The sequence below is a fragment of the Saccopteryx bilineata genome, chromosome 5, assembly GCF_036850765.1.
Source record: "Saccopteryx bilineata isolate mSacBil1 chromosome 5, mSacBil1_pri_phased_curated, whole genome shotgun sequence".
Classification (NCBI taxonomy): domain Eukaryota; kingdom Metazoa; phylum Chordata; class Mammalia; order Chiroptera; family Emballonuridae; genus Saccopteryx; species Saccopteryx bilineata.
In genome coordinates, this window is record NC_089494.1 from 118,728,797 (window position 1) to 118,800,885 (window position 72,089).

A 72,089-nucleotide genomic window follows, 5' to 3' on the forward strand; every position below is an offset into this window, starting at 1 on the left:
AATGCTGCAGAAAATGTTAAGGGGCATGGTGTAAACAGATCAAAGTGGGAAAAGAATATAGCAAAAGAGGAATACAGCTTTAAAAAATAAAATGGCAATAAACAACTACATATCAATAATAACCTTAAATGTAAATGATTTAAATGATCCAATCAAAAGACATAGGGTAGCTGCATGGATAAGAAAACAAGACCCATACATATGTTGTCTACAAGAGACACACTTTAAAACAAAAGATGCACATAGGCTGAGGTAAAAGGATAGAAAAAAATATTTCATGCAAAGGGAAATGAAAAAAAAAAGCTGGGGTAGCAATACTTATATCAGACAAAATGGACTTTAAAACAAAGAATATAGTAAGAGATAAAGAAAGGCAGAAAATAATAATAAAGGGAACAATCCAACAGAAATATATAACTATTATAAATATCTACGCACCTAATATAGGAGCACCTAAATATATAAAGCAGACTTTGATGGATATAAAGAGTAAGATCAACAGCAATACTATAATAGTAGGAAATTTTAATACCCCACTAACATCACTAAATACATTCATAAGAAAGAATATTAACAAAGAAACAGCAGACTTAAAGGACACACTAGATCAACTTGATTTAATAGATATCTTCAGAATCTTTCATCCTAAAGCAGCAGAATATACATTTTTTTTCAAGTGCTTATGGTACATTCTCTAGGATAAACCACATGTTAGGGTGCAAAAATGGTCTCAACAAATTTAAGAAGGTTAAAATAATATCAAGCACTTTCTCTTATCAAAATGGCATGAAACTAGAAATGAACCACAGCAGAAAAGCTCAAAAATTCTCAAACACATGGAAACTAAATAGCCAGTTGTTAAATAATGAATGAATTAAAAATGAGATCAAAGAAGAAATAAAACAATTCCTAGAAATGAATGATAATGAGCATACAACAACTCAAAATTTATGAAACACAGCAAAAGCAGTACTAAAAGGGAAGTTCATAGCACTACAGGCACACTTTAAGAAGCTAGAAAAAGCTCAAATAAACAACTTAATCCTCCATCTAAAAGAACTAGAAAAAGAACAGCAAGTAAAGCCCAAATGTAGTAGAAGTTATAAAATAATAAAGATCAGAGCAAAAATAAATAATACAGTGATTAAAGAAACAATACAGAAGATCAATGGAATTAGGAGCTGGTTCTTTGAAAAGGTAAACAAGTTTGATGAACCTTTAACTAGACTCACCAAAAAAAAAAAAAAGAGAGAGGACTCAAATAAATAAAATTAGAAATGAGAGGGGAGAAATAACAACTGACACAACAGAAATAAAAATATTGTAAAAAAAATATTATGAAGAACTCTACACCAAAAAACTAGACAACCTAGATGAAATGGACAAATTCCTTAAAACACACAATCTTCCAAAAATCAATCTGGAAGAATCAGAAACCCTAAACAGACCGATTACACCAAATGAGATCAAAAGAGTTATCAAAAAACTCCAAAAAAAGAAAAGTCCTGGGCCAGATGGCTTCACAAGTGAATTCTACCAAATATTCAAAGAAGAACTAACTCCTACCCTTCTCAAGCTATTTCAAAAAACTCAAGAGGAAGGAAGACTTCCAAGCTCCTTTTATGAGGCGAGCATAATTCTGATTTTAAAACCAGGCAAAGACAACACAAAGAAATAAAATTATAGGCTAATACCCTGATAAATATAGATGCTAAAATCCTCAACAAAATATTAGCAAATCAGATCCAACAATATATGGAAAAAATTATACACCATGATAAAGAGGAATTTATTCTTGGGAGGCAATGCTGGTAAAATATTCACAAAACAATTAATGTGATTCATCACATAAACCAAAGGAAGGAAAAAAACCACATGATAATTTCAATAGATGCAGAAAAAACATTTGATAAAATCCAGCACCCACTCATGATCAAAACTCTCAGCAAAGTGGGAATACAAGAAACATACCTTAACATGATAAAGGCCATCTATGACAAACCCACAGCCAACATCATACTCAATGGGCAAAATTTAAAAGCAATCCCCTTAAGATCAAGAACAAGGCAGGGGTGCCCCCCTTTCACCACTCTTATTTAACATAGGTCTGGAAGTCCTAGACACAGCAATCAAACAAGAAAAAAAAAAAAAAAGGCATTCAAATTGGAAAAGAAGAAGTGAAACTATCATTATTAGCAGATGATATGATATTATATATATAAAAACCCTAAAGTTCAAGTCAAAAAACTATTAGACCTGGTAAATGTATTTCTCAAGGTGGTAGGATATAAAATTAATACTCAGAAATTAGAGGCACTTTTATACACTAACAATGAACTGTCAGAAAGGGAAATTAAGGAAGCAATCTCTTTCACCATTGCAACCAAAAAAAATAAAATGCCTAGGAATAAATTTAACCAGGGAGATTCAAGCCTTGTACTCAAAAAAATTATAAAACATTGATAAAAGTAATCAGGAAAGATACAAACAAGTGGAAGCATATACCATGCTCATGGTTAGGAAGAATAAACATCATTAAAATGTCTATATTACCCAAAGAAATGTATAAATTTAATGCAATACCAATTAAAATACCAATGACTTATTTCAAAGATATAGAACACATATTCCAGAAATTTATATGGAAACAAAGAAAAAAACACACAAAAAAAACCATGAATAGCCTCAGCAATTTTGAAAAGGAAGAATAAAGTGGGAAGTATCACACTTTCGGTTATCAAGTTATACTACAGGCCATTGTACTTAAAACAGCGTGGTACTGGCATAAGAACAGGCACATAGATCAATGGAACAGAACAAAGAACCCAGAAATAAACCCACAGTTCTATGGACAACTGATATTTGACAAAGGAGGTAAGGAAATACAATGGAGTAAAGACAGCCTCTTTAACAAATGGTGTTGGAAAAATTGGACAGGAACCTGCAAAAAAAATGAAACTAGACCACCAACTTACACCATTCACAAAAATAAACTCAACATGGATAAAAGACATATATGTAAGGCATGAAACCATAAGCATCTTAGAAGAAAACATAGGCAATAAGCTATCCGACATCTCTCACAGCAATATATTTGCTGATTTATCTCCACGGGCAAATGAAATAAAAGACAAGATAAACAAATGGGACTATATCAAACTAAAAAGCTTTTTCACAGCTAAAGACAATAAGAACAGAATAAAAAGACAAACTACACAATGGGAGACATGTTCAACAATATGTGTGTTAAGGGTTAATAATCAAAATTTATAAAGAATTTGTAAATCTCAACACCAGAAAGACGAACAGTCCAATCAAAAATGGGCAAAACAAAGACACTTCTCCAAAGAGGACATACAGATGGCCAATAGGCATATGAAAAAATGCTCAACATCACTAATTATTACAGAAATGCAAATTAAAACCACAATGAGATATCATCTCACACTGGTCAGAATGGTGCTAATGAACAAAACAACACAGTATAAGTGCTGGCCAGGATGTGGAGAAAAGGGAACCCTCTTACACTGCTGGTGAGAATGCAGACTAGTGCAGCCTCTGTGGAAAACAGTATGGAGATTCCTCAAAAAATTAAAAATCGAACTGCCTTTTGACCCAGCCATCCCACTTTTAGGAATATACCCCAAGGATACCATAGAACAGTTCCAGAAGGAGAAATGCACCCCCATGTTTATAGCAGCATTGTTCACAATAGCAAAGATCTGGAAATAGCCCAAGTGTCCATCAGAGGACGAGTGGATTAAAAGTTTTGGTACATATATGCTATGGAATAGTACTCAGCCATAAGAAATGATGACATCGGATCATTTACAATAACATGGATGGACCTTGATAACAGTATATGGAGTGAAATAAGTAAATCAAAAAAAACCTAAGAACTATATGAACCCACACATAGATGAGACATAAAAATGAGACTCAGAGACATGGACAAGAATGTGATGGTAACAGAAGGTGGGGTGGAGAGGTGGGGAGGGGGCAAGGAAGGAGAGGAAGGGGGAGGGGGAGGGGAGGCACACAAAGAAAACCAGATAGAAGGTAACAGAAGACAATTTGACTTTGGGTGAGGGGTATGCAGCATAATCAAATGTCAAAATAATCTGGAGATGTTTTCTCGGAACATATGTACCCTGATTTACCAATGTCACTGCATGAAAATTAATAAAAATAAGATAAAAATAAGATAAAAAATGGAATGTTGAGTCAATTTATGCTATTGCTTTGCCAATATTATTACTATGTGCTAAGTTATCTCTTAATAAAGTTATACTGAAACAACAAACACAATTCAGGGCATTAACATTTTGTCTTCATTGTCATATTTCTTTATTCTTTCCTGAATATTTAAAATTAGCTTTCACCCCTATATTTTACATATCTATCTGCCTTATCTCTATTTCCATTGTTGAAATAGATGCCTCTTCTCTTGTCTGAGATACTGCAAGCTTTCTCCCTGGACTTCCTTTTTTCATCTGGTCCCTGTAGTTCTCTCTCTATTCTCCAACAAAAACCGTATTTGTAATTTGCAAAGGTGATAGTGCCACCTGCCTAGAAGGCTTTCAATAATCTGAGGTTAATAAGATTTGAAATGAAGAGTAGTAAGAAGAGAATTTAAAAATATGACAAATAGTGGGTGGCTTCAGTGAATACTAGTTGGGTGGGTGTCTTCTGTAGATGTACCTTCGTGTGCCCCAAAACATATTTGAGTGGCCATCTTTAAGAGCCTTCTACTTAAAGATTTCACATGGATGCTTGGGAGAAGAGGCTCTGGATTTTATTAATAACTTGTCCATTCTTTTGTTTTCACTTAGTTGTAACCATATTGAAAAATTAGAAGAAAAAAATTGATTTATAAAAAAACATATATATGCACATATATTTTTTAGGTTTCATTTCTTTAACCCTGCCAGCATGAGTTTTGTTTCAGGGCTAGCGGCAGGTTACCAACCACAAAGAGATGTCTGATGAAATCATGGATGGTTGAAACTGCTGATGATTGAAAATGCAACAAAATCCATAATTGGTGAAAAGCACCCCTGAACCCAGTGATAGCAACAGCCAATAAGAAAATGCACCACTACTCTTCTTACTTCCTATCCTTATCGTTAAAAAGTAGCCTAAAGACTGTAGCCGCTGCTGCTCTCCCTTACAAGATAGCCCGGCATGTTTCCTTTCATTAAAGCCTGTTACACTGGTCTTTTGAATTCCGATGGATTTTATCATTTGGTGCTGAAATCCAGAACAGAGTACTAACAGTCTGGATGATTTCTCTTTGCTGTGCAAACTTATAACCAGGGAAGCAGTGGGCAGAGGCAGCTCATCCTGGGCTTACTCCCTGATTCTGTTTGGATGTGTAATTGTAGGTTGATTGGCCAGTGATCTGACCCTGTCCCAAACCCTTGCCAGACTAGAAGTAGGAGATTTTTGAAGCTTTCCCAATCTCCAGAAGGCTCCTCTCCTTTCTTCACCCTCACTCTACTCTCTGAGGTTCACAGATTGAGGGGCTTCTACTCCAAACAGCCTGCTTCTATAAACTTCCTTGAAAATCTAGGTGCTTAGCCAGGTTGCTTTCTTATTCTCTGAAACTGAGGTCTCCGGTGATGATCAGTTTCCTCACACCCCACACACTCTACCCTACTCAGAATAATTGAAAGAGTTTGAAGATGCTCTTCTCTTTCTTTATTCACCGCTTAACATGGGATCCTCCCAATCTCAGGCTTCAGAGACTACTCCTTTGGGACACTCTTCATTCCTCCCCAACTCCTGTCTACTTCCTTTACCTATAACCAAGACTACTTTATTCAGCAAGGCTATCATTTAAAATTGAAGGAGAAATAAAAAACTTCCCAGACAAAAAAAAACAAAAAACTCAAGGAATTCATTACAACCAAACCAATGCTGCAGGAAATGTTAAGGTGTCTGTTTTAAACAGATCAAAGTAGGAAAAGAATATAGTAAAGAGAAATTTAGCTTAAAAAAATAAAATGACAATAAACAACTACATATCAATAATAACCTTAACTGTAAATGGATTAAATAATTCAATGAAAAGACATAGAGTAGCACCATGGTTAAGAAAAAAGGACCCATACATATGCTGTCTATAAGAGACACACCTTCAAACAGAATATGTACATAGAATAAAGGTAAAAGGATGAAAAAAAATTATTTCATGCAAATGGAAATGAAAACAAAGCTGGGGGAGCAATACTTATAACAGAGAAAAACAGATTTTAAAATAAAGATCTATAGTAAGAGATAAAAAAGGCCACTACATAATGATAAAGGGAACAATCCAACAGGAAGATATAACCATTATAAATATCTATACACCTAATATAGGAGCATCCAAATATATAAAGCAGACTTTGATGGATATAAAGGGCGAGATCAACAGTAATACTATAATAGTAGGGGATTTCAATACTCCACTAACAACACTAGATAGATCCTCAAGAAAAAAAATTAACAAAGAAACAGCAGACTTAAAGGACACATTAGATCAACTTGATTTAATAGATATCTTCAGAACATTTCACCCTAAAGCAGCAGAATATACATTCTTTTCAAGTGCTCATGGTACATTTTCTAGGATAGACCACAAAAATGGTCTCAACAAATTTAAGAAGATTGAAATCATATCAAACACTTTCTCTGATCATAATGACATGAAACTAAAAATAAACCACAACAGAAAAGCTCAAAAATTCTCAAACACATGGAAATGAAATAGCAGGTTGTTAAATAACAAATGGATTATCAATGAGATCAAAGAAGAAATAAAACAATTCCTAGAAATGAATGATAATGAGCATACAACAACTCAAAATTTAAGAAACACAGCAAAAGCAGTACTGAGAGGGACATTTATAGTACTACAGGCATACTTTAAGAATCTAGAAAAAAGCACAAATAAATAACTTAACCCTGCATCTAAAAGAACTAGAAAAAGAACAGCACGTAAAGACCAGATGTAGTGGAAGGAAGGAAATAATTAAGATCAGATAGGAAATAAATGACATAGAGGCTAAAGAAACAATATAGAGACTCAATGACACCAGGAGTTGGTTCTTTCAAAAGGTAAAGTTCAAAAAACCTTTAACTAGACTCACCAAGGAAAAACAATTTAAAAAAAATTTTTAAATATAAAAATTTATTTATATTTCAAATAAATATAATTAGAAATGAAAGTGAAGAAATAACTACTGACACAACAAAAATACAAAATATTGTAAGAAAATACTATGAAGAACTGTATGCTAAAATAGATAACCAAGATAAAATGGATAAATTTCTTGAAACATACAATCTTCCAAAAATCCATCTGGAAGAATCAGAAAACCTAAAAAGACCGATTACAACAGATGAGATCAAAACAATTATCAAAACACTGTCAACAAAGAAAAGTCCTGGGTCTGATGGCTTCACAAGTGAATTGTACCAAATATTCAAAGAAGACTTAACTCCTATTTTTGTCAAGCTATTTCAAAAATTCAATAGGAAAGAAGACTTCCAAGCTCCTTTTATGAGGTGAGCATAATTCTGATTACAAAACAAGGCAAAAACAACATAAAGAAAGAAAATTATAGGCCAATATCCCTGATAAACATAGATGCTAAAATCCTCAATGAAATATTAGCAAACCGGATCCAGCAATATATGAAAAAAAAATCATACACCATGATCAAGTGGGATTTATTCTTGAGAGACAAGGCTGGTACAATATTCTCAAATCAATCAATGCGACTCATCACATAAACAAAAGGAAGGACAAAAGCCACATGAAAATTTCAATAGATGCAGAAAAAGCATTTGATAAAATCCAGCACCCATTCATGATCAAAACTCTCAGCAAAGTGGGAATACAAGAAACATACCTCAACATGATAAAGGCCATCTATGAGAAACCCAGCCAACATCATACTCAATGGGCAAAAATTAAAAGCAATCCTCTTAAGATCAGGAACAAGGCAAGGGTGCCCCCTTTCACCACTCTTATTCAACATAGTCCTGGAAGTCCTAGACACAGAAGTCATACAAGAAGATGATAAAAAAGGCATCCAAATTGAAAAAGAAGAAGTACAACTATCATTATTTGCTGATAATATGATATTGTATATAGAAAACCCTAAAGTCTCAGTCATAAAACTACTGGATATGATAAATAAATTCAGCAAGGTGGCCAGATATATAATTAATACTAAGAAATCAGAGGCATTTTTATACACAAACAATGAACTGTCAGAAAGAGAAATTATGGAAGAAATCTCCTTCACTATTGCAACCAAAAAAATAAATTTGACCAAAGTGATTAAAGACTTGTATTCAGAAAATTATAGAACATTGATAAAAAAAAGTCAAGAAAGATAAAAAAAAGTGGAAGCATATACTGTGCTCATGATTAGGAAGACTAAACATCATGGTTAGCAATTTATAAATTCAATGCAATACCAATTAAAATACCAATGACATACTTCATAGATATAGAACACATATTCCAAAAATTTATATGGAACCAAAAAAGAACATGAATAGCCTCAGCAATCTTGAAAAGAAAGAATAAAATGGGAGGTATCACACTTCCCGATATCAAGTTATACTACAAGGCCATTGTACAATACTCAAAACAGCCTGGTACTGCCATAAGAGCAGGCATATAGATCAATGGAACAGAACAAAGAACCCAGAAATAAACCCACAGCTTTATGAACAACTGATATTTGTCAAAGGAGATAAGAGCATACAATGGAGTAAAGACAGCCTCTTTAATAAATGGTGTTGGGAAAATTGGACATCTATTTTCAAAATAATAAAACTAGACCGCCAACTTATACCATGCAGAAAAATAAACTCAAAATGGATTAAAGATGTAAATGTAAGCTGTGAAACCATAAGCATCTTAGAAGAAAACATAGACAGTAAGCTCTCCTACATCTCTCGCACCAACCAACATCATATATTTGCTGATTTATCTCCATGGGAAAGTGAAATAAAAGACAGGATAAACAAATGGGACTATATCAAACTAAAAAGCTTTTGCACAGCTGAAGACAATAAGAACAGACTAAAAAAACAAACTACATGATGGAAGAACATATTTGACAATATGTCTGATAATGGATTTATAACCAAAATGTATAAAGAACTTGTAAAACTCAACACCAGGAAGACAAACAATCCTATCAAAAAGTGGGTGAAAGAAATGAATAGACACTTCTCCAAAGAGGACATACAGATGCCCAATAGGCATATGAAAAAATGCTCAACATCACTAATCATTAGAGAAATGCAAATTAAAACCACAATAAGAAATCACTTCACACCAGTCATAATGGAGCTCATCAACAAATAACACAGAATAAGTCCTGGCGAGGATGTGGAGAAAAGGGAACTCTCCTGCACTGCTGGTGGGAATGCAGACTGGTGTAGAACTATAGAAAACAGTATGGAGATTCCTCAAAAAATTAAAAATCAAACTGCCTTTTGACCCAGCTATCCCACTGTTAGGAATATAGCCTAAGAAAACTATAGCACTGTTCCAAAAGGAGAAATGCACCCCCATGTTTATGGCAGCATTGTACATAATACTGAAGATCTGGAAACAACCTAAGTGTCTGTCAGTGAATGAGTGGATTAGAAAACTTTGGTGTATACACACACACACACACACACACACACACACACACACACACACACTATGGAATACTACTCAGCCATAAGAAATGATGACATCGAATCATTTACAATAACATGGATGGATCTTGATAACATTTTACTGAATTTAATAAGTAAATCAGAAAAAACTAAGAACTATATGATTCCATACATAGTTGAAAATTAAAAATGAGGCTCAGAGACATCGACAAGAATGTGATGGTAAAGGGGTTTGGGCGTGGGGGGGCTGGGGCGAGGAAGGAGAGAGAGGGGGTGGGGGTGGGGAGGGGCACAAAGAAAACCAGATAGAAGGTGATGGAAAACAATTTGACTTTGGGTGAGTGGTATGCAACATAATCAAATGTCAAAATAATCTGGAGGTGTTTTCTCTGAACATATGTACCCTGATTTATCAATGTCACTGCATTAAAATTAATAAAAAAAGAACTAAAAAACAATAAAGAAAAAGCAACCAAATAGTTAGAAAAATGTGCAATAAATAGAAATGGGCATATTAATTAAAAATAAAAAATTATAATATTACATTGAAGAAGAATTTCTAAGTCTCTAGTAATCAAAGAAATCAGATTAAACAATACCAATTTTTATGTATTGGAATGCAAACATTAAAATACCTAATAATATCAAGTCTTGGTGAGTTTGTTGGGAAATTGAATTCCCTTATACACTGTGGGAAATAAACTGGCACAGAGAAACTGAATGTAAATTTAGAATTGCTATCAAAATACAAAGTGCAAATACCACATGACCTTTGAGGTATCTTTCTTAGAAAAGTATTCTCACATATATAAACAAAGTCTGGCAAAGGATTTTTTTTGAAGTCAAAGAAAATAAAAACAAATGATGAAGAAGGTAATTGCTAAATTGACATATCTGTACTTTAGGATGTTGTGTATAGTATTTTATATAGTTGAAATAGAAGTCTATTGTTGAGTAATAAAAGCATAAATAATATGTACTGAATAATATAGTTTCTTTAATTAAATACTGTATAATTTATATGTGTATATACAGTAGAAATGCTTGCATTGTAATGTGTTAAGAGGATCAGCTAAGCTAATAACACTTATGTCTTGGGAAGTTAGAGGGGAGAAAGAGAGAGAGGGTTGTAGGAAAAAGAAAATTTTGCTTATTCAGAATATTTTAATTTTTAGTAAAAGACATGTCTCCTATGTAATTAAAAATTAACACTAACTTTTATTATAAATAAAAGAAATAGAAATGTTCTGTGAAGAACAGCAGGCATTGCAATTTGCAGTATGCATGTGGCTGTGTGAACTTTGCTCCTGCTATTATTTTACAATGCTAGAGCATAACTGATTCTCAAGCACTCTTGAAGTGTACTATTAGTGTGGGAGGCCATAAGGCTTGTGGCTAAGATGTGGGTTTTGCAGTCACACTGTCTGATTACTGTCCACTTGCAGGTGTTCAACTTTGCCACATTATTTAACCTTATTTTTTTTTTACAGGGACAGAAAAAGAATCAGAGGGAGGAATAGACAGGGACAGACAGGAACAGAGAGAGATGAAAAGCATTAATTATCAGTTTTTCTTTGCGAGACCTTAGTTGTTCATTGATTGCATTGTCATATGTGCTTTGACCACGGGCCTTCAGCAGACCGAGTAACCCCTTGCTCAAGCCAGTGACCTTGGATCCAAGCTGGTGAGCTTTTGCCCAAACCACATGAGCCCACGCTCAAGCTGGTAATCTTGGGGTCTCAAACCTGGGTCCTCTGCATCCCAGTCCGACACTCTATCCACTGCGCCACTGCCTAGCCAGGCTTATTTAACCTTTTTATACTCTAGTCTCTCCATGTGTTCAATATGAGTGTTCAATGGCATCAATAAAACAAAACAAAAAGATAAAATAAAGCAAATCTAACAAAAACTATCACGTAAGATAGAAGTGAGAAGAAATGAGATTCTTGAGAGCATTTAGACCAAGGTGAGGCAGATAGTGAGTGAGTCCTGTGTAAGAGCCATATTAATTCTCTGCTGTGCGAACAGCCTCCTGTTCTCATGTGTTTCTTTATAAACATACTCACAGACACACACACATTTTAATAACTGATATCACCAAAAGAATATTTAAATAATGGAACTAAAACTATGAATTTGATACTGGATTTTATCAAATGCTTTTTCTGCATCTATTGATATTATCATGTGATTTTGATCCTTCCTTTTGTTTATGTGTTGAATGACATTGATTGATTTGTAGATATTGTATCAGCCTTGTCTCCCTAGAATAAATCCTACCTGATCATGATGTATGATTTTTGTCATGTATTGCTGGATATGGTTTGCTAATATTTTATTGAGAATTTTAGCATCTAAGTTCATTAGGGATATTGGTCTATAGTTTTCTTTCTTTGTAGTGTCTTTGGTTGGTTTTTGAATCAGTATTATGCTTGCCTCATAAAAGAAGTTTGGAAGTCTTTCCTCCTCTTGAATTTTTTGAAATAGCTTGAGAAGGATAGGAGTTAGTTCTTCTTTGAATATTTGGTAAAATTTGCCAGTGAAGCCATCTGGCCCATGACTTTTGTTTATTGGGAGTTTTTTGATAACTGTTTCAATCTCATTTTAAGAAATCAGTCTGTTTACATTTTTTAAATCTTCTATATTGATTTTTGAAAGATTATATGTTTTGAGGAATTTGTTCATTTTGCCGAGGTTGTCTAATTTTATAGCATACAGTTCTTCATAATATTTTCTTACAATCCTTTGTATTTCTGCTGTATCAGTTGTTATTTCTACTCTCTCATTTCTAATTTTATTTATTTGAGTCTTCTCTCTTTTTTCTTTGTGAGTCTGGTTAAGGGTCATAAATTTTGATACCTTTTCATAAAACCAGATCTTAATTTCATTAATCCTCAGTGTTTTGTTTTGTTTTTTTTTTTTAGTCTCTAAGTCATTTATTTCCACTCTGATCTTTATTATTTTCTTCCTTCTATTTCCTCTGGGTTTTACTTGCTGTTCTCTTTCTAGTTTTTTTTAGATGCAAGATTAAATTTTTTATTTAAACTTTTTTTAGCTTTTTTTTAATATATATAGAGAGATTCAGAGAGAGGGATAGACAGGGACAAACAGACAGAAATGGAGAGAGATGAGAAGCATCAATCATTAGTTTTTTGTTTTGACACCTTAATTGTTCATTGATTACTTTCTCATATGTGCCTTGACCATGAGGCTACAGCAGAATGCGTAAACCCTTGTTCAAGCCAATGACCTTGGGTCAAAGTTGGTGAGCTTTGCTCAAACCAGATGAGCCTGTGCTCAAGATGGCGACCTCAGGATCTCAAACCTGGGGCCTCTGCTTCCCAGTCTGACACTCTATCCACTGCACCACTGCCTGGTCAGGCATTTTTATAGCTTCTTAAGGCAGTGGTAGTCAACCTTTTTATTTCTACTGCACACTTTTGTATCTCTGTTAGTAGTAAAATTTTCTAACTGCCCACCAGTTCCACAGTAATGGTGATTTATAAAGTAAGGAAGTAACTTTACCTTATAAAATTTATAAAGCAGAGTTACAGCAATTTAAAGCATATAATAATAATTAGTTACCAAGTACTTTATGTCGGATTTTTGTTGTTTGGCAGAATAAATCTTTATAAAACAACTTAGTATAGTTAAATCTACCTTTTTATTTATACTTTAATTGCTCTGCTACTACCCACCATGAAAACTGGAATGCCCACTAATGGGCAGTAGGGAACAGGTTGACTATCACTGTTCTTAAGGTATGCCTGTAGTGCTATGAACTTCCCTCTCAAGACTGCTTTTGCTGTGTCCCATAAGTTTTGAGTTGTATGTACATTTTCATTTGTTTCAAGAAAATTTTTTATTTCTTCCTTGATCTCATAGTTAATCCTTTTCTTATTTAATCACATGCTATTTAGTTTCCAAGTGTTTGAGGGTTCTTCAGTTTTTCTATTGTAGTTGTTTTCTAGTTTTATGCTATTGTGATCTGAGACGATGCTTGATATGATTTCAATCTTCTTAAATTTATTGAGACTCATTTTGTGTCCTAGCATGTGGTCTATTCTAGAGAATGTACCATAAATGTGTATTCTGCTGCATTAGGGTAAAAGTTCTGAAGATATCTATTAAATCCAGTTGATCTAGTGTGTCCTTTAAGTCTGCTGTTTCTCTGTTAATTTTTTTTTGAAAATCTATCCAGTGATATTAGTGTGGTATTGAAATCCTCTACTATTATAGTATTGCTTTTGATCTCGCCCTTTATGTCCATCAAAATCTGCTTTATATATTTAGGTGCTCCTATATTAGGTGCATAGATATTTATAATGGTTATATCTTCCTGTTGGACTGCACCCTTTATTATTATGTAGTGACCTTCTTTATCTGTTACTATATCCTTTGTTTTATAGTCTATTTTGTCTAAGTATTGCAACTGCAGCTTTTTTTAAATTTCCATTTGCATAAAATATTTTTTGCATCCCTTTACCTTCAGTCTATGTGCATCTTTTGTTTTAAGGTGTGTCTCTTGTAGATAGCATATGTATTAGTCCCATTTTCTTATCCATGCAGCTACCCTATGTCTTTTAATTGGAGCATTTAATTCATTCATATTTAAGGTTATTATTGATCTGTATTTGTTTATTTCCATTTTATTCTTTAAATCTACATTCCTCCTTTACTAGATTCCTTTCCCCCTTTGTTCTGTTTACAGCAGGCCTCTTAACATTTCTTGTAGCATTGGTTTGGTTGCAGTAAATTCCTTGAGTTTATTTTTTTGTTTTTTGAGTTTTTGTGGGGTTTTTTTTGGTCTGGGAAGCTTTTTATTTCTCCCTCAATTTTAAGTGATAGCCTTGGTGGATAGAGAAGTCTTGGTTGTAGGCTCTTGTTTTGCATTACTTTGAATATTTCTTGCCATTACCTTCTGGCCTTAGGCTTTTCTGTTGAGAAGTGAGATGTCATCCTTATGAGGGCTCCTCATTAGTTAATAGACAGCTTTTCTCTTAAAGCTTTTAATATTCTTTTTTAACTCCTAATTTTTGTATTTTAATTATGATGTGTCTTGGTGTTGGCCTTTTTGGGTTCATTTTTAATGAAACTCTCTGTGCTTCTTGAACTTGCGTGACTTTTTTTTTCATCAATTTAAGGAAGTTTTCAGCTATGATTTTTTCAATCAAATTTTTATCCCTTGTTTTTTCTCTTCTCCTTCAGAGACTCCTATGATGAGGATATTATTTCTCTTCATGTTGTCACAGAGCTCTCTTTAATTCTTTCCATGTGGTCTTCATTTCTGATATTGTATTTGTCATTTCTGATAATTCATTTTTATTATTTCAATGTCCTTTTTGATGCTTGTTAACTTTTTATTTATGTGCTCTTTATGTACATCCATTGTTGCTCTAACATCTTTTAGCATCCTAACATCATTATTTTAAACTCTTCATCCAGTAATTTTGTTATTTGCAATTCATTCAAATCTTTTTTCTTGGGATTTTTCTTGATTCATTTGGGTTGCAATTCTCTGCCTTCCAATTTTATCTGTGTATATAGAGGGTGTGGCCACAGGAGTCAGATGGATGTGGCCTCTGTGTTTTCTAAATGTGTTCTGTCTGCAGGCCTGCCACTTCCTCTGCTGCCACCTTGGGCATTTAGGCCCTGGTGTTGCTGGCACTGGCCTGCTGTGGTGGTCACTGTGGTTTCTGCCTCACTTCTGCAGACAGGACTGTCTTCGTGTACCCTGGTGGCAAGCCATGCTGGCCTGGCTTCCACACTTTCCCTGCGGGCAGGACTGCACTCCTGCATCTTGGCTAAAATCCTTTGTTGGCCTCATCATTTGCCCCACCCCTGCAGGCAGGACTGTGCACCCATGCTCTGATGCAGGTCTCAGCTGTTTCCCTGGCTTTCACCTTACCCCTGCAGGCAAGACTGCAGGTGGGACTGCTTTTGCTTGCCTGACCCACAGCCACGGGTTGGATCACTTTCGTGCACCCATTCCACTGTTGTGGCCACCCTCAGCCTCTGACCCCACCAGGCAGAACTGTGCTTGCAAAGGCCTCAGTCTTGGGGTGCCCTATCTTCTGCCCCCACAGGCAAGACTGTGCTTGTGCCCAGGCCACAGCCAAGGTTAGCTTCCACCCCCACCAACAGGACTGTGGTTTCGTGTTTTGCTGCAGCCCACCCTCCAGCGAACACTCAGCAGTGTGTGAGGGGTGATGCAGCACAGACCTCAGCATTCAATAATGTATCTCTAATGGCTCCCTGCTTCTAAGAGACTCTGCACTGACTGCAGCAAAATAGCTTGTTTGGCTGGTAATCTGCTTCCCTTTGCTAATATTACTGGTTCCAGAAAAAATATTCACTTTAGATTTGGGGAGTGACTCAGTCCAGGGGTTAGGGTGGCTGTCCCTCAAATTGTTTCTTTCTTTGCCTGCTAGATTACACTCTCTTCCTGCTACTCCAGTCCTCTCCTCTCTCCTCATCCCCTGGAACCCTGGGTGAGTGGTTGGGAAAGAGGTTTTCTGCACAGTCCCTTTAAGATGAATCCTGGATCTGAGAAATATGTCTCTTTCTTGCATACAGTATCCTAACTTGTTTTGAAGGTAAATACTGTCCTATGCTTCTTCTAGGCTCTAAGGCTGCAGGCTGGGGTTTTGTTCCTGGGGCCCAAGACCCTATCCTCTCTGCTAAACTTAATTCCTGCCACGCAAGTCCCTCCAGGCTGCCATTTGCTCCTAGAAACCAGGCAGCCCCCGTTGCATTTCTGCTTTTCCTACCAGTCTCAGTGTCAGTGTGGCTTCTTCAGTGTTCCTTGGTTGAAGAGTCCTCTTAGTTTAGTTCAAAGTTGGTTTTTCCAGATGATGGTTCTTAAAATTAAGTTGTAATCCACTTTGGTTCTGGGAGGTGGAAGTTGGCACGTTCGCCTACTCCGTCACCATCTTGTCACTTTTCTCCAGTCTTGTTCACAGGAGAATGGGATTCCCCAAAATGAGGTTGTGAGATGGGGGTAGGTAAAATAAAAAGAAAAAAGAAACAAGTAAAGTCTTTTTTAGGCTTTTAATTCCTAGGCTTTAGGAAGCTCTGACAAACTTCAAACAGCTGGATGTGGAACACCAGTCTACAGCATGTAGTGGGGTTGGGCTTCTGAGAATCAAGGTTCTGATTTGGGATGATTTATCCTGTGGTCTCAGCACTGTCTTTCTTCCTGATGGGAATCAGACAGCCTACTGACTAACTTTAAGGGAGGTGATTAATGGGAATATAACTAAACATGGTTTCACAAGAAATCAGGTAAGTGAATTAAATAGTTCAGGGATGACTAGGAAACTAGACAAAAAAAGCCATGCATTGAAAGGGCTCTTCAATCTCATTAGCATGTTAAATTTACTATTGGTTGTTGGTAAGTGCACTTTATAATTCCAGACAATGAGAGCTCCTTTCTCATAAAGGATTTCTTCAGTTAGATACAGTATACTTTGAATAAGATTCAGGAACATGAAACATGGATTGGTTAATTCAATAATATCATTATTTTAACAAACCCTGAAAACGAGGCAAGACACATTTTTTACTTTTTTATTAAACTTAGATTTAAAGCTCTTTGTCAAAAAATAGTTTCCAGTTTCTCCAGAACATATGCATGATAATTCAAATGTTAATTTAAATGTTTTTAGAAGCTATCATTGATGTAGACCACTCAGGTTGGCCCTGGGTATCACTCTAAGAATTTTTCTCAGTACAAAATGTTGATACAATTACTCCTGTAAGGTGAGTCCACAGCAAAGTGTGTTGTAACCTAGCAGAGAACCTGAACTTGGCACAATTCATCTTTGTCTTCCCAACAGGCTGGTAGGAGTGTCCCAGTGTTAAGCATCAACTGTTGATTATTTTGCCAAGATTTGCCATCTGCTGAATTTTCCTTTTCTTTTCAGCCTCCTGGCGTTATGCTTATTTGAATTCCCTTGGTCCCTTCACAAACATTCTCATCTTTCCTGGGGGAAACCTTCCCTGGTGAAGCAAATGATGCAAGAAAATCTGCAGACAGTAAAGTCAGATACTCGTGGTATGTATCTGGGCCTTAGTCAATCTACTTTTTTAGTTTTTTCATGCATGGACCAAAATAATAACTTTATGGAAGATATGCAGGTAAATATGAAACTTATTTTATAGAATTTTCAAAAAGTTATAAACGAGTGAATATACTTAAAATCTTAGCATAGTGCTTGGCACCCAGTAGGTGTTATGATATGTTTTTATTATCCTCATTATCTCTTAATAATGTATGTAAATGTTTGGCATGTAGCAACTGTCAATGAGTGACAGCTCCTAATAGTGCTCTCTTGTGACTTTCTTCTTAGCCCTTAATCTTTTGTATCTGATCTTAGTCAACATGAAAAGGACAGGTAAGAAGTAGGGTAGTCAGTCAGATTTAAATAACATTTTTTTCTTCTACTTAGATTTAAGAAACCTTAATGTAACTTTAATCATTCACTCCTCCAGCAATCATTTTTTCCTTCCTTCTTTCTTTTTTTCTTCCTTCCTTCCTTTTCTTTCTTTCTTTTTTTCTTTCTTTCTTTCTTTCTTTCTTTCTTTCTTTCTTTCTTCTTTCTTTCTTCTTTCTTCCTATCTCTCCTTCCCTCCTTCCTTTCTTCCCTTGCTGTGGACCAGCATGGCTCATAATTTTGAGTCTTGACTGAGAATGGTGTGGAATTAAAAAAATAGACTCATTGAGAAAAAAGGATGGGATTGGGAGGCCTCTTCAATGCTGATGGCAATATCCGAGTCCCCCATAGCCTCAGTTTGCTTTATTATATAGCCATATGCAAATCAAAGAAGTCCTTGATACAAAGTTACACATCTGAGGCAAAAACAGAAACTCTCTCAAGGCATAAACAGGAATCTCCCCACCATGCATAAGTGAAATCAACCAACATTTGAATCAAACAAAGAGTAAGAGGAAGGGCATGTAAATTGCTTCCAGCAACTTAAGCAAGCAAGTGAAGTGGGTGCAAATACTCAGCATCATAGCCAATATAAAGGTGGAGGGGGGAGAACTTAGCCTTTTACTAAGCCTCAAATTTGCAAAGGCTTTTTGCCACCTGCAGTCTACAACACTCCCTCCCTCCCTCCCTCCCTCCTTCCCTCCTTTCTTTCTTTCTTTCTTTCTTTCTTTCTTTCTTTCTTTCTTTCTTTCTTTTTCTTTCCTTTTTAAGTGAGAGGTGGGGAGGCAAAGAGAAAGATTTCTGCATGCACCTTAACTGAGATTCACCCAGCAATTCCTGTCTGGGGCTGATGCTCTCCCCATCTGCTTGGCAACAGAGCTATTTTAGCACCTGAGGCAAAGCTATGGCTGCAAGAAGGGGAGAGAGAGAGAAAGAGAGAAAGAGAAAGGGGAGAAGTGTAGAAGCAGATGGTCACTTTTTCTGACTGCCCTGACTGAGAATTGAACCCAGGACTTCCACAAGCCAGGCCAATGCTCTACTGCTGAGCCAACTGGCCAGGACCAATCATTTCTTTCTAGAATCATTCATTCAATCAACATTGAATGAATAGTTGCTCTATTCCAGTTCTGTGCTACATTATATACTTTTTTTATTTAGAAATTAAATTTAATGAGGTGACATTGATCAATAAGAGTACATAGGTTTTAGGCAAACATTTCTATAGCATTAGGACTGTTGATTGCATTGTGTGCCCATCACCCAAAGTCACCTTTGATAATTCTAAAAATGATTGACCACGTAAGAATTATAGCATTTACCTTAGTGATGAGGAAGACTAAAGAAGTAAAAAAACCTGTAGAGGTGAGGTCAGAGATTAGTACATCCAGTCCCAAATCTGAATTTCTCTTAACCACCCTAGCAGTCTTCTGCACAGTGTTTGCCTGCTGGGCTATCCCAATGAAGTGCAGATTCTAGTTGAGTGCATTTTATAGATAAGATAGTAAAACCCAAGAAGAATGGTTAGTTGCTGTAACTTCTAGGTACATGAAATCTTTATGATTACCCAAGTTATAATTCCATGCTTCTAAAAATCCAGTCTTTAAAGTCATACTGTCAGAGATTGATTGACAGTCTTAGGCAGCCTATGAAAACTATATTTTTTTAAATGGTGTTTCCACCTGCATTAATGGTCACTTTCTGCACAATTAGTAAGTTAAACTGGGTACAGTCTTACAAACCAAATGGATCCTTTTTTCTTTTTTTCTCCCAAATTGAATGCTGTTACTGATCAACAGACAGAGCCATAAATTAAACCAGGTGTTCCTACAATGGAGCACACGCCCTGACTTATATTGCATGTGAGCCTTGAGACAGACTTCTGAGAAACCTAACTCTTCACTTAGCTGCTTGCCAGAGTCTGTGCAGCTTGGAGGGAGACAGGGCATGTATGTTGTGTTTGTGTTCTGATAGTTTGTTGTTAGTTCTCCTCAAGAAAAAAAAATTAAATTAAAAAGGAAAGTTGACAATTGTTTTTTATCTGAACTTTTAATCAAACTTGAATAATGCTCAGAATTCCACATCTTTTCCTCCAAAGACCAAGTGTCTTTTCCTAATGTGTGCCTGGATTGGAACAATATAAACATAAAGGTTTTCAGAACACTTTATTACCTCTTATTCTGCTCCACAAAAGCAGCTGGTATTTAGGCGGGGGCTCCAATGTTGGCCTGTTAGTTTTATAATTTTTAAATTGGCTTGTCATGATCTTAGTTAAGAAAAGTTTTGTCAGTTTAATTTTAAACAATTTACCATGTTTTAAAATTAATACTATGTATGCATTACTATCAAACTTTCCAATGAATCTTGATATATTCAGATGAATGAGGGATATGACTTTGATTTTTGAACATGAGCTATTCTGATATTTCTTCTGAATCTTCATGTTCATTAAAGCTGTATTCTTCAAAACAATGGGAGAATGGGAGGAAAAACAGATAAAAACATTAATTGCACCATTATCCAATAAGGAATTCCCTTTTCTCTCTTCAGGGCTTTATTATTTTCTCATCATCATTATTATTTAGAATCCATGATAACAGTAATACTCAAGACATGATATACTTCTTTTTTTTTATCACGGTGCCTAGCAGGTAGGGACCATTTCCACATGACTGCTTCATCATGCTCCAGAATTACTTATGTCCCTCACACCTGATGTTCAGTGACAATGATGAGTCTGTCCTGTCTCAATACTCAAGCTCAGACTTTTTTGATTTTCATGCATGCCTAATTTACATTTTATCTCGAGGTTCCTCTCTTGGACTAGTAAATAGCTTTATAAATAAAAGTGCTACATACCCACAAGGCATATCTCAGATGGCCTTCTTTCCCCAGTTTACCCCATAAAGATTCTCCTTGTATTTATATTAATTGTTATTCATTGTTTTCTTTAAACAAATATTCCCATAAGGGTCAGACTGTGTGCCCTAAAGTTTTAATAATGGCTACTCCTCCACTTGAGAAGACAGCCCCTTGACAGTAGGTTTGACTTTATCATACTTTTATTCAAAGTCATGTTCTAATAAGAAGTAGTCTAATGAGAAGTATTGTGAGAGATCAGTCCACTGCTAGGCTTTCTTTTTCTGCCAAGTGTTACTGCTTATAACTTAGATAAGTATGGGTTAGATGTCTGAAGATACTAGGGAAGTTATAACCCACACTCATTTCTTCATTTCATCCTTTCTCTTCCATTAATTTACACTTTCTCTAGCCTCTTGGGGTGATAAAGCTTTTAGTTTTCTCAAATTTTCACATAAATAGAGCTTCAGATCTGGTTGCTTAGCTTTGATCCTGTGTGTATAAAACACACACTACCCACTGACCTTCTCTCACTTTTGCTTTATTTTGTTATAAATCTTTGCTTTCTCCTGGTGAACTTCAGCCATCTAAAACCACTTTCAAAGTCAAAATGCCATTGCTTTCCTGGGAAGCAATGTAACTAAATGAGTCAGAAGTCTTAATAATGTTTTTAATTTTATTTGGTAATTTTTAACTTAATGACCATTCATCCTGAAGCAATATTATTGTTATTTATGTTTTTCCTGAATAATTTTAAATATCTTGAAAAATGCTTAGAACACAGTTATTCAAAACATATTTATTGAGTTCCATTTATGCCAGACACCATTTCAGTGGTAAGCAAAAATGTGATGAGAAATTGAGTGACAGTATTCTCATAATTACTTGTGACTAAATGTAAAAAAACTATCAAAATACAGTGGTACCTTGAGATATGAGCAGATCAACATACAATTTCTTTTAATATATGAGCTGTGATTCAGTTCATAGTTTTGTTTGAGATCTGAGCAAAATTCCTAGATACAAGTCTTGATTTGGGAAGCTGCTGCTATTTGGTGTATTGGCACATGGGTCCAGTATCAGCAACACAACACCAGCATCTCATTCTTTCTCATGTGTTACCTGTAGAATCAAGTCAAATCTCGTGTGCTGTACTTGTTCTTGCATCATTTTTGCATTTTTTACTAACGTTTTTGTGAGCTATCATGGGACTGAAGAAAGTGAGCATAAAGAACAGTGGTGAGAAGAAGAAGAGAATAATGTCAATAGAAGTAAAGCAAGAAATAATAGAAAAACATGAGTGTGGTGTACGAGTGTTTGAACTGGCAAGGCTGTACAACTGCAATACATCTACAATTTGTACTATCCTTAAACAAAAGGATGCCATCAAAAGTGAAAATCCAGTGAAAGGAACTACAATTCTGTCTCAATTAAGGACAAATATCCATGAAGAAATGGAAATGTTTCTGCTGGTGTGGGTGAAAGAGAAAAAGCTGGCAGGAGATACAGTGATAGACACTGTAATATGCGAAAAGGCACATATTATTTATGGCAACCTGAAGAAGAAAGAATCATCAACCTCAAAAGAGGAAGCAAAAGATATATATAAGGCAAGTCATAGCTGGTTTGAAAATTTCAAAAAGAAATCTGGCATCCACTGGGTGGTGAGGCATGGTAAAGCTGCTAGTGCTGGCATTAAGGCAGCTGAGGAGTACATCACATATTTTGCTGTGCTTATCACAAAGGAAGGCTACATCCCCCAACAAGTGTTCAACTGTGACAAAACAGGATTATTCTGGAAAAAAATTCCCTGAAGGACTTTCATCACCCCAGAGAAGAAGAAGCTGCCAGGTCATAAACCTATGAAGGACCATCTAACCCTTGCATTGTGTGCAAATGCTAGGGGTGACTGTAAAGTAAAGCCACTGCTAGTGTATCATTCTGAAAATCCTCGAGCCTTTAAGACTCACAAGATTCTTTAAAAAAAAACCCTACAGGTTATGTGGCATGCCAATGCTAGGGCATGGGATACAGCAGTTTTTTACTGAATGGGTAAATCTTGTCTTTTGTCCTGCAGTGAAAAAATATCTTCAAGAAAATATACTCCCAATGAAAGCATTTCTTCTTTTGAATCAGTGTTTTGGTATTCTTAGGTTATAATCCTAAAAGTGGAATAGCTGGGTCAAAAGGCAGTTCCATTTTTAATTTTTTGAGGAAACGCCATACTGTTTTCCATGGTGGCTGTACCAGTTTGCATTCCCACCAGCAGTGCAGGAGGGTTCCCTTTTCTTTACACCCTTGTCAGCACTTATTGTGTGTTGTTTTGTTAATGATTGCCATTCTGACAGGTATGAGATGATATCTCATATTGGTTTTAATTTGCATTTCTCTGATGATTAGTGATGTTGAACATTTATTTGTATGCCTATTGGCCATTTGTACATCCTCTTTGGAGAAGAGTCTATTCAGTTCTTTTGCCCATTTTTTGAGTGGATTGCTTACCTTTTTGGTGTTGAGTTTTAGAAGTTTTTTTATAAATTTTGCTTACTAACCCCTTAGTAGATGTATTGGTGAATATGTTTGTTCTCCCATTATCTGGGTTGTCTTTTTATTTTGTTCATGGTGTCTTTTGTTGTGCAAAAGCTTTTTAGTTTGATATAGTCCCATTTGTTCATTCTGGTTTTTGCTTCACTTGCCCATGGAGATAAATCATCAAAAATATTGCTACTAAAGATATTAAAGAGTTTCCTGACTATGTTTTCTTCCAAGATGTTTATGGTTTCATGACTTACATTTAAGTCTTTTATTCAATTTGAGTTTATTTTTGTGAAAGATGTAAGTTGGTGGTCTAGTTATATTTTTTGGCATGTATCTGTCCAATTTTCCCAATACCATTTATTAAAGAGACTTTTCACTTCACTGTATGTTCTTACCTCCTTTGTCAAACATCAATTGACCATAAAGTCTTGGGTTTATTTCTGGGTTCTCTGTTCTGTTCCATTGATCTGTATGCCTATTCTTACTATTCTTATGCCAGTGACAGGCTGTTGTGATTACTATGGCCTTATAGTTTAACTTGATATCAGGAAGTGTGATACCTACCAATTTATTCTTCATTTTCAAGATTGCTGAGGCTATGTGTGTGTGTTGTTTTGTTTTTTTGGCTTTATGTACTTTTTAAAAAATATTTGTTCTATATCTTTGAAGTATGCCATTGGTATTTTAATAGGAATTGCATTGAATTTATAGATTGCTTTGGGTAGTATAGACATTTTAATAATGTTAATTCTTCCTATCCATGAACACAGTAAATGCTCCCACTTGTTTCTATCTTCCTTGATATCTTTTTTCAATGTAATATAATTTTCTGAGTACAAGCTTTTTACCTCCTTGATTAAATTTAATTCTAGTTATTTTATTCTTTTTGTTGCAATAGTGAAAGAAATTTTTTCCTTAATTTCTCTTTCAGACAATTTATTTTTGGTGTATAAAATGCCACTGATTTCTGTATATTAATTTTATATTGTGCCACCTTGCCACATTCATTTATAAGATCTAGTAGTTTTTTTATTGCAACTTTAGGGTTTTCTATGTACAGTATATATATCATCTGCAAATAATGATAGTTTTACTTCTTCTTTTCCAATTTGGATGACTTTTATTATTTCTTCTTGTCTTATTGCTATAGTTAGGACTTCCAGAGCTATGTTGAGTAAGACTGATGAAATGGGGCACTCTGCCTTGTTCCTGATCTTAAGGGGATTGCTTTTAATTTTTGCACATTGAGTATGATATTGGCTGAGGGTTTGTTATAGATGGCCTTTATTATGTTGAGGTATTTTCCCTGTATTCCCACTTTGCTGAGAGTTTTGATTATAAATGGGTGCTGGATTTTATCAAATGCTTTTTCTGTATCTATTAATATATTCCTGTGATTTTTATCCTTTTTTTGTTTATGTGATGAATTATATTTATTGATTGAGAATATTGTACCAGCCTTGCCTCCCTGGAATAAATCCCACTTGATCACGATGTATGACTTTTTTAATGTATTGCTGGATATGGTTTGCTAATATTTTGTTGAAAATTTTAGCATCTATGTTCATCAGCAATATTTGTCTATGATTTCTTTCTTTGTGGTGTCTTTATCTGGTTTTGGAATGAGGATAATGCTTACTTCATAAAGGGAGCTTGGAATTCTTCCTTTCTCTTAATTTTTTTGAAATAACTTGAGAAGGATAGCTGTTAGGTCTTCTTTGAATATTTGATAAGATTCACTTGTGAAGCCATATGGACTGGGACTTTTGTTTGTTGGGAGTTTTTTGATAACTTTTTAAATTTCATTTGTTGTAATCTGTTTAGTTTTTCTGATTTTTTTAGAGTGAATCTTGGAAGATTGTATGTTTCTAGGAATTTATCTATTTCACATAAGTTGTTTGATTTTTTTGGCATTTAGATCTTCATAGTATTTTCTTACAATCCTTTGTATTCTGCAGTGTCAGTTGTTACTTCTCCATTTCATTTTTAAATTTATTTATTTGAGTCCTCTTTCTTTTTTTCTTGATGAGTCTGATTAAAGGTTCATCAATCTTGTTTACCTTTTTAAGGAACCAGAACTTTGTTTCATTTATCTTTTGTATTGTTTTTTTAGCCTCTATGTCCTTTCCTCTGATATTTACTATTTCATTTATTCTATTTCTTCTGGTCTATATTTGTTTTTCTTTTTCTAGTTCTTTTATATGCAGGGTTATGTTGCTTATTTGAGCTTTGTCATGCTTCTTAAGGTATGCCTATATTGCTATGAACTTCCCTCTCAGGACTGCCTTTGCTCTGTCCCATACATTTTGAGTTGTTTTATGTTCATTTTCATTTGTTTCAAGGAAATTTTTTCTTTCTTTCTTGATATCGTTGTTAACTCATTTATTATTTAATAACATGCTATTTAGCCTCCAAGTTTTTTAAATGTTTTTCAGTTTTTTTATTGTAATTGATTTATAGTTTTGTATTTGCATTAAATATTGCTAGTATCTATCAGTTTTCTGTGTAACATTGTACCAAATACTCAGCAGTTATAACAATTACTTTTATTATCTCACATAGTTTCTTAGCATCAGGAATCAGGAGCAGTTTTGTAAGTGTTCCTCAGCCAGGATCTCTCAGTAGACTCAGCCAAGTTGTTAGCTGGGGCTACAGTTATCTGCAGTGTGGTGCAGGCCAGATTATGCATTCTAAGTTAACTCACTCACATGACTATGACTGAATGTCTCACTTTCTTCCTGGCTTTTAAAAGAAAGCCACAACTCCTCACAGAGAGCCCTTCTGTAGGGGGCTTGAGTCTCTTCATGACTTGACAGTGTCTTCATGGCTACTCCTAGAGCAGGTAACCCTAGAGAGAGAACAGAGAGAAAACCACACACCTTGTGTCCCAGTTTCACACCATCGTTCCATTAGATTCAACTCTTTAGAAGTGGGTTACTGAGTCTAACCCATGATCAAGAAGAGGGGAGTTAAGGTTCAACTCTTAAAGTTGAGCATCTTAAAAGAATGTATGGGTTACTTTAAAACATCTCAGACCCTTAATATCTGTGACTACAATGCAAAACCCTCCCCTCCTAATTTTAAAGCACCAGTAAATTTACAGACTAATAATCGGGCATCGTTTTTTCTCCCAGTGCCGGAGTCACTGCTGAAAGAGGCTGCCCAAGTAGTGGTCACCATCTCTCAGTGACGACCTCACTTCATTAGAGAGAGGACTCATTTCACATAGTGGCCCATTCACTCTTAAAATAGGTCAAGTTTATAAGATTTCTTTTTTCTTCTCTTGAGTAAGTGTTTATACTGGATAGCCACTTTATATCAGTTTTAATTTCTTATCTATAGACTAGATTTAAAAAAAAACATGCTGTATTCTTATATTCAGGGAATTTAATTTTGTAAGATTATAGGTATAGTTCTAAAGTTGTCTTAGCTGAATAAAATCAAAATGTTGAATTCACTGGAAAACTGCTCAGAATGAAGTAGAATAGACTAAGATACAGAAAAAATCCTGGGATATAAGGTGAATTGAATAATGAGAGAAAGAAGTTCTACTCTAAGTGTTGGAAACAGTATATATTCAAACCACATCTCCATGACTTTGCAAAAGACTTAAATTTTATATGTATAAAACATGGTGATAGAAAGTATCAACAGTTAAGAGCTCAGAAAAACCTGCACTTATTTATCTGCAAGTTTTGCAAAGTAGAATCATTCAGAAAAAACAAAGCCAAAACAAAAAGAACAACACACACATACAACATATAAACACTAGTACAGTGGTTCTCAAACTTTGAAGTCGGGGTACACTTAAAATCCTACAAATAGCCCTGGCCGGTTGGCTCAGCAGTAGAGCGTCGGCCTGGCATGCGGGGGACCCAGGTTCGATTCCCAGCCAGGGCACATAGGAGAAGCGCCCATTTGCTTCTCCAACCCCACCCCTCCTTCCTCTCTGTCTCTCTCTTCCCCTCCCGCAGCCAAGGCTCCATTGGAGCACAGATGGCCTGGGCGCTGGAGATGGCTCCTTGGCCTCTGCCCCAGGTGCTAGAGTGGCTCTGGTCATGGCAGAGCAATGCCCCAGAGGGGCAGAGCATCGCCTCCTGGTGGGCAGAGCGTCACCCCTGGTGGGCGTGCTGGGTGGATCCGGTCGGGCGCATGCAGGAGTCTGTCTGACTGTCTCTCCCCGTTTCCAGCTTCAGAAAAATACAAAAAAAAAATCCTACAAATAACTGTAGGCACACTATATACAAATTTCTGAGAAATATGTTATAATAATTAAGTCAAATATTAAAGAAAAAAATAAAGGCCAAGCGTGCTTTTATGGTAATTAAACAAAATAAATACAACAGAATTAAATTTATTCTGACATTAAAAAAACATTTTTATGTTAGATTTTTTGAGTTATGCTTTTTAGAATTCATAAGAGGGGTTAAAAAATTAAAAAATGATAAAAAGTTATCTTTTTATATATATAGGTACATTCTTAGTAAGATTTAGTAAATTTGGCAGGTCCCAGTGCGAATGTGTTATTTTTTTTTTATTCTTGTGTTTATAAGAAACATGAGCCTGATGTGTCCTAGCAATTTCTTCAATGTTTGGGCATATATTTGAAAGGCAAACTCTCATTTCCTCATCAATACATTGAACAATTCCTCTTTTTACTCTTAATTGTGTTGAGTGCAGAAAAGCCCCACCATGCATATCATCTTAACTTTACACCAAACAAAGGATAGAAGAAACTTTCCTCCAGTCTTTCTGGTGAACATAGGGGGTAGTGTAAACAATCCAGCACTACCACTTAACAGTCTTTTGCAACCTAATCAGGCAAGTGAGGTGGGGGTTGGGAAGACTGTCAGTTTACAGCTAATTCCCCACATCTCTGTCTCCCAAAAATCTAAACTTCAAAAACCCAGTTGGTTTTTTGGTCCCCAACAGGCACAAATTTCTCTGGAATACCATAAGGCACACCTGAAAATCTTCTAGGGTGCACCAGTGCACCCTGGCGCACACTTTGAGAACCAATGCACTAGTATCTTGTGGTAAATATCTGATTAGACTGTAAAGTTATCAGAAGAAGAGTTGAGGGCAGATAGCAATTTGGAGGCATAGCAGAGCCTTTGAATGACACCTAATTTTCCCTCTTTCCTGAAGGGGTTGTGCTAGTAGGATTGCAGCTCATTTATTCTCCTCCAGTCTGGGCAGAGGAGAAAATTGCTTAGGAGAATCAGGATTTCCTCACGAAGAAGATGAGTATGTCTCGATGTGTGCATGATGGTGGGCTGAGCTGCAGTTTCTGGGCCTCTCTCTCCCTCACAGCTACCTCAGCATGGTACTGAGAGAGGAACTGAGAGAGGGGAAGGCAGGTGAAGCAGCTTAGAGAAAGGTCACCATTTTCCACAGATAAGTATAACAGATGTGAAGGAAGTCCCCAGGGTTCCATGAGCCCAGACCAAATGCTGAAAACACCTTCAGGCAGTTGCTGACTGGCTCCCTGAGACATTTCCTGGCTAGTGTCCCATCATGTAGGGGCACATAGACACCTGCCCTTACAGAGAGCTTGTTGTAGGGGGCTGCCAGCTGTGCTCTCAGAGCCATGTCATGTCTCACAACCATGCAGGGGACCCTCCAGGAAAATTAGCATGTGGGGTTCAACAGAAAATGTACTATCTCATTGCTTAATTTCCTTTGCTACTAGCAAGCCTTCATTCACCTTGGCAATTGTACCTTCCTGCTCCTCATTTTAGCTCACCACTCTGTAGTGGCGGGAGGGACTCAGAGCTCCCGTGGTGCCCAGCTCACCCTGTCTGGAATCCCCACAGCTAGGTTGTACACTATATGGTCTTTTAGTGCAGTGGTCCCCAACCCTTTTTGGGCCACGGACCAGTTTAATGTCAGAAAATATTTTCACGGACCAGCCTTCAGGGTGGAATGGATAAATGTACCATGTGACCAAGATAAGCATCAAGAGTGAGTCTTAGATGAATGTAACAGAGGGAATCTGGTCATTTTTTAAAAATAAAACATCATTCAGACTTAAATATAAATAAACAAAAATAATGTAAGTTGTTTATTCTTTCTCTGAGGACTGGTACCAAATGGCCCACAGACCAGTACTGGTCCATGGCCCGGGTGTTGGGGACCACTGTTTTAAAGGAAAATGTGCCAAGTGGAGAGCAACTGGCATTCTGCAGCTCTCAGGCAACTGTCAGGAGTATTGGCAGTGGGTACAAAGGATGATCAAGGCACCAAGAGGACATATACTGGCAACTTTGTTTTTTCTCCAAGTATGTTTTGTATCTTTCAGGGTTTTATACTGAGAATTCTGGATAAGGTGATTTTTGTAAAACTTTTATACAAAAGACACACTCATACACTGCTGATTGGAGACGATAATTTACATCTGCCAGAAGTCTGAGGGTAAATCTATGTGGTGGAAAACTCAAGATTTGTGACACCACACTGAGACAAAATGAGTTAGTTAACATGTCTACTTGTTTACAGTGTGCCAACCCTGGGCCACTAGTATTTTATTTGAGGTTAAACTATTTCTGTGAGATATCATTTTAAATAATTAGAAAGGAGAGTACAAGGTGGAGTGTAGCAGGTAATAGACCCACATAGGTAGACAATGTCCACAGTCACAAAGGAGTTAGGTGTGCACAGTGGGAACTTGAACCGAGGATGTTGGATGCCCCATCACAGCATTAGTCTTAGCTATCCTCTGTTCTTTGACTGAAACTATGGAAATGAAACAAACACATTTTCCTGTCTTTCAGATGAGCTTCTTTCAATTAAATCCCATGCTCTGTTTATTTTGTGAAAAATTAGTCATTGTTGCTCTCTGACTAGAAGGTGGTGCCAAAATAGTTATCAAAGTCAAACCACTGATAACAAGAAGTTGCTGCCCTGCTAAATATTTTTTTTCCTAAAACAGAAATGACAGATGCTACATGACTGAAATTCAATACAGCTCTTAAAGCATCAAAAGCTTGCATTTTTTTCTATGCTCAATTTACATAACATATTTCATGATTAAACTCAAATCTCAATTTATTCATTCATTCATTTAATTATTAGTTCACTTACTCATCAAATATTTATGGAGTTATGAATTACCTGTTATAAACAAAACACTATGCTGGGTGCAGAGAAGACCAAAAGAATAAATATCTGATTAGACTGTAAAGTTATTAGTAAATTGACCTTTAAATTATTGGAAGAATGAATAGGTGTCAGCAGGAAAAAGAGAAAAGAACTTTCCAAATAAAAAGGAAGCTAAAGAGAAGAGAAGTTTCTCTGAGCATGATACACTGATAGTGCAGTGATTTCAGTGAGACTGATACAGGGATCAGTGTGAAGATCCTGGGAAAGGGGGTGCAATCTGACACTCATGTATATTACATAACCGTGTTTGAATTCTATTTTAAAAGAGAAGTGAGCCTGTCGAGTTTGCAGAGGCTATTCAGGGTCATTATAGTTTCATATAAATTAGTACAATATTTTTTGTTATGTTGAACTTTTAGATTGCTTTGGGTAGTGCAACCATTTTAATGATGTTAATTCTTCTTATCCTTAAATATGATCTATACTTCACTTATTTGATTTTCTTTATTTTTTTATTCAGTATTCTTTACATGTCTAAGCATGTGTGTTTTTCTCTTTAGTTAAATTTATTCCTGCATACCTTACTTGTTTTGTTGTCATTGTAAATGGGATTGTTTTATTAATTTTCCTTTCTTATAGTTCATACTGGTGTATATAAATGCAACTATTTTATGGATATATAGTTTGTATCCTGTTACTTTACTGAATTCATTTGTTACTTCTAGTAGATTTTAGTGGAGCCTTTAGGGTTTTCTATATCCAGTATCATGTTATTCATGTGCAAACAATGACAGTTTTTCTCCTCCCCCCCCCCTTTTTTTTTTTTTTTACAGGGACAGAGAGAGAGTCAGAGAGAGGGATAGACAGACAGGAATGGAGAGAGAGATGAGAAGCATCAACCATCAGTTTTTCGTTGCGACACCTTAGTTGTTCATTGATTGCTTTCTCATATATGCCTTGACCACAGGCCTTCAGCAGACTGAGCAACCCCTTTCTCGAGCCAGCAACCTTGGATCCAGGCTGGTGAGCTTTTTGCTTAAGCAGATGAGCCCGCGCTCAAGCTGGTGACCTTGGGGGTCTCAAACCTGGGTCCTCCGCATCCCAGTCCGATGCTCTATCCACTGCGCCACTGCCTGGTCAGGCTCTCCTTCCTTTTTTTTTCTCTTTTTTTTTCTGTATTTTTCTGAAGCTGGAAACGGGGAGAGACAGTCAGACAGACTCCCGCATGCGCCCGACCGGGATCCACCCAGCACGCCCACCAGGGGCGACACTCTGCCCACCAGAGGGCGATGATCTGCCCCTCCGGGGTGTCGCCCTGCTGCGACCAGAGCCACTCTAGCTCCTGGGGCAGAGGCCAAGGAGCCATCCCCAGTGCCCAGGCCATCTTCGCTCCAATGGAGCCTTGGCTGCGGGAGGGGAAGAGAGAGACAGAGAGGAAGGAGGGGGGGGTGGAGAAGCAAATGGGCGCTTCTCCCATGTGCCCTGGCCGGGAATCGAACCCCGGTCCCCCCATGCCAGGCCGATGCTCTACCGCTGAGCCAACTGGCCAGGGCTTCTCCTTCCTTTTTAATTTAAATGTCTTTATTTATTTTTCTTGCCTGATTGCTGTGGTTAGGACTTCCAGTACTATTAATATATTGAAGAAAAAGCACTGTGGCAAACAGTATTAAGATTATGCAAAAACTAAAAGTAAATACAATTTATTGCATAGCAATTCCATTTCTGGATATTAATCCAAAAAGTATAAAACCACTAGTTCTAAAAAATATATATACTCCTATGTTCATTGCAACATTATTTACAATAAACAAGATATTAAAGTAAATTCAATGTTTATTTATAAACAAATGGCATAAAATGTAGTATATATATACACTGGGATAATATGCATCAATAAAAAATAAAATATTGCCATTATCAAACATATAGCTAAATCTAGAGGGTATTATGCTAATTGAGATAAATCAAGCAGAGAAAGACAAAGACTGCATGGTTTTATTTATATGTGGAATCTAAAAAAACCCAAAAACAAATAATTAAAACAAACACAGACTCATAGAAACAGAGACCAAAGGCCTGGTTAACAGAAGAGAGGGGTTGAGAATGGTTGAAAAGGACAATATTATTGTGATAGATTTGCATGGTGGCAGATGATTACTAGAATCACTGTTATGATCTCATTGTAAAGTATAAAAATGTTGCATCAGTAACTTGTATACCTGAAACTAATATAACAAGTAAAAGATTGATATCACTTATAATTAAATAAGAATAATTTAAAAAAATAAGTAAATAATAAATAAATAAAAGGGTACATTTGATGTTTTAGACATTCAACCAAGATGACTCAAATCAAGATATATTTGGGTATGATGATATCAGTAAGACTAGTTACTAAATTACTGCTGCCACTTATCCCAGGCCTTGGATGTACCAGGTACTGTATGGTCCATATTATCTGCTGGGGATGAAAAAGGGCCATATACATAACCTGGCAGGATCAGAGGAACCTGCACAGTGGGCCTTACAGACTCAGAGAGGGAAAGAAGCTAGTCTCTAAATCTTAATTCTCTCACCTATTGTGGTAGAATAGTTTTAAGATAGCATCTTTATTTCTCTTCTTGTATCCATGTCTTTGTGAAGCTCTCTTTGACACTGACTCTAAGCTGCTTGATGTTTTTTCTTTGCTCAGTAGGACATTAGCAAATGTAATGTCAACACGAACTTGAAAAGTGATTGGGCCAACTGGCACCTGTGCTCTCTTTCTGCTGGAAAGCCTTTTAGCAGCACCTGAAAACACCTGGGCTCCTCTCCCAGAGGATCTGAGCTCCAGTAAACTTTCAAGAGTTCCCATGTCAGTGGTCTAGTTTCACTTTTTTTGCAGGTAGCTGTCCAGTTTTTCCAACACCATTTGTTAGAGATACTGTTTTTACTCCACTGTATGCTCTTATCTCTTTTGTCAAATATCAATTGTCCATAAAGATGTGGGTTTATTTCTGGGTTCTCTGTTCTGTTCCATTGATCTATATGCCTGTTCTTGTGCCAGTACCAGGTTGTTCTGAGTACAACGGCCTTGTAGTATAACTTGATATCGAAAGTATTATGCCTCCCACTTTATTCTTCTTTTTCAAGATTGCTGAGGCGCCTGACCTCCTGTGGTGGCGCAGTGGGTAAAGTGTCGACCTGGAAATGTTGAGGTCGCCGGTTCGAAACCCTGGGCTTGCCTGGTCAAGGCACATATGGGAGTTGATGCTTCCAGCTCCTCCCCCCTTCTCTCTCTCTGTCTCTCCTGTCTCTCTCTCTCTCTCTCTCCCCCCCCTCTCCTCTCTAAAATGAATAAATAAAAAATTTAAAAAAATTATTCAAAAAAAAAGATTGCTGAGGCTATTCGTGTTCTTTTTTGATTCCTTATAAATTTTTGGAATACGTGTTCTATATCTTTGAAGTATGTCATTGGTATTTTAATTGGCATTGCAGTGGATTTATAAATTGCTTTCAGTAATATAGACATTTTAATGATGTTTATTCTTCCTAACCAAGAGCATGGTATATGCTTCCACTTGTTTGTGTCTTCCTTGATTTCTTTTATCAATGTTTCATAATTTTCTGAGTACAAGTCTTTAACCTCCTCGGTTAAATTTACTCCTAGGTACTTTATTTTTTTGTTGTTGCAATAGTGAAGGGGATTGTTTCACAAAAAATAAGCTCAAAATGGATACAGGACTTAAATGTAATGTGAAACCATAAGCATCCTAGAAGAAAACATAGGCAGTAAGCTCACCGACATCTATTGCAGCAATATATTTGCTGATTTATCTCCACAGGCAAATGAAATAAAAGACAGGATAAACAAATGGGACTATATCAAACTAAAAAGCTTAGGGCCCTGGCCGCTTGGCTCAGTGGTAGAGTGTCGGCCTGGTGTGTAGAAGTCCCGGGTTCGATTCCCGGCCAGGGCACAAAGGAGAAGCGCTCATCTGCTTCTCCACCCCTCCCCCTCTCCTTCCTCTTTGTCTCTCTCTTCCCCTCCCGCAGCCGAGGCTCCACTGGAGCAAAGATGGCCCGGGCACTGGGGATGGCTCCTTGGCCTCTGCCCCAGGCGCTAGAGTGGCTCTGGTCATGGCAGAGCGACACCCCAGAGGGGCAGAGTGTCGCCCCTGGTGGGCGTGCCGGGTGGATCCCAGTCGGGCACATGCGGGAGTCTGTCTGACTGTCTCTCCCCGTTTCCAGCTTCAGAAAAATACAGAAAAATAAATAAATAAAAATAAATAAATAAAAAGCTTTTGCACAGCTAAAGACAATATGAACAGAATAAAAAGAGAAACCACGCAATGGGAGAACATTTTCAACAATACATCTGATAAGGGGTTAATAACCAAAATTTATAAAGAACTTATAAAACTCAACACCAGAAAGACCAAAAATCCAATCAAAAAATGGGCACAAGAAATGAGTAGAGACTTCCCCAAAGCAGACATACAGATGGCCGATAGACAGATGAAAAAATATTCAATAGCACTAATCAAAAGAGAAATGCAAATTAAAACCACAGTGAGATACCACCTCACACCAGTCAGAATGGCACTCATTAACAAAACAACACAGGATAGGTGCTTGGGAGGATGTGGAGAAAAGAGAACCCTCCTGCACTGCTGGTGGGAATGCAGACTGGTGCAGCCACTGTGGAAAACAGTATGGAGATTCCTCAAAAAATTAGAAATGGAACTACCCTTTGATTCAGCCATCCCATTTATAGGAATATATCCCAAGGACACCATATCACCGACTGAAGAAAAAAAATGTACCCCCATGTTTATGGCAGCATTGTTCACAATAGCGAAGATCTAGAAACAGCTCAAGTGGATGAGTGGTTTAAAAAGCAGTGGTACATATATACAATGGAACACTATGGGGCTATGTAAAAGAAGGAAATATTACCTTTTACAACAATATGGAGGGACTTGGAAACTATTATGTTGAGTGAAATAAGCCAGGCAGAGAAAGAAAAATATCATATGACCTCACTCATTTGAGGAATCCAAGGAATAATGAGAACTAGAACTGAGGAACAGAATTGAGACAGAGAAGGGATCAAAGGTACCAGAGGAAAGAGGACAGAGGGAAAGAGGATGAGAGAATGGGATAAACATGCAGGGGAGGGGGGAGGGTGCTATAGGGAAGGGGGCAAAGGGGATGTTGAGGGGAATATGGCAGAGGTGGGACGCATTTGGGGTGACCCTAGAATCTATGTAAACACAATTAATTAAATTTAAAAAAAAAAAGAGTTTCCGTGTCCCAGATGCCCATACCTCCTGCTGAGAATTGTGACGAGTCAGTGAGGCTGTCTTACATCCCTCAACCCAGCTAAGCAACCCAGAATCCTGAGTCATGTTATATTCATCCCCTTCAGCTACTCAGTTTCAGGGGTCTTTGATACATGACAAAAGCTAGCAGGCACATCTACAAGTCAGCTTTGAAGTAATATAGGTTAAAAGTATATAAATATCAAAGAAAATTTTTTAAAACTATCTTTAATACAAGAAGCTAGGAATTAGGAGTTGAGGTAGAGAAGGATCATGTTTTACTTCTTCAGTCTTTTGAGTTTAATTTTTAATTACAAATTCATGAAGAAATGGGCTTTGTTCTGACCTAATCTGACCTAATTTAGGTTAACGTAGGTTAACCTATTCTTCCTATGTGAAGAATCAGGAAGAGATGGAGATTTTCAGATTAAATGGGTAGGCAAAGAAATATTTAAGATAAAATTTTAAGGCGCAGATTATTTAAAAATCTTCAGAGTGTATTCAGTCAATGATTAGTGAGTGAACTAGTTTGCAACTCACAGAAAGATCTCCTCACTGCCCTACACTGTGTTCCCCTCAGAGAAATATACTATATGTGGGCTGTTACCATGTGCTTGAATAAAATAATCTCTCAGCAAATTTCATTTTCTAGCATTTCATTTCCTAGTAGTAGCACTGAATAAAATGTAGAAAAAAACAACATTAAGTGTAGCTACTTAATACTTTAACACCAGCCAATACTGCATCTGCAGGCATTCAAATGAGCTCACGTGAATGTTTCTTTGTGCTTCTGCACAATCACAGGATACTTTAGAACAAAAAGTAAAGGTCAGGCATTTAATGCTGGTATGTGAGACATTTCCATTTTCAACTCTTTGCAAATATGTCTGTATTAGCAAATTTAGGTGTGTCTTTTAGAGGAACTATAAAATTTCCTCCAGGAACCACATACCTGCTTTGAAAGAGTAATGGAGTTCTGCTGAAACCATTCACAGGGAAGTCAAAGTTTTCCTTGTCCTCCTAAAAGATATGGTGACAATGAGAAAAACTTAGCATTAGGGCCCGTAGATTCCACGCTCTGTATTAATGCTGAGCATTTAGACACTTTGATCCTAGGAATCCGACAAGAACTTCTCCTTTCACTTCCCATAGAATGAGGGATCTGCTAAAGGTCAGTTATAGTGTGAGCCTTCAGTTCATAATGAACTTCATTAGCTATTATGGTCTCATTATTACACGAGCTTCAGCAAAGAATACAACTTTCTCTTTAACCCAAATTGCCAAGGTCACATAAAATAAAAATTGCATCATGTAATAGTGGTTGAAAGAGCTTTTTCTTTTTCCTACATAATAAATGGTCAATATATATTATTTAAATTAAACAATTATTTTGTTTTGGAACGGAACTTGTGAAATAATACTTTGCAGACAGTAATATGGAAAACTGAAATTCAGCTCAGTGTATGTAGTAAATGGTATTAAACACTCACTGTGGATGCTCAGGTGACTCACAACAGCCCCAGCTTCCCTGCCCCCTTCACAGCTACCTCTGCAGCACAGAGTACCTAATACTTTGATTTACTAATAACACAGCAACTTCACTACAGTTTCTCTTCTATTTTCTAAATTTTTTATTTTTGTTCTGTGAGGCTCATCAGAGACATTTGTATTCCCACATTCAAAGGACATAATTACATTTTCAATTGAGTCTATCTTTCAGTATCATTTAATATTACTGAAATTTTAATTCAGGAAACACCCATATTCTAAATTTTTTTTTTTTTTTTTTTTTTTTTTTTTTTTTTTTTACAGAGGCAGAGATAGACAGGGACAGACAGACAGGAACAGAGAGAGATGAGAAGCATCAATCATCAGTTTCTCGTTGTGCGTTGCGACTTCTTAGTTGTTCATTGATTGCTTTCTCACATGTGCCTTGACCGTGGGCCTTCAGCAGACCGAGTAACCCCTTGCTGGAGCCAGCGACCTTGGGTCCAAGCTGGCGAGCTCTTTGCTCAAGCCAGATGAGCCCACGCGGGACCTCGGAGTCTCGAACCTGGGTACTTCCGCATCCCAGTCCGACGCTCTATCCACTGCGCCACCGCCTGGTCAGGCCCATATTCTAACTTAGTGGCCTGTCTTCTCTGTCTTGATAGCTGGCTTCTGTCCCATGCCCCTGTGCTCTCCTGTGGAGTTTAGGGCCAGGTTAATCCCCATATCCACCTTCACCAGTTTTCTGGGTTTTGTCGAGAACTTTCATGCTTATTACCACAGTAATTATCCAACCAAGTCTCTTCTGGGTACATAACTTGTTCATGGGATCATTAGTGCACTTATTTATTCATTCATAAAATGTTAGGGAAACTGGATATTTCCTAGGATGCTAAATCAAGATGTAAAAGTGCCTTAGGGGTTGTACAAAGGAGCTTCCAGAAGTATTGAAAAGCAGAAAGAGTTGAAGGAGGTTTACCTAAGAAAAAATGAAGCAGTAAATCTTTCACTATAGACTCCTCTGTTCCTAGGGATTGTGAAAATGCACTAACAGACCACCTTATCAGAGTGAATGTGGTTGGTTGTAATAGGATACATCTCCAAGATCCTAAATCAGACACATCAAAGAAAAACTATTGGGGTTATTGCATAGGTGGTAGAATTAAAAAATATTATTTGACCACATTTTTTAGGTTTTGTGTGATTTTTTTTGTTTTACTATATGAGTTATTGTATCTAGCCTTTAATTTGAAATTTGCCTTTGTTATTGAATTAGCAGCAATTTGTTTCATTTTTAGCTATATATATTATTGGTACTTTTATTGTTTTAAATGTATAAATTATTACTGTACTTTAGATATTTCTACAATTTTATTTTTAGAAGCTGAGGTTTTATTTTACTTTACATGTCTAACATTTGATATTTGAAAATTTTTATTCTCTGTTTGATATATATTATGCATATTATACTTTGAGAATTTTCATTCCTTTGTAATTTTACATAGCGTTTCTCTATTAAAGTAAGAGAATCTGAGAAAGTGGATTAAAATTTCTCTTTACAAGTGAATATGATTTTTTTTCCAATCTCACCTTATATGTAGTTCTAACAGATTTTACTTCATATATTTTACTGTTATGGTCTTGAATACAAGATTCATGACTGTTATATCACTTTTAGAGATTTTACCTTACATAATTTTAAAATAATTTTCTTTGTTCCTTTAAATAGTTTTTATCTCAAAGACTACTTTTTATGTTATGAATAAGATCACATGCTTTCTTTTCTTTCTTACTTTGAATTTTCATTAGCCTGAAAGTCTTCATCTGAGTATCTGCTTAATTTAACCTTTATGTGTTATTTTGCTTCTAAGTCATTCATTAAAATAAGTATGCAAGTACTTATTAAATTTAAAAAAATCTAAAAATTCAAGTTGTTAAATTTTATTTTATTTTTTTCTTAACAGTTGATGTATTTGTTTACTTTTTATCCAAGGTCTGGTCCTTTTTTTATTTTGTTTTCAGTTGATTAATATTTCTTGATTAATTTATTTTTTATTATGATAATTATTGGTTTAGTTATCTATTATTCAAACCTATTTTCTTTTCTATATATTTATAATTCTTATATTTTATTATATTGATAATTCTTACATTTTATTACATTGATAATTACATTCATTACATTGATAATGAATTTATTGTTTAATTGTTAATTCACCAATTAAACAATAACATCTGCTTTTATAAAAGCTATCTTTAGGGTTCTTTTAATTTATATTCTCCCCTCTACATATCACCTCCCTTCAAACACAAAATGTGTTCTGGAGGATATTTATTCGCTGTTGTGTTTTATTTTAATTTCAGTTGTCTTTATTAATATTTATTATAATGCTCATTTTGCACAATACCTTACTTTTATTTGGACAATACAGTAGTTTTATTCACTTTTCTGAATGCATACATTAGAATTTCTTTTGTTCCTTTGTTTGCTTTTTTTCCTAAGTTCTCTTCATTAAATCTGTTTAACAATGGTTATTTTGTAGTGTTCTTTAGTTTAGTCCATATCCTTAAACTTTGACTCTCCCTTCAGTACTTTTTTTTTGTCTCATATAGTCAGAAAGCTAGAGGAAAAGACTTTACACAAAGGCAGTACAAAGTGATTAAGAGTTCAGACTTCAGGGGTAGCCTGTCTGAGTTACTCTACATACAATGTGTATAACATGTATAACACATGACAAGACCTGCAGAAGTGTTAACTATTATTATACACTATGGTGATATTTTTTTGCAATAGCATTATTGAGATATTATTTTCATATACTATAATTGTTTACATTAAAATTATTTAAACCTATAGAGTTTTTATGAATTTATTGGGGCCACATTGATGACAATTGCCAGTAAGCATATCTCAGTGGATTATGAAAATATTTCAAAAAATGGCATTTTTGCTGTTTACTTTAAATATAAGAATCAAAGAAAAAGATGGAAGGGAGTTACATAAAATCCATTGGTGATTAACTAAGGGGAGAAAGCAAAGTGGGAAAAACCTTTGGTATTAAATAAAAAGTAATGTAGATAGACACATATTCTTTTTAAACTGATGGATATAGGATAGTTAAGAATTAACATTTACAGCACAAATATATGATATTTGAACAATAAGATAGCAATTAAAGGTTCTGTGGTCTGGTTGGAGATTATACTCTAAGGGGTCTGGAAAAAAAAAAAAAGGGTTACTCTGACATTCCAAAGGTATGATATCAATGCAAAAGATCATAGACGACAGGCTTAGTTAAGGAAAGATTTTTTTGTCAAAAAAGAGACCAACCTAGGATATTACTATCCATTGTGGCTCACTTTTAGTTAAGACATTTTAATTCCACTCCATCTTACATGGTAATTTTTGGTCTTTGAGTTTATAAGTTGCCAAGCAAGCTTGCCCGAACTCATTAGGTTTAGTATGTGGCCCCATTTTTCATCCACACAATTAATCCATTTAAATTGAATAATGATTTTTTAGTATATTCACAGAGTTGTGCAATAATTATTGCTATCAAAGAACCCTGTACCTTTAAACTTTCACACACACTTCCATCTACCCAAAATTTACAACCACAAGCCACCACTAATATACTCAGTCTCTCCATTGATTACTTGATTCTGGACATATAATAGAAATAAAATCAAGTAATATATAACTTTCTGTGACTGACATCTTTTACTTAGCACAGTGTTTTAAAGTTTTATTTATGTTTTAGCATGTATTATTATATCATTTCTTTTTATTGCTGAACAATAGTCTATTGCCTACTGTGTTTATACATTTATCAATCAATAGAATTTTGGGTCCAATTTTTTTACATTCTTATTAACTTTTATGATTTTCTTTTTTATTTTAATCATTCTAGTGGCACATGTTTTAAAATTTAGATATATTTGTATTCAGCTATCTTGAGGACAACAGATGAAGAGTTGACTACCATTAAAAAGACAGCTTATTGCTCACTGTTTCCAAGGAGGGGCACACCATGCTATGCAGGGCACCATAGGAAAGCACCAGAGCTGGTCTGGAGGCAGAAGTGGTAACTGGAAAGCTGGGGTCAGGGCTTTGTTGTTGGTTCCATAGGAAACTTAGAAATACGAGATTAACAAGATTAGACTTGGTCAGCTTGAGTTATTTCAGAGGGCTCTGGGACATACATCTCTCTCTAATTGTCTGGTATCAGCATTGGAATAATTAGGGCATGGTGATACTGCCTCCTGCACTTTAAGGGGCAAATAAAGGAGCTGGCTAGTGGTCTATGTCTTGGATTGTTTGGTTTGCATAGAAAAGGCACACTCACAGGGGAGTCATTTACTGTCTCTGGGAATTAGTTTGCAGTGGATGGGATAGTGTCTACTAGGTCCACCAAGGCCCAGATCCCAAAGTAGGAGGGATTACAAAGACACATGGCACAATTAGAGTTGGTATCTTGTTGTAGTTTTGACTTGCATGACTCTGATGTATGTACTTTTTTATTTCATTAAAATTTACTGAATTTACTTCCTCACCAGGTACCCTTCCAGACATAAGGAATACAGCTGTGACAAGAGGAGCCCCTTGCCTTCATGACAATTCACAACCTTGTAGGTCACAGAGACAGGAAAACCATTATTAAATATGCAGGATTCTGTAATTAAAATAAAGGAGAATGATGTGAGAAGGCATGATTGGTGTGTTATCCAAGAAAGGAAGATAAATAAAGCCACCGTGAGAAGATGGAACCTCGCTGAGACCTCAGTAAAAAGGAAAAACAGCTGCAGAAATGTCTGAAGAAAGATAATCCCAGACAGAGGGAACAGTTAGTACAATGATTCTACTTCTTTTTTTTTTCTGTTTCCAAATGAAAGGAGGGGAGAAAGAGGAGACAAACTCTTCCATGCACCCCAACTGGGATCCACCTGGCTACCCCCATCAAAGGCTGATGCTCTTCCCAGCTGGGGCCATGTTCCCAACCCAACTATTTTCAGTGCCTGAAGCAGAGGCTCCACAGAGCCATCCTCAGCCCTCGGGGCCAATGTGTTTAAACCAATTGAGCTATGGCTGTTGGAGGGGAAGAGAGAGAGAAAGAGAGAGAGAGAGAGGAGGGTGTGGGGGAGAGGTAGAGAAGAAGATGAGTGGTTTTTTTGTGTGTGCCCTGATTAGGAATCAACCATGGACATCCACACAGGAGGCCAACCCAGCACAATGATTCTAAAATTAGAACAATCTTGGGGTATTCAGAGGACTGAAGACAAGTGAGTATGTTGGGAACATAATAAGCTAGGAAGAGAGTGATGAGGGACAAATTTGTGAGAGAGCCAGGAACCAGATCTCTGTAACTTTGTGTAAGATGTATATTAATTTCCTAGAACTGCCATAACAAAGTACCACACTGATGGCATAAAACAAGCAATTATTATCTCACAGCTTTGGGGTTTAGACATCTAAAATCAAGGTGTTGGCAGGGCCATGTTCTCTCTGAAACAAAGAAGAATGTTTCCTGGCCTCTTTCTAGCTTCTGGTGGTTTGCCAGCAATGTCTGGTGTTAATGTAAGGTATTTTTCCCCTCCAAGGAAGAAGGAAGGGAATAGCTACAAAGTGTGGATAAGCAAAAGCTTTATTTAGTACAGCGCATCCCACCCGACGAGGTTCTCTGGTCCAGGGGACAGAGGCCAGAGAAGTCGCATGGAGAAAACTGTGTGTGGGGGAGTTTAAAGGATCGTTAGGGCGGTTGAGCTAATATGATGTGGTAAAATCTCACTGACTGGCAGACAGTTGCTCTTTTCCAAAGGACTCCTGGGAAGTTTCTTTTGGCATGCATGGGTGTGGGTGGTTTTAGCCAAAGTACCCGGGTCTCGTTCCTCACATGACCTCCCCCCATTGCCCACTGACCTCACATTCTGACCTTTTATGTTAGATAGGGGTGCCACTATTCATCTGGCTACTTCCTGCTGGTTAGGGGCATCATAGGGAGGGGAGGTTAGAAGGTGGTGGCTGTAAGGGGAGTCATGTATATGCGTATAGAAACATCTAGTTGGTTGTGACTCAAGAAATTTTGCACTGCCCTTCCTTCTTTCTTGGTGGGGAAAATACCTTACATTTGGTGCCAAAACCTGGGAGGAATTGAAGTCCGCAAGGACTGCTCCTCTCCCCTTCCCTTCTGAGAAAGAACCAAGACCTCCGACCTCCCACCCACCTCCGCACATGGTGCGGTAAGTCCCCTGCCTCCAGCCTCCCATCAGTTCTATCTGCCGAGACTCCCTGTCCATAATAGCAGCTGCGTCAGGGACCTCTTTTCTGTTCCAAGTGTGTGTGTTCCCATGGAGACGTCCTAGGCACATCCACTTTACCTAATCATCTGGTGACCAGATTGAGTTGCAGGATGCCAATTCTCATCTCTGATCACTCCAAAAACTGAGGGTGGTCATAGAGGCACAGGAATCTAAACCTGACTGAAAAACACTCCTGGAGTGCCTTATCTGGAATCTCTCCCTCCCTAAAGAAGAAACTGAACTCCACTGTGGCCAGGCCACATAACCCACTGGATCACTGAACCAGGTGACCTCCTGAAGGGACTTTCAATTTTAACATCTTCACCAATTTAACTATTGCCAAAAGAACTGGGAACTGGTTGGAGATCCCTTACATTCAGGGCTTCTAGTATTTGTGCTCCCATCCTAATCTCTGTGCTGCCTGCTCCCCGGCACAGGCCCTTTTTGCCCAGAGAAACCTCACCTAAACCCTCCACTTTTGATCTTTCTTTGCTGACCCACAATTCCCTTCCTCTCCTACTTGACCCCCAGGGACACCCCTCCCTCAGGACCCCTCTCTTCCACTCGGGTCTCTTCCCTCCAAGAAGCCCCCTACCCTGCCGGCCAGGGGCCCCTCCCTTCTCCATTGTGTTCTTAAGCTCCTCCCCTGTCAGGACCTCCTCTGCCAGGCATTGGCCCTCATGCTAGTTTGCAGGGCTCCTGACCCCACAGCCCAACACTAATCTTTCAGGAAGTCCTGGCCCTGTCCTGCCTCTGACTCTGGTATTTCTGGTCAGATCTGGGAGCTGGGCTCCAAAGGAGCCCCTCTACTCTTATTCTCAACCCCCAGACTCCTATCTCAGACCAGTGAACATGGTATTTAAGGTTTTAATGGTCACAACTAGTAGGAAAAGGCCAAGGCTGTTCACCAGGCTCAAATGCAGCAGAAGGTGACACTCAAACCCAAGCTCTTGTGGTAGCCTTGAGGCCAGAAAAGCAACAGGGGCAAGACATAGGAGGTGCCTACCGAAGTCCGGGCTGCAAAGAGGAATCCCACCAGGAACTTGCTTTAAATGTGGCAAGGAAGGCCCTGGCCGGTTGGCTCAGTGGTAGAACATCGGCCTGGCGTGCAGAGGTCCCGGGTTCGATTCCTGGCCAGGGCACACAAGAGAGGTGCCCATCTGCTTCTCCGCCCCTCCCCCTCTCCTTCCTCTCTGTCTCTCTCTTCCCCTCCTGTAGCGAGGCTCCATTGGAGCAAAGATGGCCTGGGCACTGGGGATGGCTCCTCGGCCTCTGCCCCAGCCATTAGAGTGGCTCTGGTCACGACAGAGTGATGCCCCAGAGGTGCAGAGCATCACCCCCTGGTGGGCAGAGCGTTGCACCCTGGTGGGCGTGCTGGGTGGATCCTGGTCAGGCGCATGCAGGAGTCTGTCGAGTCTGTCTGACTGTCTCTCCCCACTTCCAGCTTCAGAAAAATACAAAAAAAAAAAAAAGAATGTGGCAAGGAAGGTCACTGGTCCCAGCAGTGCCCCTGCCCATGGCTGTCTACTGAGCTCTGCCCTAACTGCAAGCAGCCAAGTCACTGGCAAAGTGAATGCTCTTTTGGGCAACAGGCTCTTCCTCAGCGCCTCTATGAGGACAAGCCACCCAAATGAGAGGACAAGCCAGCCAGGCAGGCCCACTGCTTGAACTCCTAGGCCTCACGGATGACTTATGTGGCCCAGACTCAGAGACCCCCATCACCCTCACCGAGCCCCGGGTAATGCTACAGGTAGCGAGTAAGTCCATCTCATTTCTTGTAAACATGGGGCCTACCCTCTTTGTTTTCCCATCACACTCTGCACCTCTAGTTCCCTCACAGGTCTCGGTTATGGGAATAGAAAGGAACCCTTCTTTTCCTCTTCACCTGCCACCCCTGACATGCTTTTTGGACAGAATCCTCTTTTTGCACTTTTTATTAGCTATGCCATCATGCCCTGTATCCCTCCTGGGTCAGGACATTCTACAAAGTCTTGGAGCCACTATCCAGCTCATAACATCTTCCTCACTACCAAGGGCTCCCCTATAATCAATACTCCCCCCATTTCTAACCATGTCTCTCAGCTCAAGCATGCCCCCCCCCCATGCAGGACTGCTGGCAGTCAAAACCAGTGGGCCCTACATGTCTCCGGCTTACCAAAAGATTGGGCCCTGCAGACCCTCCTGTTGCTCCTGTCCCTCCCACCAGGAACTTGCCACCAGAGTGAGCTAAATCAGGGAGCATTACTGTTCAATGAGACTGGCCCAATGGAAGAAAACATTGGGGTTCTCCACCATCTGCAAGAGAAACTGCACAAGGATCTCTCTTTCTACATCCTGCTTAACTCTTGATGGCAGCCACCCATCGTCACCTGAACTGCCCCTATCCTAGGTTTTCTAATTATCAACATATTACTCATGTTTACTCCTCTTTTTTTTTCTTTTAATTCTTACAGGACCGCATCCACAAAATTTCTTGAGTCATGGTCAAACAGATGTTCCTCATGACACCCCTCAAAGCCACCACCTTACGCCTTCTCTTCCTCACGATGCCCCTAACCAAGAGGAAGTAGCCAGACAAATAGTGGAACCCCTATCTAACATAAAAGGTTGGAATGTGAGGTCGGTGGGCAATGGGAGAAGGTCATGTGAAGAACCAGACCCAGGAACTTTGGCTAAAACCACCCACACCCACGCGTGTCTAAAGAAACTTCCCAGGAGTCCTTTGGAAAAGAGCAAACATCTGTCAGCCAATGAAATTTTGCCATGTCATATTAGCTCAACTAACCTAATGACCTTTTAAATTCCCCCTACGCGGTTTTCTCCATGTGACTTCCTTGGTCCCTGTCCCCCAGACCAGAGAACCTCGTCGGATAAGATGCACTGTACTAAATAAAGCTTTTGCTTATCCACACTTTGTGGCTACGCCCTTCCTTCTTCCTTGGGAGGGAAAAATAACTTAGAGTACCTTGGCTTGTAATGTGTTATTTAGGTCACCTATTTTCACATGACATTAACTCTACTCCAAAATGACCCCATATTTATTTAACAGTTTACATCTGCAATGAATCTATTCCAAATAAATTTATATTCAGAGGAAAGAGTACAATTTTATTTATTTATTTAATAGTTTTATTTTATTTAATGGGGCAACATCAATAAATCAGGATACATATATTCAAAGATAACATGTCCAGGTTATCTTGTTGTTCAATTATGTTGCATACCCATCACCCAAAGTCAGATTGTCCTCTGTCACCTTCTATCTAGTTTTCTTTGTGCCCCTCCCCCTCCCCCTTTCCCTCTCCCTCACCCCCCTCCCCCCGTAACCACAACACTCTTATCAATGTCTCTTAGTTTCACTTTTATGTCCCACCTACATATGAACATAAATAATGCAGTTCCTGGTTTTTTCTGATTTATTTATTTCACTTCGTATAATGTTATCAAGATCCCACCATTTTGCTGTAATGATCCGATGTCATCATTTCTTATGGCTGAGTAATATTCCATAGTGTATATAAGCCATATCTCTTTATCCAGTCATCTATTGACAGGCTTTTTGGTTGTTTCCATGTCCTGGCCACTGTGAAAAATGCTGCAATGAACATGGGGCTTCATGAGTCTTTTCGTATCAATATTTCTGAGTTTGGGGGGTATATAGCCAGTAGAGGGATTGCTGGGTCATAAGGTAGTTCTATTTTCAGTTTTTTGAGGAACCACCATACTTTCTTCCATAATGGTTGTACTACTTTACATTTCCACCAACAGTGTATGAGGGTTTCTTTTTCTCCACAGCCTCTCCAAAATTTGCTATTACCTGTCTTGTTAATAATAGCTAATCTAATAGGTGTGAAGTGGTATCTCATTGCAGTTTTGATTTGCAGTTCTCTAATAACTAATGAAGATGAGCATCTTTTCATATATCTGGTGGCCATTTGTATTTCTTCCTGGGAGAAGTGTCTGTTCATGTCCTCTTCCCATTTTTTATTGGATTGTTTATTTGTTTGTTGTTGAGTTTTATGAGTTCTTTGTATATTTTGGATATTAGGCCCTTATCTGAGCTGTTGTTTGAAAATATCAGTTCCCATTGAGTTCGCTGTCTGTTTATTTTGTTATCAGTTTCTCTTGCTGAGCAAAAACGTCTTAGTCTGATGTAGTCCCATTCATTAATTTTTACCTTCACTTCTCTTGCCTTTGGAGTCAAATTCATAAAATGCTCTTTAAAACCCAGGTCCATGAGTTTAGTACCTATGTCTTCCTCTATGTACTTTATTGTTTCAGATCTTATGTTTAGATCTTTGATCCATTTTGAGTTAATTTTAGTACAGGGGGACAAACTGTAGTCCAGTTTCATTCTTTTGCATGTGGCTTTCCAGTTTTCCCAGCACCATTTATTGAAGAGGCTTTCTTTTCTCCATTGTGTGTTGTTGGCCCCTTTATCAAAAATTATTTGACTATATATATATGTGGTTTTATTTCTGGACTTTCTATTCTGTTCCATTGGTCTGAGTGTCTATTTTTCTGCCAATACCATGCTGTTTTGATTGTCGTGGCCCTATAATAGAGTTTGAAGTCAGGTATTGTTATGCCCCCAGCTTCATTCTTTTTCTTTAGGATTGCTTTGGCTATTCAAGGTTTTTTATAGTTCCATATAAATCTGATAATTTTTTGCTCCATTTTTTTAAAAAATGTCATTGGAATTTTGATGAGACTTGCATTAAATTTGTATATTGCTTTGGGTAATATGGCCATCTTGATTAAATTTATTCTTCCTAACCAAGAACAAGGTATATTCTTCCATCTAATTACATCTTTTTTGATTTCCCTTAACAATGGTTTATAGTTTTTATTATATAAGTCCTTTTCATTCTTTGTTATGTTTATTCCTAGGTATTTTATTTTTTTGTTGTTGTTGCAAACGTGAAGGGAATTATTCTTTTGAGTTCGTTCTCAAATGTTTCATTGTTGGCATATAGAAAGCCTATTGACTTCTGTATGTTAATTTTGTATCCTGCGACCTTACTGTATTGGCTTATTGTTTCTAGTAGTCTTTTTGTGGATTCTTTGGGGTTTTTGATGTATAGGATCATATCATCTGCAAAAAGTGATACCTTTATTTCTTCTTTTCCGATATGGATGCCTTTTATTTCTTTGTCTTGTCTGATTGCTCTGGCTAGAACCTCTAGTACCACATTAAATAAGAGTGGACAGAGTGGACAACCCTGTTTTGTTTCTGATTTAAGGGGGAAAGCCTTCAGTTTAGTGCTATTTAACATGATGTTAGCTGATGGTTTATCATATATGGCCTTTATCATGTTGAGATATTTTCCTCCTCTACCCATTTTGTTGAGAGTCTTAAACATAAAATTGTGTTTTATTTTATCAAAAGCCTTTTCTGCGTCTATTGATAAGATCATGTGGTTTTTGTTCTTTGTTTTGTTGATATGGTGTATTACTTTAACTGTTTTACGTATGTTGTACCATCCTTGAGATTCTGGGATAAATCCCACTTGATCATAATGTATTATTTTTTTAATATGTTGTATTTGATTTGCCAGTATTTTGTTTAGTATTTTAGCATCTGTATTTATTAGAGATATTGGTCTGTAGTTTTCTTTTTTTGTGCCATCCTTCCCTGGTTTTGGTAAGAGGGTTACGTTGGCCTCATAAAATGTGTTTGGAAGTATTGCTTCTTCTTCAATTTTTTGGAAGACTTTGAGTAGAATAGGAACCAAGTCTTCTTTGAATGTTTGATAAAATTCGCTGGTATAGCCGTCAGGGCCTGGACTTTTATTTTTGGGGAGGTTTTTAATGGTTTTTTCTATTTCTTCTCTACTGATAGGTCTGTTTAGGCTTTCTGCTTCTTCTTGACTCAGTCTAGGAAGGTTGTATTGTTCTAGGAATTTATCCATTTCTTCTAGGTTGTTGAATTTAGTGGCATAAAGTTTTTCATAGTATTATACAATATTTCTTTGTATATCTACGGTGTCCGTGGTGATTTCTCCGCTTTCATTTTGGATTTTGTTTATATGAATTCTTTGCATTTTTTCCTTGGAAAGTCTTGCCAAGGCATTGTCAATTTTGTTGATCTTTTCAAAGAACCAGGTCCTTGTTTTATTAATTTTTTCTATCGTTTTTCTGTTCCCTATTTTATTTATTTCTGCTCTGATTTTTATTATCTCCTTTCTTTGGCTGGTTTTGGGTTTTCTTTGTTCTTCTTTTTCTAGTTCCTTAAGGTGTGAAGTTAAGTGGTTCACTTGGGCTCTCTCTTGTTTGTTCATATATGCCTGAAGTGATATGAACTTCCCTCTTATCACTGCTTTTGCTGCATTCCATAGATTCTGATATGTCATATTGTCATTTTCATTTGTCTGTATATAACTTTTGATCTCTGCATTTATTTCTTCTTTGACCCATTCATTTTTTAAAAGTATGTTATTTAGTTTCCACATTTTTGTGGGATTTTTTCCCTTTTTTCCAGTTGAATTCTAGTGTCAAGGCTTTATGATCAGAAAATATGCTTGGAACAACTTTAATTTTTCTGAATTTGCTGATGTTGCTTTTTTGTCCCAACATATGGTCAATTCTTGAGAATGATCCATGTACACTGGAGAAAAATGTATACTCAGTCACTTTGGGATACAATGTCCTGTAGATGTCTATCATATCCAGGTGTTCTAGTGTTTTGTTTAAGGCTATTATATCTTTGTTGATTCTCTGTTTGGATGACCGTCAGCGGTGTATTGAGGACTCCATATATGATTGTATTTTTGTCAGTTTTTGTTTTAAGGTAAATAAGTAGCTGTCTTATATATTTTGATGTTCCTTGGTTTGGTGCATATATATTAAGAATTGTTATGTCTTCTTGATTCAGTGTCCCCTTAGCCATTATAAAATGGCCATTTTTGTCTCTGAATACTTTTGCTGTCTTGTAGTCAGCATTATCAGATATAAGTATTGCTATGCCTGCTTTTTTTGGGGTGTTGTTTGCTTGGAGTATTGTTTTCCAGCCTTTCACTTTGAATTTGTTATTATGCTTGTTACTTAGATAAGTTTCTTGTAGGCAACATACAGTTGGATTTTCTTTTTTAATCCATTCTGCTACTCTGTGCCTTTTTATTGGTGAGTTTAATCTGTTTACATTTAGTGTAATATTGACACTTGTGAGTTCCCTATTGCCATTTTATAGATTGCTTTCTTTTAGTTTTGTGTTTTGTTTGATCCTTTTCTTTCGTTTTTCTATCTTTTTTTTATTTGGTTTTATTCCATACATTTTTCCTCTGTTGCTATCTTTTTTATATCATGTGCTTCTGTGGTGATTTTTTCAATGGTGGTTACCTTTAAGTAATGAAAAGGGTTCCTACTTGTTCATTGTAGTGCACTATTTTGTGAGTACTGTTGCACTCCATCGTCCTTTGCTACTGTTAATCTCCATCCTCTACCCCCCTTTCTTTTTGTTGTTGTCACAGTTTAAATTTGGTTTTATTGTGTTCTTCTTAGAGCTTTTACTTGTGGCTTTCTTTTTTTGTTGTTGTTCTTTATATCTGATTGGAGAACCCCCTTTAGTAATTCCTGGAGTGGGGTTTTCTTATGATAAATTTTCTCATCTTTTCTGTATCTGTGAATGTTTTTATTTCTCCTTCATATTTGAAGGATAGCTCTGATGGGTATAGTATTCATGGCTGAAAGTTCCTCTCTTTTAGTACTTTAAATATTGGGGTCCACTCTCTTCTAACTTGTAGAGTTTCTGCTGAGAAATCTGATGATATTCTAATGGGCCTTCCTTTATATGTTGTATTCTTCTTTTCCCTAATTGCCTTGAGAATTTTTTCTTTGTTGTTGGTTTGTGCCAATTTTATTATGACGTGCCTTGGAGTAGGTTTGTTGGGGTTAAGAAAACTCGGAATTCTGTTTGCTTCTTGAATTTGAGGCTTTAGTTCTTTCCACAGGCTTGGGAAGTCCTCATCTATTATTTGTTTGAGTATGTTCTCCATTCCATTTTCTCTCTCCTCTCCCTCTGATATACCTATTATTCTTATGTTATTCTTTTGAATGAGTCAGATAATTTCTGTAGGGCTATCTCATTTTTTAAATTTTTGAGTCTCTTTCTTCTTCTCTCTGTTGTGCCTCAAGTTGCTTGTCTTCTATATTACTAATCCTCTTGTCTATCTGGCCTGTTCTATTAGCTAAGCTTGTTACCTCGTTTTTGCTCGTGAATTGAGTTTTTTATCCCTGTTTGCTTCATTGAGTTGTTTTCTGAGCTCCCTAAATTTCCTTTCTGTGTTTTCTTGTATATCTCGGAGGATTTTTAGAATTTCTATTTTAAATTCTCTGTCATTTAGCTCCAAGGTTTCCAATATATTAAATTTTTTCTCCATAGATTTTTCCTCATCTAGCTGTGTTACCTCTTTTTCTTTTTTATCTATGATATTTGATTTTCTCTTCCTTAATGGCATCTGAGGGTGATTTTGTTGACAGTATTAATGACATTTTATAAAGAATAAAAAGTTAAAAAAATAAAAAATCAAAAAAGGTGTTTTTTTAAAAATTAATAATGAAATAAAGAAAAATAAACTAAAATAAAAATTTAAAAAAGATAATTATTCCCCACGTCCTTTTTTCCTCTCCTCTTCTCTCCCCTCTTTCTTGAGAAAATTTTGTGGTGAACTGTGAATTATATTGTACTAAATAGAACAAACAGTGCCTGTAATGGAGGGCCTGAATTGGGGAAAAGTAATAAAGGGGCAAAAAAAAAAAAAAAGGAAAAAAGAAAAAAAAAGAGCGTATGGACCCACAAAAAGCAAATAAGGAAAAAATTTGGGTCAAGAATAAAATGATTTTCTTTTAGGTGTTGGTTGACTAAGACTTATGATGAGAGGAATAAGAGGGAAACAGGAAAATGGGGGGACAAATGAAAAAATTACTATTGTATTTAGTGGAACAAGAACTATATAAAATGGAGAGCCAGTGATGGGAGTTCTGCTAGTGAGTTAAAAAGGTGAAGTAAAAATCCCGCAGGCCCTGGCCAGTTGGCTCAGCGGTAGAGCGTCAGCCTGGCGTGCGGGGGACCCTGGTTCGATTTCCGGCCAGGGCACATAGGAGAAGCACCCATTTGCTTCTCCACCCCCCCACTCCTTCCTCTCTGTCTCTGTCTTCCCCTCCCGCAGCCGAGGTTCCATTGGAGCAAAGATGTCCTGTGCACTGGGGATGGCTCCTTGGCCTCTGCCCCAGGTGCTAGAGTGGCTCTGGTCACGGCAGAGCTACACCCCAGAGGGGCAGAGCATCGCCCCCGGGTGGAAAGAGTGTCGCCCCTGGTGGGCATGCCGGGTGGATCCAAGTTGGGCTTATGCGGGAGTCTGTCTGACTGTCTCTCCCCATTTCCAGCTTCAGAAAAAAAAATACAAAAAAAACCCCAAAATGCCACAACCATAAGTTTGAGTTCCAGATAAGATAATTTGTTCATTATTTAGATTTGAATGAGAGGAGATATAAAGGAGAAAGGAAGAAACTAATATAGAGGGAGAAAAGAAAGAGAGAGAAAGAAAAACAGAGGGAACCTTTAAAAGAAGAAAAAAGAAAAAAGAGGAGAGAGAGAGAGAGAGAGCGTTAAGGGTTTTGGAGTGCAACCCTCATAGAGAGAAAGGAAGAGAAAAGAAAAGATAATGGGAGATGTAACACTTATGGGTAGTGTAGTTCAAGGAGAGGAGAGAGTAAGACCAGCAGAGAGTTAAACAAACAAATTGGAGGAGGAAAAAAAAATCAAGGATGAAGATAAGAGAAACAAATGAACAAATATAATAAAATGGGATAGGTTATAAAGTCTGTGGATTATTCCTGATTTTGAGAGGTTATCTTCTTGCTTTTTCTTTCTCTTCCTCTTCCTGGTCAGTGACTCTGTACCCCGGGTTCTGCCCCTTTGGCATGCTCAGGTAGAGGTTTGCAGTTGATAAGTCTCTATGGCAATGTCATGTATTGTGCTTTGGTCTCGTTTGCAGTCGAGGCTCATTAGCATTTATAGGCTTTGACAGTGGGAGAGTATGTGTTCCTGGAGCCTCTCTCCTAGTCTTTCCTTCCTCAATTAGTAGCCTGATAATCCAGCTATAGGGTTGCTGCTGCCTCTGCTTGGATAGTAAGAGGCTCAAAGAGCTGGCAACTCCCCACTGTATTTCCACTCTGCACCTGGCTCTGGGTAAGGCTCCGTCAGTCAGAGCTGGTAGCATAATCAGGTGGGGCTTCCACCCACTCAAAGACCTCTGGCTCTGCCACTCTGTCTGGTAACACGGGAGGGATCCCACTCCTACAGCGCTTGGAGGAATCTCGCTCACTATCTGCACGCGCAGACCAGGATATCAGGCTGGAAGTCTCACACTCTGAATGAAACTCCAGCCCACACGGAAAAGTTTAACTCTCTGCCGGTCTTACTCTCTCCTCTCCTTGAACTACACAGTGTTGGAATTGGCTCTCGCTCCTTCCCCATGCACGGCTTTTTCAGAGCACTGTGGCGGCCTGAGATTCCGCTTTCAGCCCACACAAAGGCCCCTGACTCTGCCCCTCTGTGAGGTAACACGGGCGCCCACTGCTGAGGTGCAGGAGGAATCTCTTGCGCACTCTCTGTGTGTGCAGACCAGGATATCAGGCTGGCCACCTCACCTTCTGAGTGAAACCCCTGCCCCAACGGAAAGGTTCCAGTGTTGGAATTAGTTCTCACTCCCTCCCCGTGTGCAGTTTTTTCAGGGCACTGGGGTGGTCCGGAGATTCCACTTTTGGCCCACACAAAGGCCTCTAACTCTGCCTCTCTGTGGTGTAACACGGGTGCCCACCTCTGGGGCTTTGGACGGAATCTCTCGCCCACTATCTGCATGCGCCGACCAGGAGATCGGGGAAAATGGCTCCCCCACTTGTCTTTCTTTGTCTGGGTTTGGCATGAGTGTTAGCTTGTATTGCCCGGGTTGCCACAGGCACAGTTTTTCCTCGGCTTGTATCTCCGTGGCACAGCCTGGTTCAGCCGTTTGTGCTGCGGCCTGGATCTATTCACCCCCTTTGCCTGCCTTAGTTTCTATATTCTTTGTTCCCAGTGAAAGCAGCCCTGTTTAGGTTAGTGAGGAAGGTGGAGCATTTCTTACTCCCTATTTTATTCAGGGTTTGATTATATATTTAGCCAATTTTTCGCTCAACCATACCTTCGGGTGTATTGCAAAACATCTGGAGGCTCCAAGGATAGGTTTTTCTGTTTCTGGTTGAAGATCTTGTTGAGTTTTGGGGGAGATTTATCTGTATCACTTCCTACCATGCCATTATTCTGACGTCATCTCCTAGAGTACAATTTTTAAAGGTAAGTCATAAATAAATAATATATAAGAATTAAATTAGAAACAAGATGGCAAAAGGCTGAAATGACAAAGGAAGAAGTATTTTCTAAAAGGCATTTTTATCCTTTCTCTTTTTTTCCCAAAGCAACTATAAAAGACCAGAGAGTTAAATCCCAGAGAAAAAAATTACAAATTATGGTGCTAACTTAAGCACAGTGTCAATGGAAGGAATGTCCAAACCTGCAGAGAAGTTTTATGAGTTTATTTGAGCCAAATAGATGACAATTGTCAGGAATTAAAATATAAATGGATGGACAAAGAGCTCTGGAAAATAGCAGTTTCACCATTTATTTTATACATCAGAGTCAAAGACAAAGATGTAAGAGGGAAGGGTTACAGGAAATTCACTGGTGATAGATTAGGGAGCCTGGAGAAAGCAAAGCTGGGAAACTTCAGAGATTAGTTAAAAAGTAATACAGATGGACACATGTTACTTTTACATTGATGGATACAGGTTAGTTAACAATTAATATTTAAAGCACAAGGAGATAACATGCAGAAGAAGAAGATAACAACTAGGGTTTCCATGGTCTCAGGCTCTAGGGGGAGATTGTACCCTGAAGATTCAGGGAAAAGAATTATTTTAGCTTTCCAAAGGTATGTTATTGTAGATGCAAAAGGACAATGGGCAGGCTCAGTGAAAGACTGACCTTTGTCAAGAAAGATAATGGCCTAGAACCCTGGTCAGCAAACTGTAGCTCATGAGCCGCATATAGCTCTTTGGTCACTTGAGTGTGGCTCTTCCACAAAATACCATGTGTGGGCACTACCATGATAAGGAATGTACCTACCTATATAGTTTAAGCTTAAAAATTTGACTCTCAAAAGAAATTTCAATCGTTGTACTGTTGGTATTTGGCTCTGTTGACTAATGAGTTTGCCAACCACTGGCTAGGCCATGAATACCCATCATGACTTGTTTTTCATTAGGAATTGTGATTACTTTAGGTTCTGAGTTTGTGAGGTGTTGGGCAGATAAAATATATTATGCTCACTTTGTTAAAGATGGCACTGCCCACATGAAAGCCTGTCACCCAGGTGATATTAATGTGTGTTGGGGGCAGGCTGTGGGCAGGCAGGATCCTTGTAGCCTGGGGCCTGGTTTTAGGACTAAGCCTTTCCCACCCTTTTTGATGTGGGGTGGTACAATCTCATCATGCCTCAGATAAGTGACTTTGTATCAGAGACTTCCTTATTTTGTATATTGGATTAAAGGTTTTGATTTCGACACTATAAAATGGGGGCAGAACAGGAGCTTGCTCTCTTAGTTCCTAAGATTAGCATTAGAGAGGGAGAGCAGAGAGAAGCCACGTGGAGGAGGCCAGGAGAAGCAGCCAAGATGGTGGAGTGTTGAGTGAGAAGCTAGTTTGTGCAGTTTGTGCAGGGAGAAGGAAGAAGATGGGCAACAGAGGTGAATAAAGTCTGGTGAGCTAGAAACCTTTGATTCTAGGAAACTCGGATAAGTCAGTAGCTTTGTGAGCACTGAACATGAGTGGGTTTTGGAGCCCAGTGTGTGTTTTTACTTGCCCGCTGTTGGGCAGATAAAATATATTATACTCACTTTGTTAAAGATGGTGCTGCCCACGTGGAGGTCATCACTCAGGTGATATTAATATGTGTTGGGGGTGGGCTGTGGGCAGGCAGGATCCTTGTAGCCTGGGGCTTGGTTTTAGGATTAAGCCTTTCCCACCCTTTTTGATGTGGGTGGCACAATCCCATCATGCCTCAGATAAGTGACTTTGTATTAGAAACTTCCCTATTTTGTATATTGGAGTAAAGGTTTTGATTTCTACACTATTAAATGGGGGCAGAACGGGAGCTTGCTTTTTTGGTTCCTGAGATTAACATTAGAGGAGAGAGCCGAGAGGAGAGCAGAAAGAGGCCATGTGCAGTAGGCCAGGAGAACCAGCCAAGATGGCGGATTGTTGATTGAGAGGCCAGTTTGTGCAGAGTTTGTGCAGGAAGAAGGAAGGAGATGGGGAACATAGGTGAATAAGTCTGGTGAACTAGAAACCTTTGATTCTAGGAAATTCGGATAAGTCAGTAGCTTAGTGAGCACTGAATGTAAGTTGGTTTTGGAGCCCTGTGTGTGTTTTACTTGCCAACCAGTGCAAGCAAAGATTAAAGATGATGGCTCATCAGTTTTGGGCTCCATTGTTTCATTACCGACTCCGAATCCCATGCGAACCTGCATGGGCCAGGCTGCTGTGATGGTAGCCCTGGCTACTGGCTTTACACCCAGCAGGTGCAAGCTAGGATTAAAGATGATGGTGCATTCGTTTTTGGCTCCATTGCTTCTTTACCGACTGTCCGAATCCAACTTGAACCTGCATGGGCTGAGCTGCTGTCATGGTGGTTGTGGCTACTGGACATACATGAGATCACCATGCAGGCCTCTCCTGAGCTTGCACATTTCATATGTGGCCTCTTTTTAGTTTACAGTAGTAAAAATGCTCAAGTTGTTATTAAGGACTATACCACAGATTCTGAAAGGCACCATACCTCACTCATTGGGTTTATGTAGAGACATCCAGTCCAGATGAATTTTGGAGTTTAATTAAAAGAGGAGATTTATTAAATATGACAGCCACATATGGCTGACATGGGACAGCAGACCCAAATCATGCAGTTCCCAATATATCTCAGGGGCTGGTTTATATACCCTTGATCACACATGGGTGGGGGAGAGCATGATGTCATAGCACAAGTTGACAATATTTGTTTAGGGGAAAAACACAAACATTAAGACTTTCAAGGTAACACAATCAAAGATGTTTACAAATCTTTCAGGGTTCATCTTCCCTCACTAGCCTAGAGGTATTCTACTCTCAAGATTCCAGGAAGGGGGAGGAACTCCAATCAATGTAAATCCTGTATCCCATTGAAAGAGAAAAAGTTTCTTATTTAACCTTTATTTTACACTTAAAACTAAATGGCTCATTGTTCTTGCAAGCCAAAAACATCTACATTCTTCTCCCTCCCCTCCCCAAAGGAGGGATGAGACAAGAAAGCCTGACCTTTCCTCCCAGAATATCAATATTAATTTCTCAGCTTTTTGGTACCTTACAACAAAGTGGCATTATAAAGTTTGAACAGTAATTAGTTGAAAAAAATAATCCAGAACTTATCAGGACAGAAAACAGGTTTCTAGAAGTTGTACAGGTGAGACTATCTAAGGAACTGTGATGCCCCATTTCTAGTCACATCTCTCTTATACCATCTGCTGCTATAGGACTTCTGGGTACCCCCATTACCCTTATTGTTGCAAGGTACCAAAAAGCTGCAAATTAATATTGATATTTTAGAAAGAAAAGGTCAGGCTTTTCTGTTCTTTCATTGGAAAATGGAGGGAAAAGAATGTAAAAGTCTCCTGACTTACAAGGATGACTAGGGTCATTTGGTCTTAAATTCTCTGAAAGGATTAAGGTTAACTGAGAAACTTCTTCTCTTTCAATAGGAGGCAGAATTTACATACCACCTTGCATTAATTGTAGTACCTCCCTTTCCTGAAATCTTGAGAGCAAAACACCTCTAGTCTAGGGAGGGAAGAGAAACACTGAAAGATTTGTAAATGTCTTTGATTGTGTTACCATGAGAGTCTTAATGTTTCTGTGTATCCCCTAAAGAGATGTTATAATCTGGTTAATAATTGTGCCATAATGTCATGCTCTCCCCTGCCCACATGTGATCACGGGAATATAAGCAGCTCCTGAACTATTTTTAGGACTGCACAATTTGGGCCCAATGCCTCATGTCAGCCATATGTGGCCAGCATATTAATAAATCTCCTCCTTTAATAAAACTCTTCAAAATTTATCCGGACTGGGCGTCTCTATGTAGACTTGATGAAGTGAAGTACAGTGCCTTTCAAAATCTGGGGTGCAGTACTTTATAACATACCTTCCCCTTTTGCCTTGTATTCTTTCAAACTCTACAGACAGGCTACAAAGATCCATAGGATTGTGATGAAAGGCTTTTGTTGAAACCATTCAATCATGATCTGCATTACAAAAGATGATAAATGTCTGTATCTTTGATCTTTAATGTATTCAGCCTGTTTCTAATTTTACACATACTCCTGGTGGTATTTTTTTTTTAATTTCCTGGCAGACTTCAGAGGAGAAAGATGGTTTTTCAAATTTCTTCCCCCTTCCACCCATCTTTGTGGAACTTTTTTCCTGCCCAGTTGTAAGGCCAGGAGTCACCATAGTGGCCATTCACATGCAGGTTCCCATTGGATTCGAGCAGATGGTAAAGAAATGGCAAAGTCAGAGGATGGTGGGCCATCCTGTTTATTGGTGTCTCACTATAAAGCCAGTATACATGGCCACCATCACAGCTGCCTGGCCCATGCAGGTTTGCATTAGATTCAGACAGATGGTAATGAAACAATGAAGCGAAAAACTGGTGGCTCATTATCTTTAATCCTAGCTTGCACCTAGTGAGCAAGTAAAACACACACACTGGGCTCCAAAACCCACTCATTCAGTGTTCACAAAGCTACTGACTTATCCAAGTTTCCCAGAATCAAAGGTTTCTAGCTCACCAGCCTCATTCACTTCTTTTCCCCATCTCCTTCTCTCTGCACAAACTCTGCACAAACTGGCTTTTCCTTCAATGCTCTGCCATCTTGGTGCTTCTCCTGGCCTCCTCCATGTGGCCTCTCTCTGCTCTCTCCTCTAATGCTAATCTCAGGAACCGAGAGAGCAAGCTCCTGGTCTGCCCCACTTTATAGTGCAGAAATCAAAATCAATAATCCAATATACAAAATAGGGAAGTCTCTAATACAAAGTCACTTATCTGAGGCATGATGGGATTGTACCACCCCACATCAAAAGGGTGGGAAAGGCTTAGTCCTAAAACCAAGCCACAAGATACAAATATTCTGCCTGCCCACAAGCTGCCCCCAACACACCTTAATATCACCTGGAAGACAGGCTTCCACGTGGGCAGTGCCATCTTTAACAAAGTGAGCAGAATATATTTTATCTGTGTAACACCCACCAACACAAGCAAGCCACAAGAGAAGACAAGGGAAAACAGAAAACCTGCTTTTTCCATGAAGGGCAAGGGATCAGGGAGGCCCCTGCAATAGTGATAGCAGAAACGGAGAGAGCAAACTCCCAGTCTGCCCCACTTTATAGTATAGAAATCAAAACCTTTAATATAATATACAAACAAGGAAGTCTCTGACACAAAGTCACTTATCTGAGGCATAATGGGATTCCTCATGAGAGTGCACCACACCAATTCATGCAATCAGTCAAGGGTGTAAGAAAAAGCTTAGTCTTAAAACTAAGCCTTAGACTATAATGACCCAGCCTGCTTATAGCCTGTCCCCCATACCCAATAGAAACTATAAGTGAGCAAACATATATATCATGTTTACAAACTTATTTGACCAATATTTCACCCCTTTTGCTTGCTTCACAATCTAAACCACAGGTATCTTCCATGATGGTCACTGTGCAACGAGTGGGATACATTGCATAAACAGAAACAGTACCAACTACAGCAATAGGATTAACAAATCAAAAACTATGGGCAAAATGAGAGAGCTGTCAGCAGCACCAAGAGAGGCAAATCTTTTCCCTCTGGAAGAATACAGGCCAGAGTTTTGTCTGCAGACAGCACCATAGCTGGTACCAGAGGCCGCCCTGAGCGGGCATACCAAACCTTATTGGCCAATACACCAGCATCTGCTGGTTCTATGTGTAGTAAAATAGGAGAACTCATTATTGGCCATACAGAAATTACAAAGGTGCCCTTCATAATGCTGTCCCCCTTAGCACTCAAGGGGTAATACACTTCTACCTTAGGTGACCAGGTGCTGGTTGCCCAATGAGTTAACTAGAGGTCCACCTCTAGCCCCTTTCTCTGTGATGCCAACAAGGCCGCCCATCTCAGATGGGGGCCTGTACAGTCCAAGGCCAAGTCCATCAAAGCTATTGGCCTTTAAGAAGGGCTGTTTGGGCAGGCAAGAGCATGTTGCCCTGCTATCTGAAACCTGGCTTGAGTAAAATGTCCTTGGTGCATATCTACAACGTAATGGGGGCAGCTGCCCAATGCAGGAGGGTCTCTACTGGAGCTGGGCTCCTCCATCAAGGTCTCTCATTCAAAATCTGGGGTACTGTCTATAAGCGGCTTATCCATCCAGTAAGGGAGCCAGTGCCCCCCTTCTGTCACAGTCCCTGCTTTAAGAGTCCATTATACTGCTCAAGGATACCAGCACCCTGGGGATGATAGGGAAAATGGTACTTCTAGTTTACCCCCAGCTCTTGAGCCCATTGCCTCATCATTGAACCAGTGAAGTGGGTACCATTGTCACTTTCAAGGACCAGTGGTTGTCCATATGTAGCACTCAGGTGGTCCAGAGCCTGTATGACTGCTCTCTGGTCAGGGTTACAGGTGGCAGTATCTACACAGGTGACTGCATACTGGTAACCATCTGACTTTGGTAAGGGTCCAATGATGTCTATCTGCCATCGTGTCAGTGGAACATGACCCCTCTGAATCTGTCCAGGTGACACCAGTGGTGTCCGAGGGTGCTTCTTGGAACATACTGCACATTACTCACAGGTTGCAAATACTTCTGCATAGGACACAGGCAAGTTCCAAGCCTTAACCATAGCCCACATACTTTTTTGTCCCACATGGAGCAGATGCCGGTAGAGCCACTGTGCCATATCACCTGCAGGTGCAGTCTCCAACCATCACACCCTTGCCAAAATATCTGCCTCATCATTCCCAGGATGAGCTAGGGGACATGCCCCATGACATGATATACTGTCACTTGCCTCTGGAGTCCTATTTCCCATAAGTCCTGCCACATACCATAGTGGATGGTACATTACCACCCACTGGTTAATGTGCCAAGTAGCAATCCAAAAAATCATTCCATGACAGACAGCCCAGTTGTCAGTACAGATCACCAGAGTTGAAGGTTCATTATGGGCAACTAGCAAAACAGCTCTTAATTCTGCTCATTGGCTGCTTTGGCCTGTACCCGTGTCCATCCAAATAGTCTCAGTGGCCGGATGGAAGGCTATAGCCATCCATTTGGCAGGTTGGCCCCTGCTGGAACAATCAGTATATGAGGCATCCTCCGGGATGGGCACCCACCCCTCCTGGTAGGGACTGACTTCAGGTTCTGCCTCCTGAACCCCAGCTGCACCTGACTCGAAGGTTGCATAGGTGACTGGACCCAAGACTTCCTACAGTTCTGCCTTCAATGGCCTGGTGCTAAGAGCACAGAATTGTTGCAGGTAGGTACCCTACCTGGCCAGGGTGGACATTTGGGCCATACCACTATGTGGTTTGGTTGCCCAATCTCTTACTCATCCTGCAATAGGGTATGTTTTCTTGACTGTAACTGGTGCTGTGGTTATAATACTCTCATTGGCCAGGAGGGCAGCATACACAGCTGCCAGCTGCTCCTCCACTAATGAGTAATGAACTTCAGCACCTTTCCACAATTGGGACCAAAACCCAATAGGTTGCTGTAAGCACTCTGTCCGTTGTCACAAGCCCCATCCAAACCCCTCTGAGGTTACACAAACATCCAGCTCACAGGGCCTGGCAGGATCAAACACATTCAAGGCCTGTGCCACCTTGACAGCTCTCTTACCTGCTGCAAATGAACCTTGCACCTGCTCAATCCAATCCCAACAAACCCCCTTTCGAATAAGCTTGTACAAGGGGCATAGTAACTGAGCCAAATGGGGTACAAATGCTTGCAATGTCCCAACAAACCTAAGAACTCCTGTAACTGTTTTACTGTAGTGGGCACGGGGTATGCTTGAATCTTATCTATAACTGCGTCAGGGATAACTTGTCTTACCAGACCAGACAATTCCCAAGAATTTAATAACCCAGGTCCTTGTAATTTGTTCTCGTTGACTGCCCAGCCACATGCTTTCAAATGGGATAGCAGGGTAGGGACTGCTTGCTCCAATTCTGGAAGAGAATTACTAGTTAGCATAATATCATTAATATAATGGTGCATGTGAACTGCCTCTGGCTATTTCCATTTAGTCAGGTCAGCAGCCACAACCCCCATGACACAATGTAGGGCTATGCAAATAGCTCTGGGGTAACACTGTAAAGGTCCATTGTCTCCCTTCCCAACTGAAGGCAAATTGGTCATGACTCTCTGCAATATATCAATAGAGAAAAAACATTGGCCAATTCTGCCACAAAGTGGCATGTCCTCAACTCATGGATTAGCTGATTCATCAGGATAGTTATTGAGGAAATGGCAGCATGCAAAGGGGGAACAACTTCATTAAGTTCTCTGTAATCTACTGTCATTCTCCAGGTTCTATCTGGTTAGAGCACAAGGCAGACTGGAGGATTGTAAGGACTGTGTGCAGGATGGATGATCCCCATCTTTTCTAGTTTGAGGATTGTCCCTGTGACTTCTTCATAACCACCTGGCAGGTGGTACTGCTTGGTGTTAGTCACACACCAAGGGATGGATAATTGCAAAGGGGAATGTGATGCATGTCCCTGCAACACTGCCTTCACAACCCTGATCTGCAGCCAGAACTCCCCGGCTGTAGTTTCCAACCACAGTCCTTGCGAGACATTTACCCTCAAAATATATTCAAGAATAGGAGGTGCATACACCTTATATGGCTTAGGAGGCAGTTTTCCTATCCCCAATTAAATAGTTATTGGCTTTGCCTGAACAGTTTGGCCCCCATAACCATCCATGGACACTGGGGTCCCAGCAAACTGCTCTGGGTTCCCATAGAGGAGGGAACATTCTGCACCTGTATCCACCAAGGCCAACACCTGTTGTACATTGGAAGGGAATTAGTGGATAGCCAGTTCCACGTGTGGCCTCTGGTCCCCACCTGTAAAGCCAGTAATCATGGCCACTATTACAGCCACCTGGCCCATGTAGGTTCCAATTGGATTTGGACAGATGGTAATGAAACAATGGAGCCATGAACTGGTGGGCCATCACCTTTAATCCTAGCTTGCACCCAGCGGGCAAAAAATACACACAGTGGGAAAACACTTCCCTTTCCATTCAGGGCTCCCAAAACCCCTATGTCCCAAAATCACAGACCTACCAGGGATGTAGGAAGAACTTACTACTGGGCTCTCATCTTCTAGAGACTGTGGATTGCAACTCCAGCCTGATTCTCATCATCTTCCAAAGAGGAACTAAAAACATCAGATCCCACTGTCGAACATGAGGCCTGGGCCACTGCTGCCATCTGCCCCATGGGCTTTGCAGCCCTGGCCCCAGCCTCAGCCCTGGCCACCTGCCACTGCTGGCTCTCCACAATATCCAGGGCAATCTCCAACTCATGTGATTCCTCCTCCAGTGGGTGCTCCATTTCTAGGTGAATTTCGTGAACCTGGTCAGCCTCCTCCAGTGCCTGCTCCAGCTCTCGCGTTGGCGTCTCTTTCTCCCACGTTTGCTTCAGCTCCTTCCACTGCTCAGTTTGCATGTCCTGGGCAGCCTCTTCCACAGAACTCTCAGTTTCCTCATGCATGGCTGTAAAAGTCAGCCAGCCTACGGTCCCCAAAAGGACAGCCATGGGGGAACCATAAAAGCAGCCAGTCCTCTACTCCTCCACTAAAAGTGGTGGTGGCTCCATACAGATCTGATCCAAATCCTGCCACAAAGTACACCAAATGTAAAGCCAGTATTCATGGCCACTATTACAGCTGCCAGGCCTATGCATGTTCCCATTAGATTCAGACAGACAATAATGAAACAATGGAGCCAAGAACTGGTGGGCCATCACCTTTAATCCTAGCTTGCACCCGGCAGGCAAGAAATACACACAGTGAGGAAACACTTCCCTTTCCATTCAGAGCTCCTAAAGCCTCTGACATATCCGAATTTCCTAGAATCAAAGGTTTCTAGCTCACCAGACTTATTCACCTCTGTTCCCCATCTCCTTCCTTCTCCCTGCACAAACTCTGCACAAACTGGCTTCTCCCTCAGCACTCCACCATCTTGGCTGCTTCTCCTGGCCTCCTCCACATGGCCTCTTTCTGCTCTCCTCTTTCTCTGCTCTCCCTTCTAATGCTAATCTCAGGAACCGAGAGGGAGCAAGCTCCTGGTCTGTCCCACTTTATAGTGTAGAAACTAAAATCTTTAATCCAATATAAAAACAAGGAAGTCTCTGATACAAAGTCACTTATCTGAGGCATAGTGGGATTCCTCATGAGAGTGCACCACCCCACATCAAAAAGGGTGGGAAAGGCTTAGTTCCAAAACCAAGGCCCAGGCTATAAGGATCCTGCCTGCCCACAGCCTGCCCCCAACACACGTTAGTATAATCACGTCCATCCTAAGCAAGAAGGACAACCAATACCATCACCTGGGCAATGAGCTTCCATGGGAACAGTGTCATCTTTAACAAAGTGAGCATAATATATTTTATCTGCCCAAAACCGCCCATCCCCATTAGATGAGTTCCTTGGCCCTTTTCCTATTCAAACTGTTACAATGGATCTTGGGAGTTCTCTTCTCCCTCAGTCATCTCAATCATATAATCTTGTAACCAAGCTGCCCGCACACCAAACGTTTTATTAGTAGATGCTTGGGCCTTTTGTCTCAGTGGCTGGGAACTTCTGCTCAGGTTTAAGCTGCCGCCAAAGCTCCAAAAGAATTTTCTTAGACTGGCCATCCAATTTCTCCTTATCTGCTCCAGCTGCAATCAAATCTACCCACATCTGTGTTTGGGTAACCTTTATAGGCCTGTTTCCCTTGTTAGTTAGGGGGGAAACATAGGCAGCAGCCCTCACTGCTTTATGACTCCAAGCGGCCTTCAGCTCTCCCAAATCTGCTACCATCTGTGTAACTGGATTGATGGGCTGCCCCACATAGGGGCCCAAGAGAGCCACAAGTGACCCAAAAAAGGGCTGATGGGGAGCTAGCAAGAATAAATTTTCCCATTTTTGCAGTAAACACTTCCTCATCTGGTCCACAGGACCCAGGGTTGAAAACAGCATTCCTCATACCTAGTTCCTGAAGGACCTTTACTAACTAACTGTATCTCTGCCACCGACTCATTGCCCGTGGCAATTCTCCAGCATTCTGCCAGACCATATGAATGGTGGCCATCACCCATACTAATAGGGTATGGTCTCCTGGGTTGCCATGGCAGTTCTGAAGACACTGCCTCAAGGAGGAGTGTGAGGTAATGGCGATCAATTTCTTCATCTGTGCTCTGGAGAGCATGATGCTATCCTCCCCTATATCCCATAATGCTAATAACCTGGCTACCAGGGATTCAGTAGGTTTCTGCCCAAATTGTGACTCCAAATCCATCAGCTCTGCCTGGGTATATGGCTGGACCACAGAGTGTTTCATTACCTGGGCAGGAGGCTTTGGCTTCCCCTGAGGGACTGTTGCTAGGTTTTTACCTTCTTGGCGACCACTGGTCAGGCTCTCAGTGCATATGGCAGCTTCAGCCTGAACCTTGTCATTCTCAGAAGAGGAGTTGCAAGCGCCTGCTCCCGCTGACTCAAAGCCAATCCACTGGCACAGATGCTACCGCTCCTTTGGTGACCATTTAGGCTCTTGTGGCTGCTGGCTTTTGGCCAGAAGCTGAAACTCGAGCTCTTGAATCTGCAGTTGTTTCTCCAACAACTGCCAGTGCAAACATTCAGCTTCCAGGGCAAACTGCAACTGGTGACCCTTAATTCCTTTTCCAGTGGTCTCTCCAATTCCAGCCTTTTCTGCTCTTCAATTTTCAATTCATACTAATGCTTTTGACCTTGGGCAGCTTCTCACACAGAACTCCTGGTTTTCTCTTGAGTAAAAAACATGTAGCCCATGGCCCCTAAAAGAACAGCTATGTGGGGCCAGAGCAGCAACCAGTACTCAAACCCACCCCTGAAAGGCGGCAGCCCCATACCAATCTTCAAATCCTACAACAAACTATGCCAGTTGTAAGGCCAGGAGCTGCCATCATGGCCATTCACATGCAGGTTTCCACTGGATTTGGGCAGACGGTAAAGAAATGGTGGAGTTGGAGGATGTTGGGCCATTCTGTTTATTGGTGTCTCACCAAAACAGGCAAGCCACAAGAGAAGACAAGGGAAAAGCAGAAAACCTACTTTTCTCATAAAGGGAAGGGATCAAGGAGGCCCCTGCAATGGTGATAGCAGGAACAGAGAGAGCAAGCTCCTGGTCTGCCCCACTTTATAGTATAGAAATCAAAACTTTTAATCCAATATACAAACAAGAAAGTATCTGATACAAAGTCACTTATCTGAGGCATAATGGGATTCCTCATGAGAGTGTACCACCCCAATCCATGCAATCAGTCAAGGGTGTGGGGAAAAGCTTAGTCTTAAAACTAAACCTTAGGCTACAATGACCCAGCCTGCTAACAACCTGTCCCGCACATCCAATACAAACTATAAGTGAGCAAACATATATATCATATTTATAAACTTATTTGAACAACACCAACCTAGACTGTATCATTGGCTTTTCTGTGCCTCTTGCTGTCCAACTGCAGATTGGAGACTCAGAAGTCTCCTAACATAATTGTTTTTATTTTTTGTTGTCTTCCATTTTCTTTCCATCTTTCTTTTTTCCTCCCTCCCTCCCTCCTTACCTCTTTCTTTCTTTCTTTCTTTCTTTCTTTCTTTCTTTCTTTCTTTCTTTCTTTCTTCTTTCTTTCTCCTCTCTCTCTCCTTCCTTCTTTCCTTCCTTCCTTCCTTCCTTCTTCCTTATTCCTTCCTTCTTTCCTTCCTTCTATCCTTCCTATTGTTGTATAGTTTTTATTTCATAATCATAAACTTAACTCTACATTCAGTTAGAAGATCACCATTGCTGACTGAGGATAATAAATTTCACTTGTGTTTTATTTCAATAATGTAGTTTCCTACATAGTTTTATTTTGTTACAGTTAAATATATACAGTTCTATAGAGGGTTTTCACTATTATACAATATATTTAAAATATTTTTATTTAAAATTTTAATCATATAGTCATCATTTTAATGACTATATATACCACCTTGACTTAATACAGGACACTTAATAAGTTCTATATTAAGTCTTATGTGTGATATGCTAAGTTTACTCATTTTTTTTCATTATGAGTTTACCCTAAAAAATTACACTGCTGTAAAAATCTATGTATACAGGTCATTTTTGTAAGAATGAGATGGCACTTGAACATCAGGTGTCAGGCTTTATTAGAGGAGAAAGACCTGCTGGGCACTTCTCTGGGAGAAGGGCACAGAAACAGACTCTGAGGCAAAATTTTATAGTGTAAGGGAGAGCTTTGAGCAAGTGAGTGTGTGTTGGGTCAGCAGTTCTGGTATGCTCCTTTCTGGAGTTTTATGATTTTGGCTTCCTGGAATGCTTCTCCTTGGGGTGATCAACCAGCTTCCTAGAACTGTTCTGCTTCAGGGGCAATAGTCCAGTGAGGGTGGGGTCAAGTAGACAAGTGGAACAGCAAAAGGGCAGTTGGAAGTTCATGTATCTATCATTTCTCAACTCTGTGGTATGATAAAAAAAAAGATGAGGGGAAGAAATGGGTTCAGGAAGGAAATTTGTTTTGGACCAGCCATCTTCTGGAGCTACTTCTTGCTGTTATCGCTATTGGGGGCCTCCTTTGTGGACCTCTCCCTGGTGCACTTGGAGTAGGGGTTGTAAAAGCATTTGATTGTAGGTAATTTTGCAGATTTCTCCCATTTGGACTTGTAGGAACTTGATAAAGAAAGGAGCAAGGTTTTTGAAGATGGCAGTGGAGTAGGCGGACACACAGACGCCCAGCTCTCAACACCAAACTGGAATACAAATCAACTTAGGAAAAATCAGCATAAGAAACCAACACTGAACTGCAAGAACAGCTCTCAAAAACCAAGGAGCAAAGAGGAAGCCACAATAAACCTGGTAAGGAGTGCCTGAATCTCCTCTGCTTACAGGAACGGCAGGGGGGGGGTGAGGCTGACAGCCCAGAGAGGATTTCACAGAGGAAAAAGAGCAGAAACTACTGCTCACAGCCACTTACCTGGCGACCAGGGAGCAAGGTGGGTTGAAAAGACCAGCTTATCTCCCAAGTGGAAAGGACAAGGAGAGGGACAGACTGTGAGGGGCTAAGGTATGCAAGAAACAAAATAAAAAAGCTGACTCATTTGTGCTGGAGGTGGCCATAGCTGGGGGAGGGACTGAACCTTTCACAAAACAGAGCTGAAGTGCTTCCGGATCAGAGATCTCCGGACATCTATCCAGCTCCAATCAGCGCAACAAGACACAGCTGAAAACAAGAAGTGGGGAGGAGGGGCAGTAACTCAGGTCTCCATGGAGATCTGAGATACACCTCCCCCTACTGAAGCTGAGAAAAAACCCTGCCCCCAGTGAGATTAGTTGGTGGAACAGACCATCAGCATCTAAGGTTACACCCACAGCATTCCTGGTTACAGTTTCAAGGAAGCCCCCTGCTGAGATCAGTTAACAAGAGTATCACCTGTTAAGAAAACAAACAAATCAAGACTTCAAAACTGCCCAAATCCAAAAGTGGATTACAAATAATAGCTGATACCAATCCAAGAAGACCTAGAAATAACACAACTGAAAACAGGAGGCAGAAAACACCAAGCCTAGACTCAAGGAACTCTACAAATAAAACACCATTATGAGAAGACAAAGGAGTGCAACCCAAATGAAACCACAAGAGACACCCTTGAGAGATGAGCTGAGTGATATGGAAATAATCAAACTTCCAGATGAGGAGTTCAAAATAATGATTGTAAGGATGCTTAGGGATCTTAGAACAACAATGGAGGGGCAGTTTGAAAACCTAAATAAAGAAATAGCAAGTATAAAAAAGGATATTGAAATATTAAAAAAGAATCAGTCAGAGATGACAAATACAATATCAGAAATGAAGACCACAATGGAAGGAATTAAAAACAGGATGGATACAGCAGAGGATCGAATCAGCGAGTTGGAGGACAACTGGAATGAAGGCATGAAAGCAGAGAAGAAAAGAGAAAAGAGACTCAAAAAGTCAGAGGAAACACTTAGAGAGCTCTGTGACAACATGAAGAGAAATAACATCGCATCATAGGGGTTCCTGAAGAAGAAGAAGAAAAAGAACAAGGGATAGAGACTTTGTTCAATCATATCATAACTGAAAACTTCCCTAAATTAATGCAAGAGAAACTCTTACAAGTCCAAGAAGCACAGACAACTCCATTAAAGAGAAACCCAAAGAAACCTACACCAAGACACATCATAATTAAAATACCAAAGCTAAGCGATAAAGAGAAAATATTAAAAGCTGCAAGAGAAAAAAAAGTTATCAACTACAAAGGAGCCCCCATAAGGATGACATCTGACTTCTCAACAGAAACACTTGAGGCCAGAAGGGAATGGCAAGAAATATTCAAAGTAATGCAGAACAAGAACCTACAACCAAGACTACTTTATCCAGCAAGGCTATCATTTAAAATCGAAGGAGAAATAAAAAGCTTCCCAGACAAAAAAACAACTCAAGGAATTCATTACAACCAAACCAATGCTGCAAGAAATGTTAAGGGGCCTGTTGTAAACAGATCAAAGGGGGAAAAGAATATAGCAAAAAAAGGAATACACCTTTAAAGAAGAAAATGGCAATAAACAACTACATATCAATAATAACCTTAAATGTAAATGGATTAAATGATCCAATCAAAAGACATAGGGTAGCTGCATGGATAAGAAAACAGGACCCATACATATGTTGTCTACAAGAGACACACCTTAGAACAAAAGACACACATAGATTGAAGGTAAAAGGATGGAAAAAAACATTTCATGCAAACGGAAATGAAAAAAAAAGCTGGGGTAGCAATACTTATATCAGACAAATTGGACTTTAAAACAAAGGATATAGTAAGAGATAAAGAAGGTCACTACATAATGATAAAGGGAGTAATCCAACAGGAAGATATAACTATTATAAATATCTATGCACCTAATATAGGAGCACCCAAATATATAAAACAGACTTTGAAGGATTTAAGGGGCGAGATCAACAGCAATACTATAATAGTAGGGGATTTCAATATCCCACTAACATCACTAGATAGATCCTCAAGAAAGAAAATTAACAAAGAAACAGCAGACTTATTGGAAACAATAGATCAACTCGATTTAATAGATATCTTCATATCCTTTCACCCTAAAGCAGCAGAATATACATTCTTTTCAAGCGCTCATGGTACATTCTCTAGGATAGACCACATGTTAGGGCACAAAAGTGCTCTCAACAAATTTAAGAAGACTGAAATCATATCAAGCACCTTCTCCGATCACAACGGCATGAAACTAGAAATGAATCACAGCAGAAAAGCTCAAAAATTCTCAAACACATGGAAACTAAATAGCAGGGTGCTAAATAATGAATGGATTAAGAATGAGATCAAAGAAGAAATAAAAACATTCCTAGAAACGAATGACAATGAGCATACAACAACTCAAAATTTATGGGACACAGCGAAAGCAGTGCTGAGAGGGAAGTTCATTGCACTACAGGCACACTTTCAGAAGCTAGAAAAAGCTCAAATAAACAACTTAACCCTGCATCTAAAAGAACTAGAAAAAGAACAGCAAGTAAAGCCCAAATGTAGTAGAAGGAAGGAAATAATAAAGATCAGAGCAGAAATAAATGACATAGAGGCTAAAGAAACAATACAGAGGATCAATGAAACTAGGAGCTGGTTCTTTGAAAAGGTAAACAAGATTGATGAACCTTTAAGTAGACTCACCAAGAAACAGAGAGAGAGGACTCAAATAAATAAAATTAGAAATGAGAGAGGAGAAATAACAACTGACACAACAGAAATAAAAATATTGTAAGAAAATACTATGAAGAACTGTATGCCAAAAAACTAGACAACCTAGATGAAATGGACAAATTCCTTGAAACATACAATCTTACAAAAATCAATCTGGAAGAATCAGAAAACCTAAACAGACCGATTACACCAAATGAGATCAAAACAGTTATCAAAAAACTCCCAACAAAGAAAAGTCCGGGGCCCGATGGCTT